Source organism: Nerophis lumbriciformis, linkage group LG03 (assembly GCF_033978685.3).
Source record: "Nerophis lumbriciformis linkage group LG03, RoL_Nlum_v2.1, whole genome shotgun sequence".
In the NCBI taxonomy this organism is placed as follows: Eukaryota; Metazoa; Chordata; class Actinopteri; order Syngnathiformes; family Syngnathidae; genus Nerophis; species Nerophis lumbriciformis.
The window spans coordinates 67,265,153-67,327,500 of NC_084550.2; the positions used below are offsets into that span (position 1 = coordinate 67,265,153).

Consider the following 62,348-nt stretch of genomic DNA (forward strand, 5'->3'; position numbering starts at 1 on the left):
TTTGAGATTGTTAAATATTTTTTTGAGTTTGTGAAATATTTCAGAGTTTGTGAAATATTTTTGAGATTGTTAAAACTAATTTTTTGGAGTTTGTGAAATGTTTTTGAGATTGTTAAAACACATTTTTTTGAGTTTGTGGAGTTTTGGTAGTAATTTCACACCATAAAAAAATCCACCAATTCAAAAAAATGTTACACTAACTCAAAAAAAGTTGCACAAACTCAAAAATGTTTCTCAAACTCAAATCATTTTTTGGGAGTTTGTGGAACATTTATTTGCATTCCTGCAACATTTGTTTGAGATTGTGAAACATTTTTGAGTTTGTGGAGTTTTATGGACTAAATTATTACAAATTTGTGAAACATTTGTTTGAGTTTTTGAAATATTTTGGAGTTTGTGAAATGTTTTTGAGATTGTTAAATATTTTTTTGAGTTTGTGAAATATTTCAGAGTTTGTAAAATGTTTTTGAGATTGTTAAAACAAATTTTTTTGAGTTTGTGAAATGTTTTTAAGATTGTTAAAACACATTTTTTTGAGTTTGTGGAATGTTTTTGAGATTGTTGAAACAAATTTTTTGGAGTTTGTGAAATGTTTTTGAGATTGTTAAAACAAATTTTTTGGAGTTTGTGAAATGTTTTTGAGATTGTTAAATATTTTTTTGAGTTTGTGAAATATTTCAGAGTTTGTGAAATATTTTTGAGATTGTTAAAACTAATTTTTTGGAGTTTGTGAAATGTTTTTGAGATTGTTAAAACACATTTTTTTGAGTTTGTGGAGTTTTGGTAGTAATTTCACACCATAAAAAAATCCACCAATTCAAAAAAATGTTACACTAACTCAAAAAAAGTTGCACAAACTCAAAAATGTTTCTCAAACTCAAATCATTTTTTGGGAGTTTGTGGAACATTTATTTGCATTCCTGCAACATTTATTTGAGATTGTGAAACATTTTTGAGTTTGTGGAGTTTTATGGACTAAATTACTACAAATTTGTGAAACATTTGTTTGAGTTTTTGAAATATTTTGGAGTTTGTGAAATGTTTTTGAGATTGTTAAATATTTTTTTGAGTTTGTGAAATATTTCAGAAATTGTGAAATGTTTTTCAGATTGTTAAAACAATTTTTTTGGAGTTTGTGAAATGTTTTTGAGATTGTTAAAACACATTTTTTGGAGTTTGTGAAATGTTTTTGAGATTGTTAAATATTTTTTTGAGTTTGTGAAATATTTCAGAGTTTGTGAAATATTTTTGAGATTGTTAAAACTAATTTTTTGGAGTTTGTGAAATGTTTTTGAGATTGTTAAAACACATTTTTTTGAGTTTGTGGAGTTTTGGTAGTAATTTCACACCATAAAAAAATCCACCAATTCAAAAAAATGTTACACTAACTCAAAAAAAGTTGCACAAACTCAAAAATGTTTCTCAAACTCAAATCATTTTTTGGGAGTTTGTGGAACATTTATTTGCATTCCTGCAACATTTATTTGAGATTGTGAAACATTTTTGAGTTTGTGGAGTTTTATGGACTAAATTACTACAAATTTGTGAAACATTTGTTTGAGTTTTTGAAATATTTTGGAGTTTGTGAAATGTTTTTGAGATTGTTAAATATTTTTTTGAGTTTGTGAAATATTTCAGAAATTGTGAAATGTTTTTCAGATTGTTAAAACAATTTTTTTGGAGTTTGTGAAATGTTTTTGAGATTGTTAAAACACATTTTTTTGAGTTTGTGGAGTTTTGGTAGTAATTTCACACCATAAAAAATCCACCAATTCAAAAAAATGTTACACTAACTCAAAAAAAGTTGCACAAACTCAAAAATGTTTCTCAAACTCAAATCATTTTTTGGGAGTTTGTGGAACATTTATTTGCATTCCTGCAACATTTGTTTGAGATTGTGAAACATTTTTGAGTTTGTGGAGTTTTATGGACTAAATTACTACAAATTTGTGAAACATTTGTTTGAGTTTTTGAAATATTTTGGAGTTTGTGAAATGTTTTTGAGATTGTTAAATATTTTTTTGAGTTTGTGAAATATTTCAGAAATTGTGAAATGTTTTTCAGATTGTTAAAACAATTTTTTTGGAGTTTGTGAAATGTTTTTGAGATTGTTAAAACACATTTTTTTGAGTTTGTGGAGTTTTGGTAGTAATTTCACACCATAAAAAATCCACCAATTCAAAAAAATGTTACACTACCGGTAACTCAAAAAAAGTTGCACAAACTCAAAAATGTTTCTCAAACTCAAATCATTTTTTGGGAGTTTGTGGAACATTTATTTGCATTCCTGCAACATTTGTTTGAGATTGTGAAACATTTTTGAGTTTGTGGAGTTTTATGGACTAAATTACTACAAATTTGTGAAACATTTGTTTGAGTTTTTGAAATATTTTGGAGTTTGTGAAATGTTTTTGAGATTGTTAAATATTTTTTTGAGTTTGTGAAATATTTCAGAGTTTGTAAAATGTTTTTGAGATTGTTAAAACAAATTTTTTTGAGTTTGTGAAATGTTTTTAAGATTGTTAAAACACATTTTTTTGAGTTTGTGGAATGTTTTTGAGATTGTTGAAACAAATTTTTTGGAGTTTGTGAAATGTTTTTGAGATTGTTAAAACAAATTTTTTGGAGTTTGTGAAATGTTTTTGAGATTGTTAAATATTTTTTTGAGTTTGTGAAATATTTCAGAGTTTGTGAAATATTTTTGAGATTGTTAAAACTAATTTTTTGGAGTTTGTGAAATGTTTTTGAGATTGTTAAAACACATTTTTTGGAGTTTGTGAAATGTTTTTGAGATTGTTAAATATTTTTTTGAGTTTGTGAAATATTTCAGAGTTTGTGAAATATTTTTGAGATTGTTAAAACTAATTTTTTGGAGTTTGTGAAATGTTTTTGAGATTGTTAAAACACATTTTTTTGAGTTTGTGGAGTTTTGGTAGTAATTTCACACCATAAAAAATCCACCAATTCAAAAAAATGTTACACTAACTCAAAAAAAGTTGCACAAACTCAAAAATGTTTCTCAAACTCAAATCATTTTTTGGGAGTTTGTGGAACATTTATTTGCATTCCTGCAACATTTGTTTGAGATTGTGAAACATTTTTGAGTTTGTGGAGTTTTATGGACTAAATTACTACAAATTTGTGAAACATTTGTTTGAGTTTTTGAAATATTTTGGAGTTTGTGAAATGTTTTTGAGATTGTTAAATATTTTTTTGAGTTTGTGAAATATTTCAGAGTTTGTAAAATGTTTTTGAGATTGTTAAAACAAATTTTTTTGAGTTTGTGAAATGTTTTTAAGATTGTTAAAACACATTTTTTTGAGTTTGTGGAATGTTTTTGAGATTGTTGAAACAAATTTTTTGGAGTTTGTGAAATGTTTTTGAGATTGTTAAAACAAATTTTTTGGAGTTTGTGAAATGTTTTTGAGATTGTTAAATATTTTTTTGAGTTTGTGAAATATTTCAGAGTTTGTGAAATATTTTTGAGATTGTTAAAACTAATTTTTTGGAGTTTGTGAAATGTTTTTGAGATTGTTAAAACACATTTTTTTGAGTTTGTGGAGTTTTGGTAGTAATTTCACACCATAAAAAAATCCACCAATTCAAAAAAATGTTACACTAACTCAAAAAAAGTTGCACAAACTCAAAAATGTTTCTCAAACTCAAATCATTTTTTGGGAGTTTGTGGAACATTTATTTGCATTCCTGCAACATTTATTTGAGATTGTGAAACATTTTTGAGTTTGTGGAGTTTTATGGACTAAATTACTACAAATTTGTGAAACATTTGTTTGAGTTTTTGAAATATTTTGGAGTTTGTGAAATGTTTTTGAGATTGTTAAATATTTTTTTGAGTTTGTGAAATATTTCAGAAATTGTGAAATGTTTTTCAGATTGTTAAAACAATTTTTTTGGAGTTTGTGAAATGTTTTTGAGATTGTTAAAACACATTTTTTTGAGTTTGTGGAGTTTTGGTAGTAATTTCACACCATAAAAAATCCACCAATTCAAAAAAATGTTACACTAACTCAAAAAAAGTTGCACAAACTCAAAAATGTTTCTCAAACTCAAATCATTTTTTGGGAGTTTGTGGAACATTTATTTGCATTCCTGCAACATTTGTTTGAGATTGTGAAACATTTTTGAGTTTGTGGAGTTTTATGGACTAAATTACTACAAATTTGTGAAACATTTGTTTGAGTTTTTGAAATATTTTGGAGTTTGTGAAATGTTTTTGAGATTGTTAAATATTTTTTTGAGTTTGTGAAATATTTCAGAAATTGTGAAATGTTTTTCAGATTGTTAAAACAATTTTTTTGGAGTTTGTGAAATGTTTTTGAGATTGTTAAAACACATTTTTTTGAGTTTGTGGAGTTTTGGTAGTAATTTCACACCATAAAAAATCCACCAATTCAAAAAAATGTTACACTAACTCAAAAAAAGTTGCACAAACTCAAAAATGTTTCTCAAACTCAAATCATTTTTTGGGAGTTTGTGGAACATTTATTTGCATTCCTGCAACATTTGTTTGAGATTGTGAAACATTTTTGAGTTTGTGGAGTTTTATGGACTAAATTACTACAAATTTGTGAAACATTTGTTTGAGTTTTTGAAATATTTTGGAGTTTGTGAAATGTTTTTGAGATTGTTAAATATTTTTTTGAGTTTGTGAAATATTTCAGAGTTTGTAAAATGTTTTTGAGATTGTTAAAACAAATTTTTTTGAGTTTGTGAAATGTTTTTAAGATTGTTAAAACACATTTTTTTGAGTTTGTGGAATGTTTTTGAGATTGTTGAAACAAATTTTTTGGAGTTTGTGAAATGTTTTTGAGATTGTTAAAACAAATTTTTTGGAGTTTGTGAAATGTTTTTGAGATTGTTAAATATTTTTTTGAGTTTGTGAAATATTTCAGAGTTTGTGAAATATTTTTGAGATTGTTAAAACTAATTTTTTGGAGTTTGTGAAATGTTTTTGAGATTGTTAAAACACATTTTTTTGAGTTTGTGGAGTTTTGGTAGTAATTTCACACCATAAAAAATCCACCAATTCAAAAAAATGTTACACTAACTCAAAAAAAGTTGCACAAACTCAAAAATGTTTCTCAAACTCAAATCATTTTTTGGGAGTTTGTGGAACATTTATTTGCATTCCTGCAACATTTGTTTGAGATTGTGAAACATTTTTGAGTTTGTGGAGTTTTATGGACTAAATTACTACAAATTTGTGAAACATTTGTTTGAGTTTTTGAAATATTTTGGAGTTTGTGAAATGTTTTTGAGATTGTTAAATATTTTTTTGAGTTTGTGAAATATTTCAGAGTTTGTAAAATGTTTTTGAGATTGTTAAAACAAATTTTTTTGAGTTTGTGAAATGTTTTTAAGATTGTTAAAACACATTTTTTTGAGTTTGTGGAATGTTTTTGAGATTGTTGAAACAAATTTTTTGGAGTTTGTGAAATGTTTTTGAGATTGTTAAAACAAATTTTTTGGAGTTTGTGAAATGTTTTTGAGATTGTTAAATATTTTTTTGAGTTTGTGAAATATTTCAGAGTTTGTGAAATATTTTTGAGATTGTTAAAACTAATTTTTTGGAGTTTGTGAAATGTTTTTGAGATTGTTAAAACACATTTTTTTGAGTTTGTGGAGTTTTGGTAGTAATTTCACACCATAAAAAAATCCACCAATTCAAAAAAATGTTACACTAACTCAAAAAAAGTTGCACAAACTCAAAAATGTTTCTCAAACTCAAATCATTTTTTGGGAGTTTGTGGAACATTTATTTGCATTCCTGCAACATTTGTTTGAGATTGTGAAACATTTTTGAGTTTGTGGAGTTTTATGGACTAAATTACTACAAATTTGTGAAACATTTGTTTGAGTTTTTGAAATATTTTGGAGTTTGTGAAATGTTTTTGAGATTGTTAAATATTTTTTTGAGTTTGTGAAATATTTCAGAGTTTGTAAAATGTTTTTGAGATTGTTAAAACAAATTTTTTTGAATTTGTGAAATGTTTTTGAGATTGTTAAAACAAATTTTTTTGAGTTTGTGAAATGTTTTTAAGATTGTTAAAACACATTTTTTTTGAGTTTGTGGAATGTTTTTGAGATTGTTGAAACTAATTTTTTGGAGTTTGTGAAATGTTTTTGAGATTGTTAAAACAAATTTTTTGGAGTTTGTGGAGTTTTGGTAGTAATTTCACACCATAAAAAATCCACCAATTCAAAAAAAATGTTACACTAACTCAAAAAAAAGTTGCACAAACTCAAAAATGTTTGACAAACTTAGAAATCTTTCACAAACTCAAAAATGTTTGACGAACTCAAAAAAATGTGTATCAAACTCAAACTAATTTTTCAAAAATGCAAAACCATTTTTGAGTTTATGAAACATTTTTTGGAGTTTATGAAACATTTTTGAGTTTATTAAACATTTTTGAGTTAGCGAAACATTGTTTTGAGTTAGCAGAGTTTTGACAGTAATTTCACTCCATAAAAACTCTATAAACTCAAAAAATGTTTGACAAACTCAAAAAAATGTTTTACAAACTCAAACAAATTTTTCACAAATGCAAAAACATTTTTGTGTTTATGAAACATTTTTGAGTTAGCAAAATATTGTTTTGAGTTAGCAAAGTTTTGGCACTCCATAAAAACTCCACAAAATATATATTTTTTCTTTCACAAACTCAACAGTGTTTGACAAACTCCAAAAAATGTTTTGCAAATTGAAACAAATTTTTCACAAATCCCCCAAAATTTTGAGTTTATGAAAAAATTTTGAGTTGGCGAAAAAAAACATTTGAGTTTACGAAGTTTTGGCAGTAATTTCACTCCATAAAAACTCCACAAATGTTTCACAAATTCAAACAAATGTTTCCCAAACTCACAAATGTTTCACAAACTCATTTTTTTTTTTTTGCAAATTGAAGCAAATTTTTCACAAATCCAAAAACATTTTTGAGTTTATGAAACATTTTTGAGTTAGCAAAGTTTTAGTACTCCATAAAAACTCCACAAAATATTTTTTTTCTTTCACAAACTCAAAAATGTTTGACAAACTCAAAAAAACGTTTGACAAACTCACAAATGTTTCAGAAACTCACTTTTTTTTTTTTCGCAAATTGAAACAAATTTTTACAAATCCAAAAACATTTTTGAGTTTATGAAACATTTTTGAGTTAGCAAAATATTGTTTTGAGTTAGCAAAGTTTTAGCACTCCATAAAAACTCCACAAAATATTTTTTTTTCTTTCACAAACTCAAAAATGTTTGACAAACTCAAAAAAATGTTTGACAAACTCACAAATTTTCACTTTCACTTTCGCTCAGAGTACCCACCCTTTTTGGATTCACTCGAGGGAGTACTGGAGAGTGCTCCCCCGGGTGATTCCCTCGTTCTACTGGGGGACTTCAACGCTCATGTTGGCAGCGACAGTGAAACCTGGAGAGGTGTGATTGGGAAGAATGGCCGCCCGGATCTGAACCCGAGTGGTGTTCTGTTATTGGACTTTTGTGCTCGTCACAGATTGTCGATAACAAACACCATGTTCAAACATAAGGGTGTCCATATGTGCACTTGGCACCAGGACACCCTAGGCCGCAGTTCCATGATCGACTTTGTAGTTGTGTCATCGGATTTGCGGCCTCATGTTTTGGACACTCGGGTGAAGAGAGGGGCGGAGCTTTCTACCGATCACCACCTGGTGGTGAGTTGGCTGCGATGGTGGGGGAGGATGCCGGACAGACCTGGCAGGCCCAAACGCATTGTGAGGGTTTGCTGGGAACGTCTAGCAGAGTCTCCTGTCAGAGAGAGTTTCAATTCCCACCTCCGGAAGAACTTTGAACATGTCACGAGGGAGGTGCTGGACATTGAGTCCGAGTGGACCATGTTCCGCACCTCTATTGTCGAGGCGGCCGATTGGAGCTGTGGCCGCAAGGTGGTTGGTGCCTGTCGTGGCGGTAATCCTAGAACCCGTTGGTGGACGCCGGCGGTGAGGGATGCCGTCAGGCTGAAGAAGGAGTCCTATCGGGTTCTTTTGGCTCATGGGACTCCTGAGGCAGCAGACAGGTACCGACAGGCCAAGCGGTGTGCGGCTTCAGCGGTCGCGGAGGCAAAAACTCGGACATGGGAGGAGTTCGGGGAGGCCATGGAAAAAGACTTCCGGACGGCTTCGAAGCAATTCTGGACCACCATCCGCCGCCTCAGGAAGGGGAAGCAGTGCACTACCAACACCGTGTATGGTGGGGATGGTGCTCTGCTGACCTCGACTGCGGATGTTGTGGATCGGTGGAGGGAATACTTCGAAGACCTCCTCAATCCTACCAGCACGTCTTCCTATAAGGAAGCAGGGCCTGGGGAATCTGTGGTGGGCTCTCCTATTTCTGGGGCTGAGGTTGCCGAGGTAGTTAAAAAGCTCCTCGGTGGCAAGGCCCCGGGGGTGGATGAGATCCGCCCGGAGTTCCTTAAGGCTCTGGATGTTGTGGGGCTGTCTTGGTTGACAAGACTCTGCAACATCGCGTGGACATCGGGGGCGGTACCTCTGGATTGGCAGACCGGGGTGGTGGTTCCTCTCTTTAAGAAGGGGAACCGGAGGGTGTGTTCCAACTATCGTGGGATCACACTCCTCAGCCTTCCCGGTAAGGTCTATTCAGGTGTACTGGAGAGGAGGCTACGCCGGATAGTCGAACCTCGGATTCAGGAGGAACAGTGTGGTTTTCGTCCTGGTCGTGGAACTGTGGACCAGCTCTATACTCTCGGCAGGGTCCTTGAGGGTGCATGGGAGTTTGCCCAACCAGTCTACATGTGCTTTGTGGACTTGGAGAAGGCATTCGACCGTGTACCCCGGGAAGTCCTGTGGGGAGTGCTCAGAGAGTATGGGGTAACGGACTGTCTTATTGTGGCAGTTCGCTCCCTGTATAATCAGTGTCAGAGCTTGGTCCGCATTGCCGGCAGTAAGTCGGACACGTTTCCAGTGAGGGTTGGACTCCGCCAAGGCTGCCCTTTGTCACCGATTCTGTTCATAACCTTTATGGACAGAATTTCTAGGCGCAGTCAAGGCGTTGAGGGGATCTGGTTTGGTGGCTGCAGGATTAGGTCACTGCTATTTGCAGATGATGTGGTCCTGATGGCTTCCTCCGGCCAAGATCTTCAGCTCTCACTGGATCGGTTCGCAGCCGAGTGTGAAGCGACTGGGATGGGAATCAGCACCTCCAAGTCCGAGTCCATGGTTCTCTCCCGGAAAAGGGTGGAGTGCCATCTCCGGGTTGGGGAGGAGATCTTGCCCCAAGTGGAGGAGTTCAAGTACCTCGGAGTCTTGTTCACGAGTGGGGGAAGAGTTGATCGTGAGATCGACAGGCGGATCGGTGCGGCGTCTTCAGTAATGCGGACGCTGTATCGATCCGTTGTGGTGAAGAAGGAGCTGAGCCGGAAGGCAAAGCTCTCGATTTACCGGTCGATCTACGTTCCCATCCTCACCTATGGTCAAGAGCTTTGGGTCATGACCGAAAGGACAAGATCGCGGGTACAAGCGGCCGAAATGAGTTTCCTCCACCGAGTGGCGGGGCTCTCCCTTAGAGATAGGGTGAGAAGCTCTGTCATTCGGAGGGAGCTCAAAGTAAAGCCGCTGCTCCTCCACATGGAGAGGAGCCAGATGAGGTGGTTCGGGCATCTGGTCAGGATGCCACCCGAACGCCTCCCTAGGAAGGTGTTTCGGGCACGTCCGACCGGTAGGAGGCCACGGGGAAGACCCAGGACACGCTGGGAAGACTATCTCTCCCGGCTGGCCTGGGAACGCCTCGGGATCCCCCGGGAGGAGCTGGACGAAGTGGCTGGGGAGAGGGAAGTCTGGGCTTCCCTGCTTAAGCTGCTGCCCCCGCGACCCGACCTCGGATAAGCGGAAGAAGATGGATGGATGGATGGACAAATTTTCACAAACTCAATTTTTTTTTCGCAAATTGAAACAAAATTTTCACAAATCCATAAACATTTTTGAGTTTATGAAACATTTTTGAGTTAGCGAAACATTGTTTTGAGTTAGCAGAGTTTTGCCAGTAATTTCACTCCATAGAAACTCTATAAACTCAAAAAATGTTTGACAAACTCAAAAAAATGTTTGACAAACTCAAAAATGTTTGACAAACTCAAAAATGTTTGACAAACTCAAAAAAATGTTTCGCAAACTCAAACTAATTTTTCACAAATTGCAAAAACATTTTTGGGTTTATGAAACATTTTTGAGTCAGCAAAATATTGCTTTGAGTTAGCAAAGTTTTGGCACTCCATAAAAACTCCACAAAATATCTTTTTTTTTCTTTCACAAACTCAAAAATGTTTCACAAACTCAAAAAAATGTTTTGCAAATTGAAACAAATTTTTCACAAATCCAAAAACATTTTTGAGTTTATGAAACATTTTTGGTATAGCAAAATATTGTTTTGAGTTAGCAACGTTTTAGTACTCCATAAAAACTCCACAAAATATTTTTTTTTCTTTCACAAACTCAAAAATGTTTGACAAACTCAAAAAAATGTTTGACAAACTCACAAATGTTTCACAAACTCAATTTTTTTTTTCGCAAATTGAAACAAATTTTTCACAAATCCAAAAACATTTTTGAGTTTATGAAACATTTTGAGTTAGCAAAATACTGTTTTGAGTTAGCAAAGTTTTAGTACTCCATAAATACTCCACAAAATTTTTTTTTTTTTTCACAAACTCAAAAATGTTTGACAAACTCAAAAAAATGTTTGACAAACTCACAAATGTTTGACAAACTCAAAAAAATGTTTCACAAATTGAAACAAATTTTTCACAAATCCCCCAAAATTTTTGAGTTTATGAAAATTTTTTGAGTTGGCGAAAAAAAACATTTGAGTTTACGAAGTTTTGGCAGTAATTTCACTCCATAAAAACTCCACAAATGTTTCAAAAACTCCAACAAATGTTTCCCAAACTCAAAAATGTTTTTGGATTTGTAAAAAATTTGTTTAAATTTGCGAAAAAAAAATTAATGAAAAAAAAATGTATTCACGAGGAAGACCCAAGAAGTCTGGGCTTCCCTGCTTAGGCTGCTGCCCCCGCGACCCGACCTCGGATAAGCGGAAGAAATGGATGGATGGATGGATGAAAAAACATTTTTATTTTATGAAACATTTTTGGGTTTATGAAACATTTTTGAGTTTATGAAACATTTTTGAGTTTATAAAACATTGTTTTGAGTTAGCAGAGTTTTGGCAGTAATTTCACTCCATAAAAACTCTATAAACTCAAAAAATGTTTGACAAACTCAAAAATGTTTGACAAACCCAAAAAAATGTTTTACCAACTCAAACTAATTTTTCACAAATGCAAAAACATTTTTGAGTTTATGAATCATTTTTGAGTTAGCAAAATATTGTTGAGTTAGCAAGGTTTTGGCACTCCGTAAAAACTCCACAAAATTTTTTTTTTTTCTTTCACAAACTCAAAAATGTTTGACAAACTCAAAAAAATATTTCATAAACTCAAAAATGTTTGACAAACTCAAAAAAATGTTTCGCAAATTGAAACAAATTGTTCACAAATCCAAAAACATTTTTGAGTTTATGAAACATTTTTGAGATAGCAAAATATTGTTTTGAGTTAGCAAAGTTTTAGTACTCCTTAAAAACTCCACAAAATATTTGTTTTTCATTCACAAACTCAAAAATGTTTGACAAACTCAAAAAAAAATGTTTCACAAACTCAAAAATGTTTCACAAACTCAAAAAAATGTTTCGCAAATTGAAACAAATTTTTCACAAATCCAAAAACACTTTTGAGTTTATGAAACATTTTTGAGATAGCAAAATATTGTTTTGAGTTAGCAAAGTTTTAGTACTCCATAAAAACTTCACAAAATATTTTTTTTTTCTTTCACAAACTCAAAAATGTTTGACAAACTCAAAAAAATGTTTTGCAAATTGAAACAAATTTTTCACAAATCCAAAAACATTTTTGAGTTTATGAAACATTTTTGAGTTGGCGAAAAAAAACATTTGAGTTTACAAAGTTTTGGCAGTAATTTCACTCCATAAAAACTCCACAAATGTTTCACAAACTCAAACAAATGTTTCACAAACTCAAAAAAATGTTTCGCAAATTGAAACAAATTTTTCACAAATCCAAAAACATTTTTGAGTTTATGAAACATTTTTGAGTTAGAAAAATATTGTTTTGAGTTAGAAAAGTTTTAGTACTCCATAAAAACTCCACAAAATATTTTTTTTTTTCTTTCACAAACTCAAAAATGTTTGACAAACTCAAAAAAATGTTTCGCAAATTGAAACAAATTTTTCACAAATCCAAAAACATTTTTGAGTTTATGAAAAATTTTTGAGCTGGCGAAAAAAAACATTTGAGTTTACGAAGTTTTGGCAGTAATTTCACTCCATAAAAACTCCACAAATGTTTCACAAATTCTAACAAATGTTTCTCAAACTCACAAATGTTTCACAAACTCCAATTTTTTTTGCGCAAATTGAAACAAATTTTTCACAAATCCAAAAACATTTTTGAGTTTATGAAACATTTTTGAGATAGCAAAATATTGTTTTGAATTAGCAAAGTTTTAGTACTCCATAAAAACTCCACAAAATATATATTTTTTCTTTCACAAACTCAAAAATGTTTGACAAACTCAAAAAAATGTTTGACAAACTCACAAATGTTTCACTAACTCAAAATTGTTTTTTCGCAAATTGAAACAAATTTCTTACAAATCCCAAAACATTTTTGAGTTTATGAAACATTTTTGAGATAGCAAAATATTGTTTTGAGTTAGCAAAGTTTTAGTACTCCATAAAAACTCAAAAAAAAATTTTTTTTTTCTTTCACAAACTCAAAAATGTTTGACAAACTCAAAAAAATGTTTCAAAAACTCAAAAAAATGTTTGGCAAATTGAAACAAATTTTTCACAAATCCCCAAAAATTTTTGAGTTTACGAAAAATTTTGAGTTGGCGAAAAAAAACCATTTGAGTTTACGAAGTTTTGGCAGTAATTTCACTCCATAAAAACTCAAAAATGTTTCACAGTTGCAAAAACATTTTTTAGTTCGTGAAAAAAAAAAAAGTATTCACGGGGAAGACCCAGGACACGTTGGGAAGACTATGTCTCCTGGCTGGCCTGGGAACGCCTCGGGATCCCCCGGGAGGAGCTGGACCAAGTGGCTGGGGAGAGGGAAGTCTGGGCTTCCCTGCTTAGGCTGCTGCCCCCACGACCCGACCTCAGATAAGCGGAAGAAGATGGATGAAAAAACATTTTTATTTTATGAAACATTTTTGGGTTTATGAAACATTTTTGAGTTTGTAAAACATTTTTGAGTTTATGAAGTTTTGGCAGTAGTTTCACTCCATAAAAACTCCACCATTTGATTTAACATTTTGGGGACTTGTCAGATCCCAAATGCACCCCAGCAGGCACCAGGAGGTAAGACTTTGCATGACGGGGCCCTCGAAGGAGCCACCTGCAGCTACAATGTTATGACTTGTGCAGTTTATTTCTAGTTTTATGTTTGTGTAAATGTGGCCTGCGTGTCTGCAGGTCATGCGGCTCAACAACACCTGCGTCCCAGGAAACGGCACCGCCACATGTTCGGCCCCCGGCTCCTCTGCGGGTCTCGCCCTGGGCCTGACGCTCTCCTTCCTGATGCTGGTGGCCCTGGGCGTGGTGATGGGGGTCAAATTCGGCAAGGACAGATGCAATCGGGGGCTATCGAGACCAAAAAAGAGCCAAAAGCAGGAGGGGCGTTCAGGGACGGCAGGAAAAGAGTACGCCGCTTTGACCCAAACCCAGTCGGCCGAGGAGACTCCCATCTATGAGAACCTGACGACCCAGAAAAATGGCTTCAGGCCCCCGAGCAGGTGTGTCAACCTTTTCTTACACTGGCTGGAAATACCAAGGGCGGTGTGACAAATATGAAAGTGAAAAAGAGAAAGAAGGGAACGGAAACCAATGAAGAAACAAAGTATTTCCCCATTTGACTTCGCTCCCTTGGCAGACTAATTTAACAACGTAGCTGATGACTCACTCACACGAGTGGGAAAAAGAAATCCACACCGGTGACTTGATATTTGTCCTGTTGACCTCATTCTTGTTTCTCCACAGGCCGTCTTGCGTCCTTGAAGGCGACTTGTACGCGCCGTGTGATGATGCAATATACAGCAACCATCCGGCCTGCAGCCTCGCCTTTCTGCCAGAGGAAGATGTCTACGTCGTCCCAGAGTCCTAGGAAACACACGTGTGTTTGGGAATCCAACCCAGAACTAGTGTTGTCCCCATACCAATATTTTGGTACCGGTACCAAAATGTATTTCGTACTTTTCGATACTTTTCTAAATAAAGGGGACCACAAAAAATGACATTATTGGCTTTATTTGAACAAAAATACATCAAACTTAAGTTTATAATTGCAAGTTTGTCCTTAAACAAAATAGTGAACATAGTAGACAACTTGTATTTTAGTAGTACAAACCCTGTTTCCATATGAGTTGGGAAATTGTGTTAGATGTAAATATAAACGGAATACAATGATTTGCAAAGTACCCTAGTACCCGCACTCTTTTACTATGAAGCCACGTTGATGTAACACGTGGCTTGGCATTGTCTTGCTGAAATAAGCAGGGGCGTCCATGGTAACGTTGCTTGGATGGCAACATATGTTGCTCCAAAACCTGTATGTACCTTTCAGCATTAATGGCGCCTTCACAGATGTGTAAGTTACCCATGTCTTGGGCACTAATACACCCCCATACCATCACAGATGCTGGCTTTTCAACTTTGTGCCTATAACAATCCGGATGGTTCTTTTCCTCTTTGGTCCGAAGGACACGACGTCCACAGTTTCCAAAAACAATTTGAAATGTGGACTCGTCAGACCACAGAACACTTTTCCACTTTGCATCAGTCCAACTTAGATGAGCTCAGGCCAAGCGAAGCCGACGGCGTTTCTGGGTGTTGTTGATAAACGGTTTTCGCCTCGCATAGGAGAGTTTTAACTTGCACTTACAGATGTAGCGACCAACTGTAGTTACTGACAGTGGGTTTCTGAAGTGTTTCTGAGCCCATGTGGTGATATCCTTTACACACTGATGTCGCTTGTTGATGCAGTACAGCCTGAGGGATCGAAGGTCACGGGCTTAGCTGCTTACGTGCAGTGATTTCTCCAGATTCTCTGAACCCTTTGATGATATTACGGACCGTAGATGGTGAAATCCCTAAATTCCTTGCAATAGCTGCTTGAGAAAGGTTTTTCTTAAACTGTTCAACAATTTGCTCACGCGTTTGTTGACAAAGTGGTGACCCTCGCCCCATCCTTGTTTGTGAATGACTGAGCATTTCATGGAATCTACTTTTATACCCAATCATGGCACCCACCTGTTCCCAATTTGCCTGGGATGTTCCAAATAAGTGTTTGATGAGCATCCCTCAACTTTATCAGTATTTATTGCCACCTTTCCCAACTTCTTTGTCACGTGTTGCTGGCATCAAATTCTAAAGTTAATGATTATTTGCAACAAAAAAAAAAGTTTATCAGTTCGAACATCAAATATGTTGTCTTTGTAGCATATTCAACTGAATATGGGTTGAAAATGATTTGCAAATCATTGCATTCCGTTTATATTTACATCTAACACAATGTCCCAACTCATATGGAAACGGGGTTTGTAAGTAAACAAAAAAAAAGACTCCTAATTAGTCTGCTGACATATGCAGTAACATATGGTGTCATTTATCATTCTATTATTATTAGGAGGGAGTTGACGGCACAGACACAAGGGGGCCGTAAAGCTCTATGATTTATTATATATATACAATATAATATATATAATAATGAAACAATACTAATAAATAAACTATAGAATGGTGTGTGACAATATCTAAGTGTGTGTGTGAGGCTATGTGTGTGATTAGCTGAAGTGTGTTTTACCTAGTGTTGACTCGAGAGGAGGAACAAGGCACTAAGGCAGTCCACACTAGTGTGCCGTGAAATACAGTCTGGTGTGCCGTAGGAGATTATGTAGTTTCACCTATTTGGGTTAAAAACATTTTTTGCAAACCAGTAATTATAATCCGCAAATAATGTGCCGTTGTTGAGTGTCTGTGCTGTCAAGAGCTCGGCAGAGTAACCGTTGTTGCGTTTTGGACCAGTTGTTCCTCCCAGGGAATTCAAGTCACAAGTCGCTCCCAAGCTCTTTACGACACTTAAAGCTGAGTTGAAAAACCACCAGAGACAGAATAGGTATTTTGTAATATATTTGCAAAGCTTTGCATATATACATTGACAGAGACAGCATAGAACATTCAGTCGCCCCGCTAAAAATGATCTATCCTCCCGACCAAAAACCCTCTCCCCTCTTCCATCTCTCTAGTCAAAACACATGCACATTATCTCTCTAGTCAAAGCACATTCCAAAGATCAAGGTTAACACACACAGTTTACTTGCAGAGAAACAGAAAGAGAAGAAATGGAAAACACGAGCTGTTTTCAAACATGACTATGAAATAAAAGAAGTAAAACTTAAATTCGGATATATGTAAATATCTGCCTCCGACACCGTGTAATACTCTCCAATATCCGTAGGTGGCAGCACGTAGCTAATTGCGTTGTAGATGTCGGGAACGAGGACGATCGTTTGCAGGTAAAAAGGTATCTAACGCTTAAACCAAAAATAAACGAAAGGCGAGTGGCGCTAAGAAAAGGCATTGAAGCTTAGGGATGGCCATGCAAAACGAAGCTCAAACTGAACTGGCTGCAAAGTAAACAAAAACAGAATGCTGGACGACAGCAAAGACTTACTGTGGAGCAAACGGCGTCCACAAAGTACATCCGTACATGCCATCACAATCCACACCAAAATAGGAGCGCAAGACAAGCACTAAAACCATACTTGCCAACTGTTGGATTTAATATGTGTATTTGTTATGTGTATATGTATTTATGGCGGACTTACCTGGGACTTTAAGATGGGCGGGGCTACCACTGACAGGTGACCATGTCGGTAGCTTTAAAAATGGCGTCATTGTTTCGTTTGTAAAAAACAGCGTGCTTCGTCACCAGCATACCCCACTGGTAAGATCATTTGTTATGTCGGCTTTGCTTTGTTAGATCAGCTGAATTATTGTTTAAATTCCATGCTTGCCTGCTTCCTTGCTTTTCTGTTTGTTGTAAGTCCGCTGTGTCCGCAGCGCTTGTTGTGCGGCGGACTTGCTGCGTCACAACCAGGGCAAACACTCACTATTTAGTCTTTGAACAACATTGGCAAAATTAACAGTAATGTGTGGATTGAAATCTGCTGGATTAGATTGTTGTCACGTTGCGTGTGTCCAGCTGCATTTCGAAGGTTTGAGTTTAAAAATACCGGCACTTTACTTCCTGGTTTGGCTGATGGGATTTGTAGTTCTTTTATGTAGTTCTGCTCATATGTGTAATGTGTGCCTCAAACAGAGCGCCGGTGTTTTATGTCTTTTTAATATGATTGTCCATGAACCATAGAGACATTATAAATAATTCTGATCACATTTAAAACATTATATGACATAAATTAATGGTGATAATAAAATGTAATGCTAAAATTAATAAGTTAGGATAAAATCACAGTGATTGATAATATGTCATATCATGGTTGACAACATTATGGTTCAGTTGATGAATTCATGTTCATTATTTACATTATGATGATTCAAGATAGATACATTGTTTTATGTTCATGTTTACTTGTAGGTTATTACCTGCTTCTGCTTCTGCTGCTGCTGCTGCTGCTGCTGCTGCTGCTGCTGCTGCTACTGTTTCTGCAATAGTACCAAATAAAACAAGCAAAAGAGTGCAGTGCGAGTAATTCCTTTTATGCTGAGTGACGACCCCTATTCAGAGGGCCAATACGGAAAAAACTGAACACCAACCCTCCCGGATTTTCCGGGAGACTCCCGAAATTCAGCGCCTCTCCCGAAAACCTCCCGGGACAAATTTTCGCCCGAAAATCTCCCGAAATTCAGGCGGAGCTGGAAGCCACGCCCCCTCCAGCTCCATGCGGACCTGAGTAACGTCAGGTGCGCAACACCACGTAAATCGTTGGCCAACCAAAAAGTAACCCCAGTGCGCTATAGCCAACATTCACCAGGAGATGGCAACAGACAAACATAGATCACTCTATTACATTCCTCCCCTTTTAGAAATGTAGAAGTTACTCAAAATAAATAAACAACCCAATCAAAAAATGCAGCAGCTCGATTAAAAAACTGTACTTAAGTCACATTCTTTTCTTTTATTTTTAGTACTGAACTCTTAACCCTCATTTGTAAAAAATAACATGCTTATTATACAACCAGTATTTGTACACCTTTAACAGCGATTTTTATACTGTCTTCAGAGATTCAGTTTTTTTGGTGGTACTCGAAACCTTTCTGGGTACCTGCGAAAGGGTGTTCAGCATGGTTAGAAAAATAGTGACAGAGAATAGAACAAGGATGGACAATTCAACCCTTAACTCAACAATGAGTAGATGAGTGTTATGCGTGTGTATATGTGTAAATAAATGAACACTGAAATTCAAGTATTTCTTTTATTTATTTATATATATATATATATATATATATATATATATATATATATATATATATATATATATAATTTAAAAAATATATATATAGCTAGAATTCACTGAAAGTCAAGTATTTCTTATATATATATATATATGAAATACCGTATTTTCCGCACCATAAGGCGCCCTGGGTTATAAGCCGCGCCTTCAATGAACGGCATATTTCAAAACTTTGTCCACCTATAAGCCGCCCCGTGTTGTAAGCCGCATCTAACTGCGCTAAAGGAATGTCAAAAAAACAGTCAAATAGGTCAGTCAAACTTTAATAATATATTAAAACCAGCGTGATGTGGGCGCGCATGGAATCGTATATCAACATGGACAGAGCTGCGTGAAAAAAGCCACCCGGCCTCTTCGCGTAAACTTAAACTTACCTTAACCACTCGCTCATCTTTTCTTCATCCATCCCTTCGAGTTAGCTTTTATGATGACGCCGGCTGGAAAGGTCTCTTTTGGCAAGGTCTTCCTTTTGAATATCACCATGGGTGGAAGTTTCTGGCCATTAGCATGGCAAGCTAGAACCACAGTGAAGGATGACTTCTCATTCCCTGTGGTGCGAATATTCACCGTACGTGCTCCCGTTGTATCCACAGTGCGGTTCACAGGAATATCAGTTGCTGTGAAATAGTAATCCGTGTGCGGATGGAGAGATTGCGTCTTTTCATGAACCGGAAACCTGTCGCTTAGTAGGAGCCATTTTGTGGTCTTTACAGATGTAAACACACAAAGGAAATGAAACGTACGGTAATATCCGCGCGCTTTTTCTTCTTCTACGCGGGCGGGTGGTTGCTTACAGTAGAAGAAGAAGCGCTTCCTGTTCTATGGGGGCGGGTGCTTACCTTGGCGGTTGCTTGCGTAGAAGAAGAAGCGCTTCCTGTTCTACCGGGAAAAAAGATGGCGGCTGTTTACCGTAGTTACGAGACCGAAACTTTATGAAAATGAATCTTAATATTTATCCATATAGAAAGCGCACCGGGTTATAAGGCGCACTGTCAGCTTTTGAGAAAATTTGTGGTTTTTAGGTGCGCCTTATAGTGCGGAAAATACGGTACTTGACTTGGTGAATTCTAGCTGTAAATATACTCCTCCCCTCTTAGCCCCGCCCCCAACCGCGCCCCCGCCCCACCCCGACCACGCCCCCCACCTCCCGAAATCGGAGGTCTCAAGGTTGGCAAGTATGACTAAAACACTACACACAGGAAAACACCAAAAAACTCAAAATAAGTCAAAAATATGACAAGTAGTAGAAAATTGATTATTAATCTACTTGTTCATTTAATGTTAATATCTGCTTAATTTCCATTCCCCTATGTTCTATTTACACTTCTGTTAAAAAGTAATAATCACTTATTCTTCTCTTGTTTGATACTTTACATTAGTTTTGGATGATACCACAAATTTAGGTATCGATCCGATACCAAGTATTTACAGGATGATACATTGCTCATATTCAGGGCCGGCCCGTGGCATAGGCCGTATAGGCAAATGCTAAGGGCGCCGTCCATCAGGGGGCGCCATGCCAGTGCCACAAATGTTGGAGAAAAAAAAAAAGAAAAAAAAAGTTGTTACTATTATTTCTAAATAAAAAAAATAATCTCACGTTAATTAAAATGCAAAGTAAAGCCTATTTAATAGAAATATTATTTGTTACAACATTACACCCCCCCTCCTCCCCACGCACGGTGCGCCCCCTCCCTTCCCGTATCATGACTCTTTTTGGACGTCACCACATCAAAAAATCAACACAATATGTCAAAACGGCCAAAACTGTCAGGTGCCCAGGGAAGAAAAAAGAGAAAAGAAGAGGAGAAACGAGAAAAGACAGAGGTAGCAGGTAGGTAACGTTAGCCTACATGAAATTATTTGTCTGTTACAGAATGTGATAGTACCTGGCTTTTTACCATTAAGCTAATGTTACATGATTCGGCAATTGCTAATCAATAAATAGCTAGTTCTGTTTTAACGTCGGGTTAATATTGTGGAGGGGGCTAAATTGTTATGGAAAATAATAATGTAACGTTAGGTAATTACAGTACTCCCACCTTACATTCCTCAGGGACATTTGTATTAGATCTTTTAAGCAGGTGTTTTTTGTTTACATTATTGCCTTCTGGTTAGCTAATGTTTGCCCTGCAGGTAATAGTCACTTTTCCACCCCTTTATATATTAGGTATAGTTGTAAGTAAAAAAAAAAGGTCAAAGACAAAGCTATTCGGGTTCTTGTGAGTATATACACTTCACTGCCGATGTGGGGGGGCGCCACCTAAAATCTTGCCTAGGGCGCCAGATTGATTAGGGCCGGGCCTGCTCATATTCAAAGACATATTCCCTGACTTTATAAAAGTAATATAACTGTTTTAAAAAAATGAAAAAAGATTTTTTGATGCTAAAAAACACCGATGTAATCATAGTAGTATCGACTAGATACGCTCCTGTACTTGGTATCATTATTGTTGCGGCGATCTGCGGGGGGGAGGTTGACCTGTGAGCGTGCGCTGATGACATTGGCCTCACCTCTCCACGGTGGAGCGCACAGGTGAGCACAATCAGCCTAATTGGCAGCTCACGCCAGCACTCCATAAACGTTTGGCTGCTCAGCACTTTGTCCAGTGGTCTTGCAGAGCAGCTGATGGCAGCAGGACAGCGACATGGCACGCTAAATCGTTGGACTTAAACGCGTTGGGAAAAGGAAAAGATGAAAGAGGCTACCTGGTAAGCTCACGTCTTTTTACTGGGCCGAAATGAACTGTTTGGATTCAATTGGAGGCTGTAGCACACGGAAGCCTAGGTCTGTGCTTATGGAGCAAACAAATTACAGCATCGCTATTATGTTGTGTATGCAGGAGGGAGTTGACGGCACAGACACAAGAGGGCGGTATAGCTCTATGTATTTTATTACAAACCCCGTTTCCATATGAGTTGGGAAATTGTGTTAGATGTAAATATAAACGGAATACAATGATTTGCAAATCATTTTCAACTCATATTCAATTGAATGCACTACAAAGACAACATATTTGATGGTCAAACTCACAAACTTAATTTTTTTTTTTGCAAATAATAATTAACTTAGAATTTCATGGCTTCAACACGTGCCAAAGTAGCCACTGTGTTACATGGCATTTCCTTTTAACAACACTCAGTAAACGTTTGGGAACTGAGGAGACATATTTTTGAAGCTTCTCAGGTGGAATTCTTTCCCATTCTTGCTTGATGTACAGCTTAAGTTGTTCAACAGTCCGGGGGTCTCCGTTGTGGTATTTTAGACTTCATAATGCGCCACACATTTTCAATGGGAGACAGGTCTGGACTACAGGCAGGTCAGTTTAGTACCCGCACTCTTTTACTATGAAGCCACGTTGATGTAACACGTGGCTTGGCATTGTCTTGCTGAAATAAGCAGGGGCGTCCATGGTAACGTTGCTTGGATGGCAACATATGTTGCTCCAAAACCTGTATGTACCTTTCAGCATTAATGGCGCCTTCACAGTTGTGTAAGTTACCCATGTCTTGGGCACTAATACACCCCCATACCATCACACATGCTGCCTTTTCAACTTTGCGCCTATAACAATCCGGATGGTTCTTTTCCTCTTTGGTCCGGAGGACACGACGTCCACAGTTTCCAAAAACAATTTGAAATGTGGACTCGTCAGACCACAGAACACTTTTCCACTTTGTATCAGTCCATCTTAGATGAGCTCAGGCCAAGCGAAGCCGACGGCGTTTCTGGGTGTTGTTGATAAACGGTTTTCGCCTTGCATAGGAGAGTTTTAACTTGCACTTACAGATGTAGTTACTGACAGTGGGTTTCTGAAGTGTTTCTGAGCCCATGTGGTGATATCCTTTACACACTGATGTCGCTTGTTGATGCAGTACAGCCTGAGGGATCGAAGGTCACCGGCTTAGCTGCTTACGTGCAGTGATTTCTCCAGATTCTCTGAACCCTTTGATGATATTACGGACCGTAGATGGTGAAATCCCTAAATTCCTTGCAATAGCTGCTTGAGAAATGTTTTTCTTAAACTCCATCCATCCATCCATCCATCTTCTTCCGCTTATCCGAGGTCGGGTCGCGGGGGCAGCAGCCTAAGCAGGGAAGCCCAGACTTCCCTCTCCCCAGCCACTTCGTCCAGCTCCTCCCGGTGGATCCCGAGGCGTTCCCAGGCCAGCCGGGAGACATAGTCTTCCCAACGTGTCCTGGGTCTTCCCCGTGGCCTCCTACCGGTCGGACGTGCCCGAAACACCTCCCGAGGGAGGCGTTCGGGTGGCATCCTGACCAGATGCCCGAACCACCTCATCTGGCTCCTCTCGATATGGAGGAGCAGCGGCTTTACTTTGAGCTCCCCCCGGATGGCAGAGCTTCTCACCCTATCTCTAAGGGAGAGCCCCGCCACCCGGCGGAGGAAACTCATTTCGGCCGCTTGTACCCGTGATCTTGTCCTTTCGGTCATGACCCAAAGCTCATGACCATAGGTGAGGATGGGAACGTAGATCGACCGGTAAATCGAGAGCTTTGCCTTCTGGCTCAGCTCCTTCTTCACCACAACGGATCGATACAGCGTCCGCATTACTGAAGACGCCGCACCGATCCGCCTGTCGATCTCACGATCCACTCTTCCCTCACTCGTGAACAAGACTCCGAGGTACTTGAACTCCTCCACTTGGGGCAAGATCTCCTCCCCAACCCGGAGATGGCACTCCACCCTTTTCCGGGCGAGAACCATGGACTCTGATTTGGAGGTGCTGATTCTCATCCCAGTCGCTTCACACTCGGCTGCGAACCGATCCAGTGAGAGCTGAAGATCTTGGCCAGATGAAGCCATCAGGACCACATCATCTGCAAAAAGCAGAGACCTAATCCTGCAGCCACCAAACCAGATACCCTCAACGCCCTGACTGCGCCTAGAAATTCTGTCCATAAAGGTTATGAACAGAATCGGTGACAAAGGGCAGCCCTGGCGGAGTCCAACCCTCACTGGAAACGTGTCCGACTTACTGCCGGCAATGCGGACCAAGCTCTGACACCGATTATACAGGGAGCGAACCGCCACAATAAGACAGTCCGCTACCCCATACTCTCTGAGCACTCCCCACAGGACTTCCCGGGGTACACGGTCGAATGCCTTCTCCAAGTCCACAAAGCACATGTAGACTGGTTGGGCAAACTCCCATGCACCCTCAAGGACCCTGCCGAGAGTATAGAGCTGGTCCACAGTTCCACGACCAGGACGAAAACCACACTGTTCCTCCTGAATCCGAGGTTCGACTATCCGGCGTAGCCTCCTCTCCAGTACACCTGAATAGACCTTACCGGGAAGGCTGAGGAGTGTGATCCCACGATAGTTGGAACACACCCTCCGGTTCCCCTTCTTAAAGAGAGGAACCACCACCCCGGTCTGCCAATCCAGAGGTACCGCCCCCGATGTCCACGCGATGTTGCAGAGTCTTGTCAACCAAGACAGCCCCACAACATCCAGAGCCTTAAGGAACTCCGGGCGGATCTCATCCACCCCCGGGGCCTTGCCACCGAGGAGCTTTTTAACTACCTCGGCAACCTCATCCCCAGAAATAGGAGAGCCCACCACAGATTCCCCAGGCCCTGCTTCCTCATAGGAAGACGTGCTGGTAGGATTGAGGAGGTCTTCGAAGTATTCTCTCCACCGATCCACAACATCCGCAGTCGAGGTCAACAGAGCACCATCCCCACCATACACGGTGTTGACACTGCACTGCTTCCCCTTCCTGAGGCGGCGGATGGTGGTCCAGAATTGCTTCGAAGCCGTCCGGAAGTCTTTTTCCATGGCCTCACCGAACTCCTCCCATGTCCGAGTTTTTGCCTCCGCGACCGCTGAAGCCGCACACCGCTTGGCCTGTCGGTACCTGTCTGCTGCGTCAGGAGTCCCATGAGCCAAAAGAACCCGATAGGACTCCTTCTTCAGCTTGACGGCATCCCTCACCACCGGTGTCCACCAACGGGTTCTAGGATTACCGCCACGACAGGCACCAACTACCCTGCGGCCACAGCTCCAATCGGCCGCCCCGACAACAGAGGTACGGAACATCGTCCACTCGGACTCAATGTCCAGCGCCTCCCTCGTGACATGTTCAAAGTTCTTCCGGAGGTGGGAATTGAAACTCTCTCTGACAGGAGACTCTGCTAGACGTTCCCAGCAAACCCTCACAATGCGTTTGGGCCTGCCAGGTCTGTCCGGCATCCTCCCCCACCATCGCAGCCAACTCACCACCAGGTGGTGATCGGTAGAAAGCTCCGCCCCTCTCTTCACCCGAGTGTCCAAAACATGAGGCCGCAAATCCGATGACACAACTACAAAGTCGATCATGGAACTGCGGCCTAGGGTGTCCTGGTGCCAAGTGCACATATGGACACCCTTATGTTTGAACATGGTGTTTGTTATTGACAATCCGTGACGAGCACAAAAGTCCAATAACAGAACACCACTCGGGTTCAGATCCGGGCGGCCATTCTTCCCAATCACGCCTCTCCAGGTTTCACTGTCGTTGCCAACATGAGCGTTGAAGTCCCCCAGTAGAACGAGGGAATCACCCGGGGGAGCACTCTCCAGTACTCCCTCGAGTGAATCCAAAAAGGGTGGGTAATCTGAACTGCCGTTGGGCGCGTAAGCGCAAACAACAGTCAGGACCCGTCCCCCCACCCGAAGGCGGAGGGAGGCTACCCTCTCGTCCACCGGGTTGAACTCCAACGTGCAGGCTTTGAGCCGAGGGGAAACAAGAATTGCCACCCCAGCCCGTCGCCTCTCATTGCTGGCAACGCCAGAGTGGAAGAGAGTCCAGCCCCTGTCAAGAGAACTGGTTCCAGAGCCCTTGCTGTGCGTCGAAGTGAGTCCGACTATATCTAGCCGGAACTTCTCCACCTCACGCACTAGCTCAGGCTCCTTCCCCCCCAGCGAGGTGACGTTCCACGTCCCAAGAGCTAGCTTCTGTAGCCGAGGATCGGACCGCCAAGTGCCCTGCCTTCGGCTTCCGCCCAGCTCACATCGCACCCGACCTCTATGACCCCTGCTACGGGTGGTGAGCCCATTGGATTTTTCTTAAACTGTTCAACAATTTGCTCACGCATTTGTTGACAAAGTGGTGACCCTCGCCCCATCCTTGTTTGTGAATGACTGAGCATTTCATGGAATCTACTTTTATACCCAATCATGGCACCCACCTGTTCCCAATTAGCCTGTTCACCTGTGGGATGTTCCAAATAAGTGTTTGATGAGCATTCCTCAACTTTATCAGTATTTATTGCCACCTTTCCCAACTTCTTTGTCACGTGTTGCTGGCATCAAATTCTAAAGTTAATGATTATTTGCAAAAAAAAAAAAAAAAAGTTTATCAGTTTGAACATCAAATATGTTGTCTTTGTAGCATATTCAACTGAATATGGGTTGAAAGGGATTTGCAAATCATTGTATTCCGTTTATATTTACATCTAACACAATTTCCCAACTCATATGGAAATATATATATATATATATATATATATATATATATATATATATATATATATAAATAAAATAAATACTTGAATTTCAGTGTTCATTTATTTACACATATACACACACATAACACTCATCTACTCATTGTTGTATTTGAAAGTGCAATGCTTTGCGGCCAGTAGCACAGCCTTTGAAAGAGCATAGGTATGGGCAGTGTAATATTCTGGGTTGGAGTCAATAACCAGGCAAGGTGACAAAGTTACGTCTCTTTACTTCATACTTCGGAACCGACTCCGACACTTGGCGTCAGGGTGCGCGATACAACGTAATCCGTTGGCCAACCAAAAAGTAACCACAGAACACTATTGTTGTTTTGGTACAGTATATCTCCTTGAGGAATGATACTGTAGAAATGAAACACTTACAGTAGTCTGTGTACAGCCTGTAGAGCAGGATTGCGGAGGAAGTGATCAAGTATGTCCCCTCCAGTCCTGAACCTGATCTGGTGGAGCAGCACAAGGTGTCCACCAGTGATGGAGGAGTCTGATGCGGATTCCAGAAGCTCCAATGAATGCCCAGGAGCATCAAGGCAGTGTTGGATAATAATCACACTAAACAGTCAAATGTGTTGCCAGATGTTTACTGTAGGAAGTAATGTCAGTGGCTCGATATTGCTCCACACTGACTACCCTAAGTGTATGCACGTTTTATTACGCAAGTATTGTCCCTTGACAAGGTACAGTAGGACAAAGATTCATTTGAGCCCATTTGTGGCGGTTTACCTGACACATGAAACGTGACAAATCGGGAGGTGCACTATCTACTTTAGCTGCAAGATGGCAGTAGGGTGTTTAATGTCTTGAAAAGTGTTTTGTGGCCATTCCAACGCTGACGCTTTCCATCGTTTTCTGCAGACTGCGTTGCAAAATATTTACCCGACCCCTTCCTCTCACGTGAGATCCAACCAAGAATTGAGGCGGTATGAATCCCTTGCCTGCTGTGTGATAAAATGCTTGCTTCTGTGTAAAGAAAAGAAAAAACCTACAATAAATTAAGTTGAGCTTTTATGGCAGAATGCAGGACTTTCACGGTAAAGTTTTATTACTGGCAACAAAATCCAATTTGATGTTAAATGCAGCACTTAACTTTTCCCAGAATAATTTCTAATTGTCAACGTCTAAACCTGTGGTTCTCAAACTTTTTTCACCAAGTACCACCTCAGAAAACACTTGGCTTTCCAAATACCACCACAGTGACCAACAACAAAATACAGTAGTGTAGTAGGCCTAAGTATTCATTAAGTACCACCATAGTGACATTAAAATACAGTAGTGTAGTAGACCTAAGTATTCATTAAATACTACCATAGTGACAACATTAAAATACAGTAGTGTAGTAGACCTAAGTATTCATTAAGTACCACCATAATGACAACATTAAAATACAGTAGTGTAGTAGACCTAAGTATTCATTAAGTACCACCATAATGACAACATTAAAATACAGTAGTGTAGTAGACCTGTGTATTCATTAAGTACCACCATAATGACATTAAAATACAGTAGTGTAGTAGACCTAAGTATTCATTAAGTACCACCATAATGACAACATTAAAATACAGTAGTGTAGTAGACCTGAGTATTCATTAAGTACCACCATAATGACAACATTAAAATACAGTAGTGTAGTAGACCTAAGTATTCATTAAGTACCACCATAATGACAACATTAAAATACAGTAGTGTAGTAGACCCAAGTATTCATTAAGTACCACCATAATAAAAACATAAAAATACAGTAGTATAGTAGTAGACCTAAGTATTCATTAAGTACCACCATAATGACAACATTAAAATACAGTAGTGTAGTAGACCCAAGTATTCATTAAGTACCACCATAATAAAAACATTAAAATACAGTAGTATAGTAGTAGACCTAAGTATTCATTAAGTACCATCATAGTGACAACATTAAAATACAGTAGTGTAGTAGACCCAAGTGTTCATTAAGTACCACCATAATGACAACATTAAAATACAGTAGCATAGTAGATCCAAGTATTCATTAAGTAGCACCATAATGACCAACATTAAAATACAGTAATGTAGTAGACCTAAGTATTCATTAAGTACCACTATAATGACCAACATTAAAATACAGTAGTGTAACAGGCCTAAGTATTCATTAAGTACCACTACAATGACAACAATAAAATATAGTAGTGTAGTAGATCTAAGTATTCATTAAGTACCACCAGAATGACAACATTAAAATACAATAGTGTAAACCTAAGTATTCATTAAGTACCACCATAGTGACAACATTAAAATACAGTTGTCAAGTGGGGGTCGCAGCTAGCTGCGGGGTTGTTCTTCCAACGCAAGATAGACGGCTACGGACAACAGCGTGAAGGTAGGCTAGGATTTATTTAACATAAATCATGCACTACCGCGAACATAAACAATACAACAACAATCAACAACAAAAAAAAAAGAGGCAAGCGTGCCTAAAACGCAAGTGAAGCTAATCTTAAACAAATACTAGGACATGGACATGGAAACGTACTTTTGTCAAAACGAGACCTGAACCGGAGTGACATAATGACAATGCAGGCAGCACGAGTGATGAACAAGGTATGCTTAAATAACAGTGACATGATTGGTGACAGGTGTGTGTGAGTCAAAACGTGAAACAGGTGCGTGACGTGACAGGTGAAAACTAATGGTTGCTATGGTGACCAGACAAGGGAGTGAAAAGACAGAAACTAAACAAAACATGACTTAAAACAAAACATGATAATACAGACATGACAACAGTAGAGTAGTAGACCTAAGTATTCATTAAGTTCCACCATAGTGAACAACATTAAAATACAGTAGTGTAGTAGACCTAAGTATTCATTAAGTACCACCATAATGACCAACATTAAAATACAGTAGTGTAACAGGCCTAAGTATTCATTAAGTACCACCAGAATGACAACATTAAAATACAATAGTGTAGTAGACCTAAGTATTCATTAGGTACCACCAGAATGACAACATTAAAATACAATAGTGTAGTAGACCTAAGTATTCATTAAGTACCACCATAGTGTCAACATTAAATACAGTAGTGTAGTAGACCTAAGTATTCATTAAGTACCACCATAATGACAACATTAAAATACAGTAGCATAGTAGACCCAAGTATTCATTAAGTACCACCATAATGACAACATTAAATACAGTAGTGTAGTAGACCTAAGTATTCATTAAGTACCACCATAGTGACAACAATAAAATACAGTAGTGTAGTAGACCTAAGTATTCATTAAAATAAGAGCCAGTAGTTTTATTTAGGTGTATTTAATGTTTTGGCCACTGTAACATTACACACAGTTTGAAAAGTAACACTGTGTTTGAATATAGGAAAATAAAACACTGTACTTGAATAATTAAACTAAAATAATGATTTGCACAGTTTGAGAATCACCGGTCTAATCCCTTTCCACGGTCCAGGCTACAGATACAGATGTTCCACACCCTGATCTGCAAAAACTACTGAACTGTAGTTTGGTTATGGAATAGCCAATCAGAGCCTTTCCTTTCCTGCATGTGTTTTATTGTGAAATTCAAGTGCACAGAGATGAAGTGAGAAATTGCAAGACAATACAACACATACTACCTTCAACATTACTTAATAGAACACAATAAATAGACAGTTTAAATAAATAAACCATTCAATAAAAATAGAAAAACACAACTGTGTTGCAGGCTTGTGCAAAATTCCGAATCGGTGCAAAGATGAGTGAGGAGTTGTGTTGTCCCGATACCAATATTTTGGTTCCAAAATGTATTTTGATACTTTTCGATACTTTTTCTAAATAAAGGGGACCACAAAAAATGGCATTATTGGCTTTATTTGAACAAAAAATCTTAGGGTACATGAAACATATGTTTATTATTGCAAGTTTGTCCTTAGATAAAATAGTGAACATACTAGACAACTTGTCTTTTAGTAGTAAGTAAACAAACAAAGACTCCTAATTAGTCTGCAGTAACATATTGTGTCATTTATACACCTATTATTTTGTAGGGATGATGTTTGATAAGAAATTATCGAGTTCGAGCCCATTATCGAATCCTCTTATCTAACCGATTCTTTATCGATTCTCTTATCGAATCCAGATAGGTTGTTGTATATGGGGGGAAAAAACACAATATTATGTTTAACAAAAGCTCACTTTTATTTTATAAGAAAAAAAATCAAATAAATAAATAAATATTGACTGTTACCCCCCTAGAAAAATAAGATAAATAAATATTGACTGTAGTTACCCAAAGTATATTAAGTGGGATTTTTCAGAAAAACAAATATATACAGTAACACAAAAACAACCTGTCTCTGTGATCACTATAGGTCAGGGGTCGGCAACCCGCGGCTCCGGAGCCGCATGCGGCTCTTTGATCACTCTGATGCGGCTCAGCAGCTTACTTGCCGAACCCCCCGAATTTTCCCGTGAGACTTCCGGATTTCAGTGCCTCTCGCAGAAAACTCCCGGGATTAATATTCACCGATTTTCACCCTTACAGTTATAATAAGGGCGTGCCATGATGGTACAACATTTGGCGCCCTCTACAATCTGTATTAACAGAGTGCCAGCCCAACCACTTGTTATACAGTATGCATCTTCTGCTTGCACACGTACGTGACAGCAAGGCATACTTGGTCAACAGCCACACAGGTTACACTGACGGTGACCATATAAAACAACTTTAACACTCTTACTAATAATGCGCCACACTTTGAACCAAAACCAAACAAGAATGACAAACACATTTCGGGAGAACATCTGCACCTTAACACAACATAAACACAACAGAACAAATACCCACATCAACCCCCCCCCCCCCCCCCCCGCCCCCCCGCCGCCGCCCCCCCCCCTCATTGTGCACTCTTGTTTGTCACCATAGCAACCATTAGTTTTCACCTGTCACGTCACGCACCTGTGTCACGTCTTGAGTCACGCACCTGTTTTCGTTAATCATGTCTGTAGTATTTAAGTTCAGTGTTTTTCAGTTTGTCTTGCTGACGACATCACACCACATTTATGCTCTGTCCATGCCTGATACTTCTTTCCATGTCCATTCTTCATGCAACTATTTTTGTCCAAGCCAAGTAAGTTTTTGTTCCATGTTTATAGTCTTTTTGGTTTCATAGTTTGTTCTCCGCCATTGTGCGTGTTTTTCGTTTGTACTTTTTTGCTATAGTCTTTTGGTTTCATAGTTTATTCTCCGCCAAAGTGCGCGCTTTTCGTTTATTCTTTGTTTGATAAATAAATCATGTACCTTCATTCCCGTCTCGCCCGTGCCAACTTTCCGTTGCATCCCGGAAAAGCAAACACCCAAGATCTAGTCCTGACAATATTAAGGTGTGGGCAATGTGTCTGAGACCCCTGATTTATACATAGCACAATGCAAAAAAAACAACTTTGTACGCAGTGTTATTTCATTTTAAATTTGGCTCCCATTGTTTTCTATAATTTGTGAAACTGGTCAAAATGGCTCTTTGACTGGTAAAGTTTGCCGATCCCTGCTATAGGTGAATAGCCATGCCTTGAGGCGTTTTTTTTCTGGTCCATTATTTTTGCTGCTTTTTGCACAAGCCTGCCGCCGCAGTAACATGCTCCTCCCCCCCCTTAAAAGTCCTCAACTTTGAGAGTTTCAGGCACAGTGGCATGCACTGACTATGAGGTCGTTGAAAGGCGTGAGCTCCAACCTGCCCTTGCTGTCGTAGTGCATGAGGACCATGGGCTCGTAGGAGGCGGGCACGCAGCAGGGCCGAGGCGTGCCGCCCTTCATCAGCTGGTGCAGCCGCGACTTCACCTGCGCGTGCATGCTGGCGGGCTTGTAGTTGTGCGGGCAGGCGCCGTCGCACAGGTGCATGGTGTACTCCGCGGGGGCCACCACCCAGTCCGTCCACCCGATCTCTCTAAAGGACACGTTGAGGGACTTCCGGCAGCACCAGCCTTGGTCGTTGCAGTCGTCCTCCCTGAGGGAGCGCGCCGGCCTTCCGTTGTGCGCCGGAATGAAGTCCACTTCCAGAGAGAGTACTGGATCACTCCCACCCTCGGCCGTCCTTACTCGGACAACCAGCGACTCGTCCTCGTCTGCTTGGATCCACTTTGCCACCGTCGCGCTCACGTCCGTCGTCAGGAGTGCGTGGCTGGCATGAGAAGTGGTGTGTGTCCAGGTGCTTGCGTTCACCTGCTTGACTTGAACCCGGATCTCGGCTCTCGGTGGTGCCGGGGTCTGCCTGGAGATCTTCAGTTCGGCTCGGGTCGGCCTCACCGCCGTGTGGATGTCGGGGTTCTTCAGGAAAACTGCTCTGTACCACTGCACGTGTGCTTGTTCTCCCCCCTGAGGTGCTTTTATTGGCGCCACTGTGGACACAAAGTGCATGCGACCGTGTCAAAACAAAGAAACGACACTGTCATAAACATGTGCCATATAGTAAAAAACACACTAAACAACACTGTCGTAAACATGTGCCATATAGTAAAAAACACACTAAACAACACTGTCGTAAACATGTGCCATATAGTAAAAAACACACTAAACAACACTGTCGTAAACATGTGCCATATAGTAAAAAACACACTAAACAACACTGTCATAAACATGTGCCATATAGTAAAAACCACACTAAACAACACTGTCATAAACATGTGCCATATAGTAAAAACAACACTGTCATAAACATGTGCCATATAGTAAAAACAACACTGTCATAAACATGTGCCATATAGTAAAAACAACACTGTCATAAACATGTGCCATATAGTAAAAAACACACTAAACAACACTGTCGTAAACATGTGCCATATAGTAAAAAACACACTAAACAACACTGTCGTAAACATGTGCCATATAGTAAAAAACACACTAAACAACACTGTCATAAACATGTGCCATATAGTAAAAACCACACTAAACAACACTGTCATAAACATGTGCCATATAGTAAAAACAACACTGTCATAAACATGTGCCATATAGTAAAAACAACACTGTCATAAACATGTGCTATATAGTAAAAACAACACTGTCATAAACATGTGCCATATAGTAAAAACAACACTGTCATAAACATGTGCCATATAGTAAAAACAACACTGTCATAAACATGTGCCATATAGTAAAAACAACACTGTCATAAACATGTGCCATATAGTAAAAAACACACTAAACAACACTGTCGTAAACATGTGCCATATAGTAAAAAACACACTAAACAACACTGTCATAAACATGTGCCATATAGTAAAAACCACACTAAACAACACTGTCATAAACATGTGCCATATAGTAAAAAACACACTAAACAACACTGTCGTAAACATGTGCCATATAGTAAAAAACACACTAAACAACACTGTCATAAACATGTGCCATATAGTAAAAACAACACTGTCATAAACATGTGCCATATAGTAAAAACCACACTAAACAACACTGTCATAAACATGTGCCATATAGTAAAAACCACACTAAACAACACTGTCATAAACATGTGCCATATAGTAAAAACAACACTGTCATAAACATGTGCCATATAGTAAAAACAACACTGTCATAAACATGTGCCATATAGTAAAAACAACACTGTCATAAACATGTGCCATATAGTAAAAACAACACTGTCATAAACATGTGCCATATAGTAAAAACAACACTGTCATAAACATGTGCCATATAGTAAAAAACACACTAAACAACACTGTCGTAAACATGTGCCATATAGTAAAAAACACACTAAACAACACTGTCATAAACATGTGCCATATAGTAAAAACCACACTAAACAACACTGTCATAAGCATGTGCCATATAGTAAAAAACACACTAAACAACACTGTCGTAAACATGTGCCATATAGTAAAAACAACACTGTCATAAACATGTGCCATATAGTAAAAACAACACTGTCATAAACATGTGCCATATAGTGAAACAACACTAAACAACACTGTCATAAACATGTGCCATATAGTAAAAACAACACTGTCATAAACATGTGCCATATAGTGAAACCACACTAAACAACACTGTCATAAACATGTGCCATATAGTAAAAAAAACACTGTCATAAACATGTGCCATATAGTAAAAACAACACTGTCATAAACATGTGCCATATAGTAAAAACAACACTGTCATAAACATGTGCCATATAGTAAAAACAACACTGTCATAAACATGTGCCATATAGTAAAAACAACACTGTCATAAACATGTGCCATATAGTAAAAAACACACTAAACAACACTGTCGTAAACATGTGCCATATAGTAAAAAACACACTAAACAACACTGTCATAAACATGTGCCATATAGTAAAAACCACACTAAACAACACTGTCGTAAACATGTGCCATATAGTAAAAACAACACTGTCATAAACATGTGCCATATAGTAAAAACAACACTGTCATAAACATGTGCCATATAGTAAAAAACACACTAAACAACACTGTCGTAAACATGTGCCATATAGTAAAAACCACACTAAACAACACTGTCATAAACATGTGCCATATAGTAAAAAACACACTAAACAACACTGTCGTAAACATGTGCCATATAGTAAAAAACACACTAAACAACACTGTCATAAACATGTGCCATATAGTAAAAACCACACTAAACAACACTGTCATAAACATGTGCCATATAGTAAAAACAACACTGTCATAAACATGAGCTATATAGTAAAAACAACACTGTCATAAACATGTGCCATATAGTAAAAACAACACTGTCATAAACATGTGCCATATAGTAAAAACAACAGTCATAAACATGTGCCATATAGTAAAAACAACACTGTCATAAACATGTGCCATATAGTAAAAACAACACTGTCATAAACATGTGCCATATAGTAAAAACAACACTGTCATAAACATGTGCCATATAGTAAAAACAACACTGTCATAAAAATGTGCCATATAGTAAAAACAACACTGTCATAAACATGTGCCATATAGTAAAAAACACACTAAACAACACTGTCGTAAACATGTGCCATATAGTAAAAAACACACTAAACAACACTGTCGTAAACATGTGCCATATAGTAAAAAACACACTAAACAACACTGTCATAAACATGTGCCATATAGTAAAAACCACACTAAACAACACTGTCATAAACATGTGCCATATAGTAAAAACAACACTGTAATAAACATGTGCCATATAGTAAAAACAACACTGTCATAAACATGTGCTATATAGTAAAAACAACACTGTCATAAACATGTGCCATATAGTAAAAACAACACTGTCATAAACATGTGCCATATAGTAAAAACAACACTGTCATAAACATGTGCCATATAGTAAAAACAACACTGTCATAAACATGTGCCATATAGTAAAAAACACACTAAACAACACTGTCGTAAACATGTGCCATATAGTAAAAAACACACTAAACAACACTGTCATAAACATGTGCCATATAGTAAAAACCACACTAAACAACACTGTCATAAACATGTGCCATATAGTAAAAAACACACTAAACAACACTGTCGTAAACATGTGCCATATAGTAAAAAACACACTAAACAACACTGTCATAAACATGTGCCATATAGTAAAAACAACACTGTCATAAACATGTGCCATATAGTAAAAACCACACTAAACAACACTGTCATAAACATGTGCCATATAGTAAAAACCACACTAAACAACACTGTCATAAACATGTGCCATATAGTAAAAACAACACTGTCATAAACATGTGCCATATAGTAAAAACAACACTGTCATAAACATGTGCCATATAGTAAAAACAACACTGTCATAAACATGTGCCATATAGTAAAAACAACACTGTCATAAACATGTGCCATATAGTAAAAACAACACTGTCATAAACATGTGCCATATAGTAAAAAACACACTAAACAACACTGTCGTAAACATGTGCCATATAGTAAAAAACACACTAAACAACACTGTCATAAACATGTGCCATATAGTAAAAACCACACTAAACAACACTGTCATAAGCATGTGCCATATAGTAAAAAACACACTAAACAACACTGTCGTAAACATGTGCCATATAGTAAAAACAACACTGTCATAAACATGTGCCATATAGTAAAAACAACACTGTCATAAACATGTGCCATATAGTGAAACCACACTAAACAACACTGTCATAAACATGTGCCATATAGTAAAAAAAACACTGTCATAAACATGTGCCATATAGTAAAAACAACACTGTCATAAACATGTGCCATATAGTAAAAACAACACTGTCATAAACATGTGCCATATAGTAAAAACAACACTGTCATAAACATGTGCCATATAGTAAAAACAACACTGTCATAAACATGTGCCATATAGTAAAAAACACACTAAACAACACTGTCGTAAACATGTGCCATATAGTAAAAAACACACTAAACAACACTGTCGTAAACATGTGCCATATAGTAAAAAACACACTAAACAACACTGTCGTAAACATGTGCCATATAGTAAAAAACACACTAAACAACACTGTCATAAACATGTGCCATATAGTAAAAACCACACTAAACAACACTGTCATAAACATGTGCCATATAGTAAAAACAACACTGTCATAAACATGTGCCATATAGTAAAAACAACACTGTCATAAACATGTGCCATATAGTAAAAACAACACTGTCATAAACATGTGCCATATAGTAAAAAACACACTAAACAACACTGTCGTAAACATGTGCCATATAGTAAAAAACACACTAAACAACACTGTCGTAAACATGTGCCATATAGTAAAAAACACACTAAACAACACTGTCATAAACATGTGCCATATAGTAAAAACCACACTAAACAACACTGTCATAAACATGTGCCATATAGTAAAAACAACACTGTCATAAACATGTGCCATATAGTAAAAACAACACTGTCATAAACATGTGCTATATAGTAAAAACAACACTGTCATAAACATGTGCCATATAGTAAAAACAACACTGTCATAAACATGTGCCATATAGTAAAAACAACACTGTCATAAACATGTGCCATATAGTAAAAACAACACTGTCATAAACATGTGCCATATAGTAAAAAACACACTAAACAACACTGTCGTAAACATGTGCCATATAGTAAAAAACACACTAAACAACACTGTCATAAACATGTGCCATATAGTAAAAACCACACTAAACAACACTGTCATAAACATGTGCCATATAGTAAAAAACACACTAAACAACACTGTCGTAAACATGTGCCATATAGTAAAAAACACACTAAACAACACTGTCATAAACATGTGCCATATAGTAAAAACAACACTGTCATAAACATGTGCCATATAGTAAAAACCACACTAAACAACACTGTCATAAACATGTGCCATATAGTAAAAACCACACTAAACAACACTGTCATAAACATGTGCCATATAGTAAAAACAACACTGTCATAAACATGTGCCATATAGTAAAAACAACACTGTCATAAACATGTGCCATATAGTAAAAACAACACTGTCATAAACATGTGCCATATAGTAAAAACAACACTGTCATAAACATGTGCCATATAGTAAAAACAACACTGTCATAAACATGTGCCATATAGTAAAAAACACACTAAACAACACTGTCGTAAACATGTGCCATATAGTAAAAAACACACTAAACAACACTGTCATAAACATGTGCCATATAGTAAAAACCACACTAAACAACACTGTCATAAGCATGTGCCATATAGTAAAAAACACACTAAACAACACTGTCGTAAACATGTGCCATATAGTAAAAACAACACTGTCATAAACATGTGCCATATAGTAAAAACAACACTGTCATAAACATGTGCCATATAGTGAAACAACACTAAACAACACTGTCATAAACATGTGCCATATAGTAAAAACAACACTGTCATAAACATGTGCCATATAGTGAAACCACACTAAACAACACTGTCATAAACATGTGCCATATAGTAAAAAAAACACTGTCATAAACATGTGCCATATAGTAAAAACAACACTGTCATAAACATGTGCCATATAGTAAAAACAACACTGTCATAAACATGTGCCATATAGTAAAAACAACACTGTCATAAACATGTGCCATATAGTAAAAACAACACTGTCATAAACATGTGCCATATAGTAAAAAACACACTAAACAACACTGTCGTAAACATGTGCCATATAGTAAAAAACACACTAAACAACACTGTCATAAACATGTGCCATATAGTAAAAACCACACTAAACAACACTGTCGTAAACATGTGCCATATAGTAAAAACAACACTGTCATAAACATGTGCCATATAGTAAAAACAACACTGTCATAAACATGTGCCATATAGTAAAAAACACACTAAACAACACTGTCGTAAACATGTGCCATATAGTAAAAACCACACTAAACAACACTGTCATAAACATGTGCCATATAGTAAAAAACACACTAAACAACACTGTCGTAAACATGTGCCATATAGTAAAAAACACACTAAACAACACTGTCATAAACATGTGCCATATAGTAAAAACCACACTAAACAACACTGTCATAAACATGTGCCATATAGTAAAAACAACACTGTCATAAACATGTGCTATATAGTAAAAACAACACTGTCATAAACATGTGCCATATAGTAAAAACAACACTGTCATAAACATGTGCCATATAGTAAAAACAACAGTCATAAACATGTGCCATATAGTAAAAACAACACTGTCATAAACATGTGCCATATAGTAAAAACAACACTGTCATAAACATGTGCCATATAGTAAAAACAACACTGTCATAAACATGTGCCATATAGTAAAAACAACACTGTCATAAAAATGTGCCATATAGTAAAAACAACACTGTCATAAACATGTGCCATATAGTAAAAAACACACTAAACAACACTGTCGTAAACATGTGCCATATAGTAAAAAACACACTAAACAACACTGTCGTAAACATGTGCCATATAGTAAAAAACACACTAAACAACACTGTCATAAACATGTGCCATATAGTAAAAACCACACTAAACAACACTGTCATAAACATGTGCCATATAGTAAAAACAACACTGTAATAAACATGTGCCATATAGTAAAAACAACACTGTCATAAACATGTGCTATATAGTAAAAACAACACTGTCATAAACATGTGCCATATAGTAAAAACAACACTGTCATAAACATGTGCCATATAGTAAAAACAACACTGTCATAAACATGTGCCATATAGTAAAAACAACACTGTCATAAACATGTGCCATATAGTAAAAAACACACTAAACAACACTGTCGTAAACATGTGCCATATAGTAAAAAACACACTAAACAACACTGTCATAAACATGTGCCATATAGTAAAAACCACACTAAACAACACTGTCATAAACATGTGCCATATAGTAAAAAACACACTAAACAACACTGTCGTAAACATGTGCCATATAGTAAAAAACACACTAAACAACACTGTCATAAACATGTGCCATATAGTAAAAACAACACTGTCATAAACATGTGCCATATAGTAAAAACCACACTAAACAACACTGTCATAAACATGTGCCATATAGTAAAAACCACACTAAACAACACTGTCATAAACATGTGCCATATAGTAAAAACAACACTGTCATAAACATGTGCCATATAGTAAAAACAACACTGTCATAAACATGTGCCATATAGTAAAAACAACACTGTCATAAACATGTGCCATATAGTAAAAACAACACTGTCATAAACATGTGCCATATAGTAAAAACAACACTGTCATAAACATGTGCCATATAGTAAAAAACACACTAAACAACACTGTCGTAAACATGTGCCATATAGTAAAAAACACACTAAACAACACTGTCATAAACATGTGCCATATAGTAAAAACCACACTAAACAACACTGTCATAAGCATGTGCCATATAGTAAAAAACACACTAAACAACACTGTCGTAAACATGTGCCATATAGTAAAAACAACACTGTCATAAACATGTGCCATATAGTAAAAACAACACTGTCATAAACATGTGCCATATAGTGAAACCACACTAAACAACACTGTCATAAACATGTGCCATATAGTAAAAAAAACACTGTCATAAACATGTGCCATATAGTAAAAACAACACTGTCATAAACATGTGCCATATAGTAAAAACAACACTGTCATAAACATGTGCCATATAGTAAAAACAACACTGTCATAAACATGTGCCATATAGTAAAAACAACACTGTCATAAACATGTGCCATATAGTAAAAAACACACTAAACAACACTGTCGTAAACATGTGCCATATAGTAAAAAACACACTAAACAACACTGTCATAAACATGTGCCATATAGTAAAAACCACACTAAACAACACTGTCGTAAACATGTGCCATATAGTAAAAACAACACTGTCATAAACATGTGCCATATAGTAAAAACAACACTGTCATAAACATGTGCCATATAGTGAAACAACACTAAACAACACTGTCATAAACATGTGCCATATAGTAAAAACAACACTGTCATAAACATGTGCCATATAGTGAAACCACACTAAACAACACTGTCATAAACATGTGCCATATAGTAAAAACAACACTGTCATAAACATGTGCTATATAGTAAAAACAACACTGTCATAAACATGTGCCATATAGTAAAAACAACACTGTCATAAACATGTGCCATATAGTAAAAACAACACTGTCATAAACATGTGCCATATAGTAAAAACAACACTGTCATAAACATGTGCCATATAGTAAAAAACACACTAAACAACACTGTCGTAAACATGTGCCATATAGTAAAAACCACACTAAACAACACTGTCATAAACATGTGCCATATAGTAAAAAACACACTAAACAACACTGTCGTAAACATGTGCCATATAGTAAAAAACACACTAAACAACACTGTCATAAACATGTGCCATATAGTAAAAACAACACTGTCATAAACATGTGCCATATAGTAAAAACCACACTAAACAACACTGTCATAAACATGTGCCATATAGTAAAAACCACACTAAACAACACTGTCATAAACATGTGCCATATAGTAAAAACAACACTGTCATAAACATGTGCCATATAGTAAAAACAACACTGTCATAAACATGTGCCATATAGTAAAAACAACACTGTCATAAACATGTGCCATATAGTAAAAACAACACTGTCATAAACATGTGCCATATAGTAAAAACAACACTGTCATAAACATGTGCCATATAGTAAAAAACACACTAAACAACACTGTCGTAAACATGTGCCATATAGTAAAAAACACACTAAACAACACTGTCATAAACATGTGCCATATAGTAAAAACCGCACTAAACAACACTGTCATAAGCATGTGCCATATAGTAAAAAACACACTAAACAACACTGTCGTAAACATGTGCCATATAGTAAAAACAACACTGTCATAAACATGTGCCATATAGTAAAAACAACACTGTCATAAACATGTGCCATATAGTGAAACAACACTAAACAACACTGTCATAAACATGTGCCATATAGTAAAAACAACACTGTCATAAACATGTGCCATATAGTGAAACCACACTAAACAACACTGTCATAAACATGTGCCATATAGTAAAAACAACACTGTCATAAACATGTGCCATATAGTAAAAACAACACTGTCATAAACATGTGCCATATAGTAAAAACAACACTGTCATAAACATGTGCCATATAGTAAAAACAACACTGTCATAAACATGTGCCATATAGTAAAAACAACACTGTCATAAACATGTGCCATATAGTAAAAAACACACTAAACAACACTGTCGTAAACATGTGCCATATAGTAAAAAACACACTAAACAACACTGTCATAAACATGTGCCATATAGTAAAAACCACACTAAACAACACTGTCGTAAACATGTGCCATATAGTAAAAACAACACTGTCATAAACATGTGCCATATAGTAAAAACAACACTGTCATAAACATGTGCCATATAGTAAAAAACACACTAAACAACACTGTCGTAAACATGTGCCATATAGTAAAAACCACACTAAACAACACTGTCATAAACATGTGCCATATAGTAAAAAACACACTAAACAACACTGTCGTAAACATGTGCCATATAGTAAAAAACACACTAAACAACACTGTCATAAACATGTGCCATATAGTAAAAACCACACTAAACAACACTGTCATAAACATGTGCCATATAGTAAAAACAACACTGTCATAAACATGTGCTATATAGTAAAAACAACACTGTCATAAACATGTGCCATATAGTAAAAACAACACTGTCATAAACATGTGCCATATAGTAAAAACAACACTGTCATAAACATGTGCCATATAGTAAAAACAACACTGTCATAAACATGTGCCATATAGTAAAAAACACACTAAACAACACTGTCGTAAACATGTGCCATATAGTAAAAAACACACTAAACAACACTGTCATAAACATGTGCCATATAGTAAAAACCACACTAAACAACACTGTCATAAACATGTGCCATATAGTAAAAAACACACTAAACAACACTGTCGTAAACATGTGCCATATAGTAAAAAACACACTAAACAACACTGTCATAAACATGTGCCATATAGTAAAAACAACACTGTCATAAACATGTGCCATATAGTAAAAACCACACTAAACAACACTGTCATAAACATGTGCCATATAGTAAAAACCACACTAAACAACACTGTCATAAACATGTGCCATATAGTAAAAACAACACTGTCATAAACATGTGCCATATAGTAAAAACAACACTGTCATAAACATGTGCCATATAGTAAAAACAACACTGTCATAAACATGTGCCATATAGTAAAAACAACACTGTCATAAACATGTGCCATATAGTAAAAACAACACTGTCATAAACATGTGCCATATAGTAAAAAACACACTAAACAACACTGTCGTAAACATGTGCCATATAGTAAAAAACACACTAAACAACACTGTCATAAACATGTGCCATATAGTAAAAACCACACTAAACAACACTGTCGTAAACATGTGCCATATAGTAAAAACAACACTGTCATAAACATGTGCCATATAGTAAAAACAACACTGTCATAAACATGTGCCATATAGTAAAAAACACACTAAACAACACTGTCGTAAACATGTGCCATATAGTAAAAACCACACTAAACAACACTGTCATAAACATGTGCCATATAGTAAAAACCACACTAAACAACACTGTCATAAACATGTGCCATATAGTAAAAACCACACTAAACACTGTCATAAACATGTGCCATATAGTAAAAACAACACTGTCATAAACATGTGCCATATAGTAAAAACAACACTGTCATAAACATGTGCCATATAGTGAAACCACACTAAACAACACTGTCATAAACATGTGCCATATAGTGAAACCACACTAAACAACACTGTCATAAACATGTGCCATATAGTAAAAACAACACTGTCATAAACATGTGCCATATAGTAAAAACAACACTGTCATAAACATGTGCCATATAGTAAAAACAACACTGTCATAAACATGTGCCATATAGTAAAAACAACACTGTCATAAACATGTGCCATATAGTAAAAACAACACTGTCATAAACATGTGCCATATAGTAAAAAACACACTAAACAACACTGTCGTAAACATGTGCCATATAGTAAAAAACACACTAAACAACACTGTCATAAACATGTGCCATATAGTAAAAACCACACTAAACAACACTGTCGTAAACATGTGCCATATAGTAAAAACAACACTGTCATAAACATGTGCCATATAGTAAAAACAACACTGTCATAAACATGTGCCATATAGTAAAAAACACACTAAACAACACTGTCGTAAACATGTGCCATATAGTAAAAACCACACTAAACAACACTGTCATAAACATGTGCCTTATAGTAAAAACCACACTAAACAACACTGTCATAAACATGTGCCATATAGTAAAAACCACACTAAACACTGTCATAAACATGTGCCATATAGTAAAAACAACACTGTCATAAACATGTGCCATATAGTAAAAACAACACTGTCATAAACATGTGCCATATAGTGAAACCACACTAAACAACACTGTCATAAACATGTGCCATATAGTGAAACCACACTAAACAACACTGTCATAAACATGTGCCATATAGTAAAAACCACACTAAACACTGTCATAAACATGTGCCATATAGTAAAAACAACACTGTCATAAACATGTGCCATATAGTAAAAACAACACTGTCATAAACATGTGCCATATAGTAAAAACAACACTGTCATAAACATGTGCCATATAGTGAAACCACACTAAACATCACTGTCATAAACATGTGCCATATAGTAAAAACCACACTAAACAACACTGTCATAAACATGTGCCATATAGTAAAAACCACACTAAACAACACTGTCATAAACATGTGCCATATAGTAAAAACCACACTAAACAACACTGTCATAAACATGTGCCATATAGTAAAAACCACACTAAACACTGTCATAAACATGTGCCATATAGTAAAAACAACACTGTCATAAACATGTGCCATATAGTAAAAACAACACTGTCATAAACATGTGCCATATAGTGAAACCACACTAAACATCACTGTCATAAACATGTGCCATATAGTAAAAACCACACTAAACAACACTGTCATAAACATGTGCCATATAGTAAAAACCACACTAAACAACACTGTCATAAACATGTGCCATATAGTAAAAACCACACTAAACAACACTGTCATAAACATGTGCCATATAGTAAAAACCACACTAAACACTGTCATAAACATGTGCCATATAGTAAAAACAACACTGTCATAAACATGTGCCATATAGTAAAAACAACACTGTCATAAACATGTGCCATATAGTAAAAACAACACTGTCATAAACATGTGCCATATAGTAAAAAACACACTAAACAACACTGTCGTAAACATGTGCCATATAGTAAAAAACACACTAAACAACACTGTCATAAACATGTGCCATATAGTAAAAACCACACTAAACAACACTGTCGTAAACATGTGCCATATAGTAAAAACAACACTGTCATAAACATGTGCCATATAGTAAAAACAACACTGTCATAAACATGTGCCATATAGTAAAAAACACACTAAACAACACTGTCGTAAACATGTGCCATATAGTAAAAACCACACTAAACAACACTGTCATAAACATGTGCCATATAGTAAAAAACACACTAAACAACACTGTCGTAAACATGTGCCATATAGTAAAAAACACACTAAACAACACTGTCATAAACATGTGCCATATAGTAAAAACCACACTAAACAACACTGTCATAAACATGTGCCATATAGTAAAAACAACACTGTCATAAACATGTGCTATATAGTAAAAACAACACTGTCATAAACATGTGCCATATAGTAAAAACAACACTGTCATAAACATGTGCCATATAGTAAAAACAACACTGTCATAAACATGTGCCATATAGTAAAAACAACACTGTCATAAACATGTGCCATATAGTAAAAAACACACTAAACAACACTGTCGTAAACATGTGCCATATAGTAAAAAACACACTAAACAACACTGTCATAAACATGTGCCATATAGTAAAAACCACACTAAACAACACTGTCATAAACATGTGCCATATAGTAAAAAACACACTAAACAACACTGTCGTAAACATGTGCCATATAGTAAAAAACACACTAAACAACACTGTCATAAACATGTGCCATATAGTAAAAACAACACTGTCATAAACATGTGCCATATAGTAAAAACCACACTAAACAACACTGTCATAAACATGTGCCATATAGTAAAAACCACACTAAACAACACTGTCATAAACATGTGCCATATAGTAAAAACAACACTGTCATAAACATGTGCCATATAGTAAAAACAACACTGTCATAAACATGTGCCATATAGTAAAAACAACACTGTCATAAACATGTGCCATATAGTAAAAACAACACTGTCATAAACATGTGCCATATAGTAAAAACAACACTGTCATAAACATGTGCCATATAGTAAAAAACACACTAAACAACACTGTCGTAAACATGTGCCATATAGTAAAAAACACACTAAACAACACTGTCATAAACATGTGCCATATAGTAAAAACCACACTAAACAACACTGTCATAAGCATGTGCCATATAGTAAAAAACACACTAAACAACACTGTCGTAAACATGTGCCATATAGTAAAAACAACACTGTCATAAACATGTGCCATATAGTAAAAACAACACTGTCATAAACATGTGCCATATAGTGAAACAACACTAAACAACACTGTCATAAACATGTGCCATATAGTAAAAACAACACTGTCATAAACATGTGCCATATAGTGAAACCACACTAAACAACACTGTCATAAACATGTGCCATATAGTAAAAACAACACTGTCATAAACATGTGCCATATAGTAAAAACAACACTGTCATAAACATGTGCCATATAGTAAAAACAACACTGTCATAAACATGTGCCATATAGTAAAAACAACACTGTCATAAACATGTGCCATATAGTAAAAAACACACTAAACAACACTGTCGTAAACATGTGCCATATAGTAAAAAACACACTAAACAACACTGTCATAAACATGTGCCATATAGTAAAAACCACACTAAACAACACTGTCGTAAACATGTGCCATATAGTAAAAACAACACTGTCATAAACATGTGCCATATAGTAAAAACAACACTGTCATAAACATGTGCCATATAGTAAAAAACACACTAAACAACACTGTCGTAAACATGTGCCATATAGTAAAAACCACACTAAACAACACTGTCATAAACATGTGCCATATAGTAAAAACCACACTAAACAACACTGTCATAAACATGTGCCATATAGTAAAAACCACACTAAACACTGTCATAAACATGTGCCATATAGTAAAAACAACACTGTCATAAACATGTGCCATATAGTGAAACCACACTAAACAACACTGTCATAAACATGTGCCATATAGTAAAAACAACACTGTCATAAACATGTGCCATATAGTAAAAACAACACTGTCATAAACATGTGCCATATAGTAAAAACAACACTGTCATAAACATGTGCCATATAGTAAAAACAACACTGTCATAAACATGTGCCATATAGTAAAAACAACACTGTCATAAACATGTGCCATATAGTAAAAAACACACTAAACAACACTGTCGTAAACATGTGCCATATAGTAAAAAACACACTAAACAACACTGTCATAAACATGTGCCATATAGTAAAAACCACACTAAACAACACTGTCGTAAACATGTGCCATATAGTAAAAACAACACTGTCATAAACATGTGCCATATAGTAAAAACAACACTGTCATAAACATGTGCCATATAGTAAAAAACACACTAAACAACACTGTCGTAAACATGTGCCATATAGTAAAAACCACACTAAACAACACTGTCATAAACATGTGCCATATAGTAAAAACCACACTAAACAACACTGTCATAAACATGTGCCATATAGTAAAAACCACACTAAACACTGTCATAAACATGTGCCATATAGTAAAAACAACACTGTCATAAACATGTGCCATATAGTAAAAACAACACTGTCATAAACATGTGCCATATAGTGAAACCACACTAAACAACACTGTCATAAACATGTGCCATATAGTGAAACCACACTAAACAACACTGTCATAAACATGTGCCATATAGTAAAAACCATACTAAACACTGTCATAAACATGTGCCATATAGTAAAAACAACACTGTCATAAACATGTGCCATATAGTAAAAACAACACTGTCATAAACATGTGCCATATAGTAAAAACAACACTGTCATAAACATGTGCCATATAGTGAAACCACACTAAACATCACTGTCATAAACATGTGCCATATAGTAAAAACCACACTAAACAACACTGTCATAAACATGTGCCATATAGTAAAAACCACACTAAACAACACTGTCATAAACATGTGCCATATAGTAAAAACCACACTAAACAACACTGTCATAAACATGTGCCATATAGTAAAAACCACACTAAACACTGTCATAAACATGTGCCATATAGTAAAAACAACACTGTCATAAACATGTGCCATATAGTAAAAACAACACTGTCATAAACATGTGCCATATAGTGAAACCACACTAAACATCACTGTCATAAACATGTGCCATATAGTAAAAACCACACTAAACAACACTGTCATAAACATGTGCCATATAGTAAAAACCACACTAAACAACACTGTCATAAACATGTGCCATATAGTAAAAACCACACTAAACAACACTGTCATAAACATGTGCCATATAGTAAAAACCACACTAAACACTGTCATAAACATGTGCCATATAGTAAAAACAACACTGTCATAAACATGTGCCATATAGTAAAAACAACACTGTCATAAACATGTGCCATATAGTGAAACCACACTAAACAACACTGTCATAAACATGTGCCATATAGTAAAAACCACACTAAACACTGTCATAAACATGTGCCATATAGTAAAAACCACACTAAACACTGTCATAAACATGTGCCATATAGTAAAAACAACACTGTCATAAACATGTGCCATATAGTAAAAACAACACTGTCATAAACATGTGCCATATAGTTAAACAACACTGTCATAAACATGTGCCATATAGTAAAAACAACACTGTCATAAACATGTGCCATATAGTGAAACCACACTAAACAACACTGTCATAAACATGTGCCATATAGTGAAACCACACTAAACAACACTGTCATAAACATGTGCCATATAGTGAAACCACACTAAACAACACTGTCATAAACATGTGCCATATAGTGAAACCACACTAAACAACACTGTCATAAACATGTGCCATATAGTGAAACCACACTAAACAACACTGTCATAAACATGTGCCATATAGTGAAACCACACTAAACAACACTGTCATAAACATGTGCCATATAGTAAAAACCACACTAAACAACACTGTCATAAACATGTGCCATATAGTGAAACCACACTAAACCACAACAACACACACATTTTGGAAGAATATTGCAACACAACAATAAACACTACAGAACAAATTCCCAGAATTCCCTGCAGCACCGACTCTTCCGGGACGCTACAATGTAAACAAACGCCATTGGTGGATCTACACCTAACATCCACTGCAATGATACCACATACAATAGCGTATCTAGTCGATACTACTATGATTACATCGATATTTTTTAACATCACAAAATCTTCTTTTGTGTTTTTTAAATATATTTTATGTTTATAAACTCAGGAAATATCTCCCTAGACACATGAGGACTTTGAATGTGACCAATCTATGATCCTGTAGTGAATTGTTATGGTATTGATGTGTATTGTTTTGTTGGATTGATTAACAAAAAATAAAAATAATTTTAAAAAATAAATAAATGGAAAAAAAAATAAAAAATTTAAATCGATTTTTGAAAAATGAGAATTGATACTGAATCGTACAACGTCAGAATGGCGATTTGAATTCGAATAAATTTTTTCCCCACACCCCTACTATTTACATTGCAGATTGTCACTGAAGGCATCAAAACTATGACACCTGCGAAGTGAAAACCATTTCAGGTGACTACTTCTTCAAGCTCATGGAGAGAATGCCAAGTTTCAAGTTTCAAGTTTCAAGTTTATTCACAATACCATATAACAAATACAATAGTAGTAAAATATCATCATTTAAAGATGTTGGTACGTGAAAGGGTCCCCCAAATAAGCTAGAAGAAGCTTTTGACAGGGGGTCCAGAGGATAGAATATACATGAAATGATGGAATGATGGAACATGGTAGCAAGTACAACAACAAAAAACAAAACAAAAAACAACGCTATATGATTAACACAAGATAATAGTACTAAAGCAAGCATACACATACATACATACATTCATTCAACCATGCAAATCCCAACAGTAGTCTACCCTACATGAGGCATTAAATATAGGTGGTTAATAGATAAGTTTTTAGTTTATTTTTGAAGTTGGAGAATGGATACAGCATCTTGAGGCTCTCATTAAGCCGGTTCCAAATCTTTGGTCCCCTGCATACAACACTTCGAGCGGTACAATCCAGTAAACGATGTTTCCCTGATATCAAATCTAAGTTACGAGTGTTGTGGGCATGCTGGGGATGGTAGATAGGAACCAAGCTACAGAGCCTTAAATTCAGCCTGTAAATGACTTGATAGGTTAAACAAGCATTTTGATAAATATTGAACTCTGTCAGTCTTAAGAGATGATAATTATGGAATAGATGTCGAGTGGGGGCATTAAACTTGGACCATGACAGGGCCCGTATAATTTTCTTTTGCATAGATTCTAATTTGTGGAGGTAGGTAGGGAAGGTGTTACACCAGATGACATTACAGTAGTTTAGATGTGGTTCAAAGAGAGTTTTATATAGTGTGAGTAGAGCATAAAGAGGAAGATAATGACGAAGGTGAAAGAACAGGCCAACATATTTGGATAATTTGTTTAACAGATGGCTAATGTGACATTTGAAATTGAGGTATTCGTCAATGATGACCCCCAGGAATTTTGTGGAGTACACTCTGTGTATTTCCTGCCCATTGATGTTGATATGGCAGTGCTCAGTATTTGTCCGGTTTTTATTAGAACGAAATAGAATAAAATTTGTTTTATTTACATTAAGTGAGAGCTTATTGCATTTGAACCAGGAATCTACTTTCACAAGCTCTGAATTGACAGTTACTTGTAGATCGTGTAGGCTCCTGTGTGAGGTAAACAAATTTGTATCGTCAGCAAAAATTATTTTATGAAAAGTTTCGGAGGAGTTTACAAAATCATTTATGTATAGGATAAAAAGGAGAGGCCCCAAGATGGATCCCTGGGGAACCCCATAATTTATGGTCATACAGGGTGAATTGTGATCATTGACGCATACACATTGCTGCTCTTCCAAGAGTGTGCGAAGCCGTAATCAGAGCAAAGGGTGGCAATTTTGAAGAAACTAGAATATAAAACAGTGGTTCTTAACCTGGGTTTGATCGAACCCTAGGGGCTCGGTGAGTCGATCTCAAGGGCATACTTGCCAACCTTGAGACCTCCGATTTCGGGAGGTGGGGTCGGGGGGTTGGGGGCGTGGTTAAGAGGGGAGGAGTGCATTTACAGCTAGAATTCACCAAGTCAAGTATTTCATATGTATATATATATACATATATAAGAAATACTTGACTTTCAGTGAATTCTAGTTATATATATATATATTTATTTTATTATATACAGTATAAATAAGAGATATACTTGAATTTCAGTGTTCATTTATTTACACATATACACACACATAACACTCATCTACTCATTGTTGAGTTAAGGGTTGAATTGTCCATCCTTGTTCTATTCTCTGTCACTATTTTTCTAACCATGCTGAACACCCTCTCTGATGATGCACTCTGCTTCGTCTCCTTGTTGTGTGCGCAGTTGTGCACTGCACTCTCTTAAAGCCGTAGATGTTATTGTCACTTAGCATGTACAGTAGATGGCAGTATTGTCCTGTTTAAGAGTGTCACAACATTGCTGTTTACGGCAGATGAACTGCTTTACGGTAGACGAAAACGTGACTGCTGTTGTTGTGTGTTGTTGCCGCGCTGGGAGGACGTTAATGAAACTGCCTAACACTAAACCCACATAAGAAACCAAGAACTCGCCCTCGATCATTCTACAGTTATAACGTGATTGGGCAGGCACGCTGTTTATATTGTGGGAAAGCGGACGTGAAAACAGGCCGTCGACACGTCACTCAGGTCCGCATGAATTTCGGGAGAAAATTTGTCCCGGGAGGTTTTCGGGAGAGACGCTGAATTTCGGGAGCCTCCCGGAAGATCCGTGAGGGTTGGCAAGTATGCACCACACAGTGACAAGTCCTGTTGACTTACCTCTGAAAGGACCACAGTCTTCTCTTTCTCATGTCAAATTCCGAGGTCTCGCACACACCCAAAGTCGCTTTGTCCGTGAGCCTTTAAAGACTTTAATTTACGAAATGTTTGTCCTGTATAACGTTATTTTTATATTTCAAAACAATTGACTGTTATTTTACGGTAAAATATTGAACATTTTTGTAATATTACAACAAAATTACGTTTTTATAATTCAAAACAATTGATTGTTATTTCACAGTAAAATATTGTACATTTACTGTAACATCACAACAAAATTACGTTATTTTTATATTTCAAAACATTTTACTGTTATTTTACGGTAAAATATTGAAAATTTACTGTAATATTACAACAAAATTACGTTATTTTTATATTTCAAAAGAACTGACTGTTATTTCACGGTCAAATATTGTACATTTACTGTAACATTACAACAAAATTACGTTATTTTTATATTAAATTTTTTTTTTTACTGTTATTTCACGGTAAAATATTGAAAATTGACTGTAATATTACAACAAAATAACGTTTTTATAATTCAAAATAATTTATTGTTATTTCACAGTAAAATAGTGTACATTGACTGTAACATCACAACAAAATTCAGTTTTTTTTATATTTAAAAAAATGTACTGTTATTTCACGGTAAAATATTGAAAATTTACTGTAACATTAAAACAAAATTACATTATTTTTGTATTTCAAAAAAATTGACTGTTATTTCACTGTAAAATATTGTACATTTACTGTAACATTACAACAAAATTACGTTATTTTTATATTTCAAAAAAATGTACGATTATTTCACAGTAAAATATTTAAAATTTACTGTAATATTACAACAAAATTACGTTATTTTCATATTTCAAAACAATCGACTGTTATTTCACGGTAAAGTATTGTACATTTACTGTAATATTACAACAAAATTATGTTATTTTTATATTTCAAAAAAATTGACTGTTATTTCACGGTAAAATATTGAAAATTTACTGTAACATCACAACAAAATTACGTATTTTCATATTTCAAAACAATTGACTGATTTTTCACAGTAAAATATTGTAAATTTACTGTAACATTACAACAAAATTACGTTATTTTTATATTTAAAAAAAATGTACTGTTATTTCACGGTAAAATATTGAAAATTTACTGTAACATTACAACAAAATTATGTTATTTTCATATTTCAAAACAATTGACTGTTATTTCACAGTAAAATATTGAACATTTACTGTAACATTACAACAAAATTAAGTTATTTTTATATTTTTTTTAAAATTACTGTTATTTCACAGTAAAATATTGAACATTTACTGTAACATCACAACAAAATTAAGTTATTTTTATATTTCAAATTTTTTTATTGTTATTTCACAGTAAAATATTGAACATTTACTGTAACATTACAACAAAATTATGTTATTTTTATATTTCAAAACAATTGACTGTTATTTCACAGTAAAATATTGAACATTTACTGTAACATTACAACAAAATTATGTTATTTTTATATTTCAAAACAATTGACTGTTATTTCACGGTAAAATATTGAACATTTACTGTAATATTACAACAAAATTACGTTATTTTCATATTTCAAAACAATTGACTGTTATTTCACGGTAAAATATTGAACATTTACTGTAACATTACAACAAAATTACATTATTTTCATAGTGATTTTGTCACGGCTGGTTACCCCAGGCCGTGCCTTTATGTTGGGTTTTGTTAGTGTTCTCTGGCGTATTATGTTAGTTCCTGTCCTGTGCTTTTATTTTGGCGACTTTTCTGGTTTTGTCGGTGTTTTCCCGTGGCTGCTTCACTTCCGTCCCAGAGCATTTCCCCTCACCTGTTTTCTGTTGGACCTTGGTTGTCGGTCCATTGTTGATGCTGCTGTTATCTCTTCACTACTTTGTGGACGCCATCTGCTCCCCATTTCATACTAAGTGTTTTTTGCTGTCCTATTCTGGTCGTTAAAACACTTCCCTTCTGCTCGAGCCTTTTGTTTTTGCTTCTTTGATGAATAAATACATCTTTTTACTTCACGCCGCTACCTCGTTCATCTGCATTCCTAAAACCACGACAACCTCCTGCGTCTTCTTACTTACGTTATTTTTATATTTCAAAACAATTGACTGTTATTTCACAGTATAATATTGTACATTTACTGTAACATTACAACAAAATTACGTTATTTTTATATTTCAAAACAATTGACAGTTATTTCACGGTAAAATATTGTACATTTACTGTAATATTACAACAAAATTACGTTTTTATAATTCAAAACAATTGATTGTTATTTCACAGTAAAATATTGTACATTTACTGTAACATCACAACAGAATTACGTTATTTTTATATTTCAAGAAAATGTACTGCTATTTCACGTTAAAATATTTAAATTTACTGTAACATTACAACAAAATTACGTTATTTTTATATTTAAATTTTTTTTACTGTTATTTCACGGTAAAATATTGAAAATTGACTAATATTACAAAAAAATTACGTTATTTTCATATTTCAAAACAGTTGACTGTTATTTCACGGTAAAATATTGAACATTTACTGTAATATTACAACAAATTTACGTTATTTTTATATTTCCAAACAATTTACTGTTATTTCACGGTAAAATATTGAACATTTACTGTAACATTACAACAAAATTGCATTATTTTTTATATTACAAAACAATTGACTATTATTTCACGGTAAAATATTGAAAATTTACTGTAACATTACAACACAATTATGTTATTTTTATATTTCAAAACAATTGACTGTTATTTCACAGTAAAATATTGTACATTTACTGTAACATCACAACAAAATTACGTTATTTTTATATTTCAAAACAATTCACTGTTATTTTACGGTAAAATATTGAAAATTGACTGTAATATTACAACAAAATTACGTTTTTATAATTCAAAATAATTTATTGTTATTTCACAGTAAAATATTGTACATTGACTGTAACATCACAACAAAATTATGTTTTTTTCATATTTCAAAACAGTTGACTGTTATTTCACGGTAAAATATTGAAAATTTACTGTAACATTACAACAAAATTACGTTATGTTTATATTTAATTTTTTTTGTATTGTTATTTCACGGTAAAATATTGAAAATTGACTGTAATATTACAAAAAAATTACGTTATTTTCATATTTCAAAACAGTTGACTGTTATTTCACGGTAAAATATTGTACATTTACTGTAATATTACAACAAAATTACGTTTTTATAATTCAAAACAATTGATTGTTATTTCACAGTAAAATATTGTACATTTACTGTAACATCACAACAGAATTACGTTATTTTTATATTTCAAGAAAATGTACTGCTATTTCACGTTAAAATATTTAAATTTACTGTAACATTACAACAAAATTACGTTATTTTTATATTTAAATTTTTTTTACTGTTATTTCACGGTAAAATATTGAAAATTGACTAATATTACAAAAAAATTACGTTATTTTCATATTTCAAAACAGTTGACTGTTATTTCACGGTAAAATATTGAACATTTACTGTAATATTACAACAAATTTACGTTATTTTTATATTTCCAAACAATTTACTGTTATTTCACGGTAAAATATTGAACATTTACTGTAACATTACAACAAAATTGCATTATTTTTTATATTACAAAACAATTGACTATTATTTCACGGTAAAATATTGAAAATTTACTGTAACATTACAACACAATTATGTTATTTTTATATTTCAAAACAATTGACTGTTATTTCACAGTAAAATATTGTACATTTACTGTAACATCACAACAAAATTACGTTATTTTTATATTTCAAAACAATTCACTGTTATTTTACGGTAAAATATTGAAAATTGACTGTAATATTACAACAAAATTACGTTTTTATAATTCAAAATAATTTATTGTTATTTCACAGTAAAATATTGTACATTGACTGTAACATCACAACAAAATTATGTTTTTTTCATATTTCAAAACAGTTGACTGTTATTTCACGGTAAAATATTGAAAATTTACTGTAACATTACAACAAAATTACGTTATGTTTATATTTAATTTTTTTTGTATTGTTATTTCACGGTAAAATATTGAAAATTGACTGTAATATTACAAAAAAATTACGTTATTTTCATATTTCAAAACAGTTGACTGTTATTTCACGGTAAAATATTGTACATTTACTGTAATATTACAACAAAATTACGTTTTTATAATTCAAAACAATTGATTGTTATTTCACAGTAAAATATTGTACATTTACTGTAACATCACAACAGAATTACGTTATTTTTATATTTCAAGAAAATGTACTGCTATTTCACGTTAAAATATTTAAATTTACTGTAACATTACAACAAAATTACGTTATTTTTATATTTAAATTTTTTTTACTGTTATTTCACGGTAAAATATTGAAAATTGACTAATATTACAAAAAAATTACGTTATTTTCATATTTCAAAACAGTTGACTGTTATTTCACGGTAAAATATTGAACATTTACTGTAATATTACAACAAATTTACGTTATTTTTATATTTCCAAACAATTTACTGTTATTTCACGGTAAAATATTGAACATTTACTGTAACATTACAACAAAATTGCATTATTTTTTATATTACAAAACAATTGACTATTATTTCACGGTAAAATATTGAAAATTTACTGTAACATTACAACACAATTATGTTATTTTTATATTTCAAAACAATTGACTGTTATTTCACAGTAAAATATTGTACATTTACTGTAACATCACAACAAAATTACGTTATTTTTATATTTCAAAACAATTCACTGTTATTTTACGGTAAAATATTGAAAATTGACTGTAATATTACAACAAAATTACGTTTTTATAATTCAAAATAATTTATTGTTATTTCACAGTAAAATATTGTACATTGACTGTAACATCACAACAAAATTATGTTTTTTTCATATTTCAAAACAGTTGACTGTTATTTCACGGTAAAATATTGAAAATTTACTGTAACATTACAACAAAATTACGTTATGTTTATATTTAATTTTTTTTGTATTGTTATTTCACGGTAAAATATTGAAAATTGACTGTAATATTACAAAAAAATTACGTTATTTTCATATTTCAAAACAGTTGACTGTTATTTCACGGTAAAATATTGAACATTTACTGTAATATTACAACAAATTTACGTTATTTTCATATTTCCAAACAATTTACTGTTATTTCACGGTAAAATATTGAACATTTACTGTAACATTACAACAAAATTGCGTTATTTTTTATATTACAAAACAATTGACTGTTATTTCACAATAAAATATTGTACATTTACTGTAACATCACAACAAAATTACGTTATTTTTATATTTCAAAACAATTCACTGTTATTTTACGGTAAAATATTGAACATTTATTGTAATATTACAACAAAATTACGTTTTTATAATTCAAAACAATTGATTGTTATTTCACAGTAAAATATTGTACATTTACTGTAATATCACAACAAAATTACGTTATTTTTATATTTCAAAACATTTTACCGTTATTTTACGGTAAAATATTGAAAATTTACTGTAATATTACAACAAAATTATGTTATTTTTATATTTAAAAATGTTTACTCTTATTTCACAGTAAAATATTGAACATTTACTGTAATATTACAACAAAATTACGTTATTTTCATATTTCAAAACAATTGACTGTTATTTCACGGTAAAATATTGAACATTTACTGTAACATTACAACAAAATTACATTATTTTTATCGTGACTTTGTCACGACTGGTTACCCCAGGCCGTGCCTTTATGTTGGGTTTTGTTAGTGTTCTCCGGCGTTTTGTGTTAGTTCCTGTCATGTGCTTTTATTTTGGCGACTTTTCTGGTTTTGTCGGTGTTTTCCCGTGGCTGCTTCACTTCTTTCCCAGAGCATTTCCCCTCACCTGTTTTCTGTTGGACTATTTAAGTTGATTCTTTTTCTACCTTGGTTGTCGGTCCATTGTTGATGCTGCTGTTATCTCTTCACTACTTTGTGGACGCCATCTGCTCCCCATTTCACACTAAGTGTTTTTTGCTGTCCTAGTCTGGTCGTTAAAACACTTCCCTTCTGCTCGAGCCTTTTGTTTTTGCTTCTTTGATGAATAAATACATCTTTTTACTTCACGCCGCTACCTCGTTCATCTGCATTCCTAAAACCACGACAACCTCCTGCGTCTTTTTACTTACGTTATTTTTATATTTCAAAACAATTGACTGTTATTTCACAGTGTAATATTGTACATTTACTGTAACATTACAACAAAATTACGTTATTTTTATATTTCAAAACAATTGAAAGTTATTTCACGGTAAAATATTGTACATTTACTGTAATATTACAACAAAATTACGTTTTTATAATTCAAAACAATTGATTGTTATTTCACAGTAAAATATTGTACATTTACTGTAACATCACAACAAAATTACGTTTTTTATATATTTCAAGAAAATGTACTATTATTTCACGTTAAAATATTTAAATTTACTGTAACATTACAACAAAATTACGTTATTTTTATATTTAAAAAAAATGTACTGTTATTTCACAGTAAAATATTGAAAATTTACTGTAACATCACAACAAAATTAAGTTATTTTTATATTTCAAAATTTTTTACTGTTATTTCACAGTAAAATATTGAACATTTACTGTAACATTACAACAAAATTATGTTATTTTTATATTTCAAAACAATTGACTGTTATTTCACGGTAAAATATTGAACATTTACTGGAATATTACAACAAAATTACGTTATTTTCATATTTCAAAACAATTGACTGTTATTTCACGGTAAAATATTGTAAATTTACTGTAACATTACAACAAAATTACATTATTTTCATAGTGATTTTGTCACGGCTGGTTACCCCAGGCCGTGCCTTTATGTTGGGTTTTGTTAGTATTCTCCGGCGTATTATGTTAGTTCCTGTCCTGTGCTTTTATTTTGGCGACTTTTCTGGTTTTGTCGGTGTTTTCCCGTGGCTGCTTCACTTCCGTCCCAGAGCATTTCCCCTCACCTGCTTTCTGTTGGACTATTTAAATTGATCCTTTTTCTACCTTGGTTGTCGGTACATTGTTGATGCTGCTGTTATCTCTTCACTACTTTGTGGACGCCGTCTGCTCCCCATTTCATACTAAGTGTTTATTTCACGGTAAAATATTGAAAATTTACTGTAACATTACAACAAAATTACGTTATTTTTATATTTAAAAAAAATTGACTGTTATTTCACAGTAAAATATTGAACATTTACTGTAACATTACAACAAAATTACGTTATTTTCATATTTCAAAACAATTGACTGTTATTTCACGGTAAAATATTGTAAATTTACTGTAACATTACAACAAAATTACATTATTTTCATAGTGATTTTGTCACGGCTGGTTACCCCAGGCCGTGCCTTTATGTTGGGTTTTGTTAGTATTCTCCGGCGTATTATGTTAGTTCCTGTCCTGTGCTTTTATTTTGGCGACTTTTCTGGTTTTGTCGGTGTTTTCCCGTGGCTGCTTCACTTCCGTCCCAGAGCATTTCCCCTCACCTGTTTTCTGTTGGACCTTGGTTGTCGGTCCATTGTTGATGCTGCTGTTATCTCTTCACTACTTTGTGGACGCCATCTGCTCCCCATTTCATACTAAGTGTTTTTTGCTGTCCTATTCTGGTCGTTAAAACACTTCCCTTCTGCTCTAGCCTTTTGTTTTTGCTTCTTTGATGAATAAATACATCTTTTTACTTCACGCCGCTACCTCGTTCATCAACCTCCTGCGTCTTCCACCACAGCTTTGACATGGCTTGACAGTTTTGTCCTTGTTTTCAAAGGAGGAGAAGGTGGAGCTCCTGGCAGAGGAATGTTTTTGCACGAGGGAACTCACACGATGAGAGTTCTTGAATGAACTCTGCATGAAACATTCCTTCTGCCACTCAGGCGATGCCTGTAAGCCATGTGCCTGGAGAGAGCAAGGAGGCGTGTCAGACCTCACCTGTGGCTGGGAGCAGCACAGTGGAGGTGGTCGTCCCCTCCGGCCGGCTGGGATTTCCTCTCATCGCCCTCAGTTTTTCCCAGTAGAGCTGATGCATCCTCCGCAGCTCTTCCTCCGAGGCCTTCCGGGTGAGCTCCGGCTCCTTGTCCATACCGAGCGAGCTGAGGATCCCCGTCTTGACCGCCTCCAGCAGTCGGAGCCTCTGGGCCTCCTGGGCCCGGTGAGGCCGGCCTTGGCCCGAGCGAGAGACGGAGACCAGGAGCAGCAAGGAGGGGAGAAGCCGTCTGAACATGGCGGCTTTGACTGGGTGAGCTTCGTCTGGCTCGTTAATGAAATTCTTGGCATTCTTTCATTTATAGAGCGTCTGTGTGGCCACGCCCCCGCTGGGTCAGGTGAGTTTCGGATGGGGCAAGACTTCTTCCACTAATGTTTTTTTATCACCTTCCGTGACGTTTGGTGGGTGATACTTTCAAAACTAACACCATGAACAGACAATATTCTTGCACGCTGTGTTTATGTACACACTCTAGACTGGAAGTTGTCACGTCAGCAAATACAAGACAAGACTAAGTCAGGTAGAAAACTGTGAAAATCATCCAAGCTTAATAATGTTGTTTTTATTGGAAATGGATGGCATTTTTTTGTTTCATCTGACATCACATGGACAAAGATAAGACCTTCTGGAGGAAAGTTATGTGGTCAGATGACACAAAAATGGAGCTGTTTGGCCACAATACCCAGCAATATGTTTGGAGGAGAAACGGTGAGGCCTTTAATCCCAGGAACACCAGACCTACCGTCAAGCATGGTGTTGGTAGTATTAAGCTCTGGGCCTGTTTTGCTGCCAATGGAACTGGTGCTTTAAACGGGACAATGAAAAAGGAGGATTACCTCCAAATTCTTCAGGACAAGCTAAAATCATCAGCCCGGAGGTTGGGTCTTGGGCGCAGTTGGGGTGTTCCAACAGGACAATGACCCCAAACACACGTCAAACGTGGTAAAGGAATGGCTAAATCAGGCTAGAATGAAGGTTTTAGAACGGCCTTCCCAAAGTCCTGACTTAAACGCGTGGACAATGCTGAAGAAACAAGTCCATGTCAGAAAACCGACACATTTAGCTGAACTGCACCAATTTTGTCATGAGGAGTGGTCAAAAATGCAAGCAGAAGCTTGTGGATGGCTACCAAAAGCGCCTTATTGCAGTGAAACTTGCCAAGGAACATCACATGTAAGCAAATATTAACATTGTTGTATGTATACTTTTGACCCAGCACATTTGCTCACATTTTCAGTAGACCCATAATACATTCATAAAAGAAGCAAACTTCATGAATGTTTTTTGTGCCCAACAAGTATGTGCTCCAATCACTCTATCACAAAAAAATAAGAGTTGTTCAAATTATTGGGAACTCAAGACAGTCATGACATTATGTTCTTTACAAGTGTATGTAAACTTTTGACCACGACTGTATGTATGTGTGTGTGTGTGTGTGTGTGTGTGTGTGTGTGTGTGTGTGTGTGTGTGTGTGTGTGTGTGTGTGTGTGTGTGTGTGTGTGTGTGTGTGTATAATATCATATGTATATATGTATATGTATATATGTGTATATATATATATATATATATATATAATTAGGGCTGCAACAACTAATCAATTAAATCGATTAAAATCGATTATAAAAATAGTTGGCGATTAATTTAGTCATCGATTCGTTGGATGGGCATGCGCAGAGGCAATTTTTAATTATTTTTATTTATTTTTTCATAAACTTTTATTTATAAACTGCAACATGTACAAACAGCTGAGAAACAATAATCAAAATAAGTATGGTGCCAGTATGCTGTTTTTTCCCCCCAATAAAATACTGGAAAGGATAGAAATGTAGTTTGTCTCTTTTATCCGATTATTAATCGATTAATCAAAGTAATAATCGTCAGATTAATCGATTATCAAATTAATCGTTGCCCTAATATGCATATATATATATATATATATATATATGTATGTATGTATGTGTGTGTGTGTGTGTGTGTGTGTGTGTGTGTGTGTGTGTGTGTGTCTGTGTGTATAATATCATATATATATATATATATATATATATATATATAGATATATATATATATAATTAGGGCTGCATCAACTAATCAA

The 62,348-nt window shown here is 35.6% G+C and overlaps 1 protein-coding gene across 1 annotated transcript; it reads right to left on the reverse strand.

The window, feature by feature from the left end:
* Positions 1-31,767: 31,767 nt before the first annotated feature.
* gdf15 (Growth differentiation factor-15) lies at positions 31,768-60,493 on the reverse strand. Its single transcript, XM_061930708.1, has 2 exons — positions 60,202-60,493; positions 31,768-32,510 (listed from the first exon to the last, which is right to left on the reverse strand). Exons 1-2 carry the CDS (start codon positions 60,491-60,493, stop codon positions 31,792-31,794), a joined length of 1,011 nt encoding a protein of 336 aa, XP_061786692.1. The 3' UTR covers positions 31,768-31,791.
* Between the last annotated feature and the right edge of the window lie 1,855 nt (positions 60,494-62,348).

Bases quoted from the DNA above. Each gene is read 5' to 3' on its own strand.
- gdf15 (XM_061930708.1), bottom strand. From the start codon at position 60,493: ATGTTCAGACGGCTTCTCCCCTCCTTGCTGCTCCTGGTCTCCGTCTCT. The intron at 32,511-60,201 runs GTGAGGTCTGAC...TTGTGTCCACAG, and splicing joins TGTGCTGCTCCCAGCCACAG to TGGCGCCAATAAAAGCACCT.